We start from the raw sequence: 60,948 nt of genomic DNA on the forward strand, positions 1-60,948 counted from the left end.
GTTTTACTTATTTTTCAAGGTTTAATATATAGGAAAGAAATGGACCTGTCATATATCTGACATCTATTTATCAGAAACAAAGGCATTCTGGTACATAGCATTCATAAACTCACCACTGTTGAACCAGAAAACACTGGTGTTTCTGCATTATTGCTTGAAATGAAAATTCCAGGATTCGTAGCTTGAGGCTTTTGTTGTTACTAAGATTTGTTTTGCGAAGTTTCTTAAAAAAATATTTATGATCTGTAGCTTTGATTTGCTAATTATGATCTTTCACTACTTATTTCATAACAGAATAAAAGTCCTCATATTGCTCTATTTGTCACTTTATAGTATGGAGAAGTTTCTGTGTAAGTGGAATAATATTAATATAATATATCAGACTTTAAACAAAATAAAAGCTTGTTATTTCTCTTTCCTTGAGAACAGAATCTTGGTGTAAGAAGGGACTAAAAGGATTTTATTTACACCTTGAATAAAGATCTGTCTTTAATTCCTAAGGGACCCACAATTTTACTGAAGTATTTCATTCACCCTTGGGCTTGTACAACTCCCAAGACAAATCCAAAACATAGTCTCATCTCCACATTGTATTCATATCTAAAGGAAAATGTATTGCATTATCTCATTTCTTCCTATATCCTAAATAGAAACATTCTACATGCTCTTATTCTATATTTCCCATTTTTTTCTGAAATAATTTAGTAATTTCAGCAGCTTAGTTCAATAGTCTCTCATTTAATATTTCACTTTATAAAATTTCCCCCTTCAAAAGTTTTTGCTTTTACAACGATTAGAAATTGCAATCTGAAGTTTGTCCAGAGAATTTAATACAACTAGTTTAAATTAAATTAACTTCCTTTCTTTTGTATCCACAATTTATGAATTAGTGATAGTGACTAAGAGCCCATATTTTATCAAATTGCTGTAACAACTAAATGAAATACTGTTACTAAATTTGTGATAACATGGTGGCACATGCAAATACCTAAAACAACATAATGTATTGCTATTGCTCTTGTCTGCCCCCCATAACCAGATGAAAAGACACTATTTCTGAAGAAGACATATTGACTAAAGGACATAGAGAAATGAATCTTGAAAAGAAGAAGAAAGTTTATGAGTATGAAGTGTCATTCTCTATCTCTTCTGATTGATTTTTGGAATCTATTTTGTTAGCTATAAGGATAGCTACATCCGCTTGTTTCTTAGGTCCATTTGATTGGAATACCTTTTACCAGCCCTTTGCTCTGAGATAGTGTCTGTCTTTGAGTTTGAGGTGTGTTTCTTGTATACAGCGGAAAGCTGGGTCCTGTTTTCATATCTATTCTGTATCTTTTTATAGGTCTCTTTTATTGAGTCAATTGATATTAAGAGATATTAATGACCAGCTGTTGTTAATACCTGTTATTTTTCAGTCATAGTGTTTGTGTGTTTTTATACTTTGTTTTTTGTTGGTGGGGGTTATCTTTTGCCTGTGGTTACAGTTAGCTACCTTGGGTTGGTGTTTTCATTCTAGTACTTTCTTTAGGGCTGAGTTTGTGGCTCTAGGGGAACAGTGAGTGGAGAAGGTCTATTGGAAGCTCACCAGGCTCTCTGGCAGTTTAATAGTCAAAGTGAGTTAGAGCTAGGGGTCAGGATAGAATGCAGAGTTGTGGAAGAGACGCTATGAAAGGATAGTCTGTAGAATCAGCAGGAGACATGGACAGGAGCAGAGGGAAATAAATTAGATGGTAACCTGCTACAGGGCTAAAAAGTAGTCAGGGGCATTGGATCTGGATGAACATAGAGTGTGGAAAAGATCTGAAGGTAGCTTATTTGGTCTTCCGGCAGGTGTGACATGTGGTTTAGCAGGAGATGTCTCCCTGAACTGGAGCCTGGTATACAATTGTGAGAATGGAAGGGAGGCCAAGAAGGGATGGTTTGTGCATTCCACAGAAGAAAGAGTCAGGGAGGAAGGAGGAAAGGAGGCTGAAGCTTTCATTCTGTTGCAGTTCTAGAGAGAAGTCCAAGGGAACAGATCAGAGGAACAAAAAGAGTAGAAAAAGATTTGGGGCACCTTACCTTGTCTTCCCCAGATTGACTTTTACCCTTTCTTGGACATCAATGTGTCCCTTGGAAATTCCAGTGCTTTCATGATCTGGGTGTTTTTATTGATTGGCCATTTTTCACAATTAACATTACCACTATAAATAATATTTATTTGAACCTCTTTGGTCAATCAGTTGTGTTATATTTATTTCACAAATATTAACAAGCAGATGAGGAATATAAGTATTACATAATATTATAGAATCCTCCCTTTTTTTAGAGAGAATTCTTTCAGGTTTTCTGGATTCAGTGTGACACTGCCTATATCATGCATAGCCATAACTACTTCAATGTGTGATGTCTAATTTTTTTCAGTTAATCAAAAATTTCTTAAGAGGGTATTTATAGCATTGTTAAAATATTTCTGCATCTGCTGAAATCACCATATTGTTTTAGCCTCATGTTCTTCAATATTCTAATACTGACTGTGTATAATGAACAGCCTTATGCAAATTAACTTGATTATATTGTTTGATTTTTTTTAAATGCCATTGAGCAATTGGCTTTAAAATATTAAAGTATACATCCATTTTTAAATTTTAGTTGTATTTTATCTGGTTTTTATATAGGCTAAAGCTGTATTTATAGGACCAAATTGAACATGTTCTTACTCTCTATTTATGGAAGAGTTTGTGAAATTGTTGGTATCAGTGGCTCTTAAAAGTATGGTAAAATCCAATTATGAGGTAAATTGTCCTGCAGTTTTATTAAATGGGAGAATTTTATTAGTGCATCAGTCATTGCACACTACTTGTCATCAATTGTTTCAGATACTTGCTTAAATGCTTTATTGCACAATTTCATATATCATATGCAATAAGAAGGATATAAATTTCTTACAGATTTTCATAATAATTTATAGCATAATATCCCCCAAGCACTTCTTTAATGATGCTTTGTCTTTCACTGATAGTTGAGATAATATGTATTATTTTCCAATTTCTGTTAAGCTCTGTTTATCTTTTGTTTGCTTGGCAGAAAGGTTGATAATATTATTAATTTTCTAAACATATGTTGCTTCTGTGACACAATATAGTGTTTTTTTATTTATCATCTTATGAACACAGTTCAAATCTTTTTTTTTTTTTTTTGAGATGGTTGAAAAAAGTCAGTAGACTCTTTATTGCTTCTGGGGTGTAGGGCTCAGGAGCTCTTGGTGGGACGGGTCCGTTTCCTCTTCACCACCACAGGCTTCTGGCTTCGTAGGATGGCACTGGCCCTGCGGATGGCCGCCATGCGCAGATCAGGGCGGTACTTGTTCTTTCGGATCATGTGCCTGATGCTGCTCAGGGTGGCCCGTGCATTCTTGTTGATGGTGGTCCTTACGTAAGAAGTAGCTGGTTTGCGCTGACCGGATCTGCGTAAAAATATGGAACGCTTCACGAATTTGCGTGTCATCCTTGCGCAGGGGCCATGCTAATCTTCTCTGTATCGTTCCAATTTTAGTATATGTGCTGCCGAAGCGAGCACCACAGTTCAAATCTTAATTATGGCTTACCTACCTCAATACGTTGCAATTGATATTTTTCTGGCTAGAGAAAAATGATATGATACTACTACTCTACTATAGAGTAACATAAGAACTTAGAACAAATTGAAGGTCAGTTGGGTTCTGTTTCCACATTTTTTCGTCAAATCTGATAAGTATATTCTAGGATCCATAGATCACTGCGTCTAGAGCTCAGTGTGCAATGTTTCTCTAGAGTTCTCTACATCACCAGGTTAAACTCTAGTATTGTAAACAAGCAAGGGAAAAGGAATTTGAGTCAATGATTATAGAATTTTTTTCTAGGATTTATCAGCTAAGTCATTTAATTTGGTGATCATTTTATTTTCTCCTAATTCAGTTTTATGTATAAATTTGACCTAGTGAGTAAGCAATATGCTTATATGTTTATGACATTATAAAATGTTTTTAAGAAACACATTAAACTTAACCAAAACTTTTTTAAAAAAATAATTCTTAATAACTTACACCTGTCAGAATGGCTAAAATCAAAAACACCAATGATAACCTATGCTGGAGAGGATGTGGAGTAAGGGGAACACTCATCCATTGCTGGTGGGAATGCAAACTTGTGCAACCACTTTAGAAATCAGTGTGACGGTTTCTCAGGAAACTGAGAGTCAACCTACCTCAGGATCCAGCAATTCCACTCTTGGGAATATACCCAAAAGAGGTCTAAGCATACTACAAAAGCATTTGTTCAACTATGTTCATAGGAGCACTATTTGTAATAGCCAGATCCTGAAAACAACCTAGGTGCCACTTAATGGAAGAATGGATAAAGAAGGTGTGCACATATACACAATAGAGTTCTACTCAGCGGTAAAAAACAATGATGTCTTAAATTTTGCATGCAAATGGATGGAAATAGATAGCACTTTACTGAGTGAGAAAACCCAGACCCAAAAAGATGAATATGGTATGTACTCACTGGTTAGTGGATTCTAGCCATAAACAAAGGACAGTGAGCCATTAGTTCGTGATCCTAGAGAGGCTAAATAATAAGGTGAACCCAAAGAAAAACATATATTTATCCTCCTGGAAATTGGAAGTAGACGAGATCGCTGGGCAAAAGTTGGGAGCACTGGGGTGGGGGTGGGGTGGGTGTAAGGGGAGATGGGGAGAGAGAAGGGAGAAGGGGAGGATTGAGGAAAGCTTGGGGAAGTGGGATTGTTGAGATGGAGGAAGGGTGGATATGGGAGCAGGGAAGAAGATATCTTAATTAAGGGAGACATTTTAGGGTTTGCAAGAGACTTGGCTATAGAGGGGTTACCAGGTGTCCAAGGGAATGTCCCCAGCTAGGTCCTTCAGGCAGCAGAGGACACATTCATGAATAACTTGAATATCACCATAGAACCTTCATCTGGCAATGGATGGAGATATAGACAGAGACCCACAATGGAGCACTCGACTGAGCTCCCAAGGTTCAGATGAAGAGCAGAAGGAAGGAGAGAATATGAGCAAGGAAGTTAGGACTATAAGGGGTGCGTCCACTCACTGAGAAGGTTTGACTGATCTAATGGGAGCTCACCAAGGCCAGATGGACTGGGACTGAACAAGCTTGTGATCAAACTGGACTCTCTGAATGTGGCTGACAATGAGAGCTAACTGAGAAGCCAATGATAATGGCACTGGGTTTTAATTCTACTGTATGTACTGGCATTTTGGGAGCCTAGTCTGTTTGGATGCTCACCTTCCTATACCTGGATGGAGCGGGGAGGGCCTTGGACTTCCCACAGGGTAGGGTACCCTGACTTCTCTTAGGACTGAAGAGGGAGGGGGACGGGGGTAGAAGGGAAATGGGAGGAGAGGAAGAGGTGGAAATTTTTAATAATTAAATTTAAAAAAAGAGGAAAAAAGAATGGAAGGATACACATTTCTTGAAAGTGAAAGAAAGCTTTTAAAACCATGATAATCTATATTATGCAAACATGTAAAAACTATTAGTCATTGTGATGATTTGAATGCAAATGAGTTCCACAGGCCCTTAGGAAGTAGCACTATTAATAGATGCAATTTTATCTGAGTAGATATGGACTTATTAGAGGAAGTGTGTCACTGGCATGGGCTTTGAGGTTTTAGAATTTCAAACAAGGCTCAATAGCTCATTCTTTCTTCCTTCTGCCTGTGGATTCAGGCACAGCTGCCTCTCAGCTACTCTCAGCTACCTCTCCAGTACAATATCTTCCTACGTACTGTCATGTTTCCCACTATGGTGATAATGGACTAACCCTCTGAATTGTAGATAACTGTAGACAATTATTATTTTTCATAATAATTGCTGTGGTCATGGTATCTCTTCACAACAATAAAACTCTAACTAAGATGGTTATAATTTCAACTAAGACAGTTGAACTGTATAACATTAGTTAAATTAATAAATCAATAGAGAAACTTATTTTACAAATGAAAATTTTGCCTATTATATATGTGAAGTAAGTGTGGTTTTCAGTAGTGTGATGCACTGAAATGTTAGTTTTGCAAAGGATACTGTAATCTTTACATGACAGCTTTAAAAAAGAGATAATGCCTTAGCTTCACCTTGGTTTCAGTTCTGAATTATTATATTTATGATTACAATCTTATACTGACAACTGACATTTCTTTATTCAATGCTATCCAATAAGACAAGAGCATCATATGGGATGCTCAAGACTTATACAACTGAGCTGTATACTTAGCCCTTAAAATTTATAGGAATTGATTAACAATCATTTACCTATTGTCTCCTATAGCCATACTGATAAATATCTTGCATATCACCATAGAACCTTCATCTGGCGATGGATGAAGATAGAGACAGAGACCCACAGTGGAGCGCTGGACTGAGCTCCCAAGGCCCAAATGAGGAGCTGAAGGAAGGAGAACATGAGCAAGGAAATCAGGTCTGCGGGGGGTGCGCACACCCACTGAGATGGTGGGGCTGATCTAATGGGAGCTCACCAAGGCCAGCTGGACTGGAACTGAAAAAGCATGGGATCAAACCGGACTCTCTGAACATGGTGGACAATGAGGGCTGACTAAGAAGCCAAGGACAATGGCACTGGGTTTTGATCCTACTGCATGTACTGTCTTTGAGGGAGCCTAGTCTGTTTAGATGCTCACCTTTCTGGACGTGGATAGAGTGGGGAGGACCTTGGACAGGGCCGGGAACCCTGACTGCTCTTTGGATTGGAAAGAGAGGGGGAGAGAAGGGGGGAGGAGGAGGAAAATGGGAGGTGGGGAGGAGGCAGAAATTTTTAATAATAAAAAAAGATATATTTTAGATAGTAACACCAGGATCTTTATGTTTCACAAAACCTTAACTATTTACTTTCTGATTTTTTTGTAAATTAAACAAAACAGGACCATTTACTGACTTAATTTACATTTAAATAAAGTTTTATATAGTTATTTCATGTTAATATTTACATGATTTTGGAAACAAAATCTTGCTATATATTCCAGATTTTCTCTGAAACTTGTAGCATTATATAGAAAACTGTCACCTTGCAATCTTTCTACTTAGTCTTCTTATTGCTGTGAGTAAAAGTATGTGTGCCCACAAAGAACCAGACATGATTTAAATAAGTTGAAGAGAGTAAATTGCAATTTTGATGGCACATTGGTATCTTCATAAGCAGCCCCTTAGCAATGAACAGATAACTCGATTTTTAATCATACATGATTTGGGAACAAATATAAACCAAAGTGAGAAGGTAGATTTTCAGCACCCCCAGCATTCCTCTTATACAGCCCATTGAAGGTTTCAAATAGATCCATAAACCAACTTCACCTGCAAAACCAGTTCCAGAGCAATCCCCACTTCTGGTGGTTGGTATTTGTAGAAATGGAGAATGTATACATGTAATCTCCCCCATATCGTGCAACATTTCCTGAAATTGGTAATATATATGATAGGAATACCCATTCTTTGTTTTAATTTCCATATATATTCAACTTGTGATGCTTTGAAGTAATGATACCTTAATCTGAACATCTTCCCTTCCCAAATTCAAAAGCTCTAATGATTGTGGCAGACATTTCACTATTCCCTCAAGTACAATGATATTCTTTTTTTTATTTTTTTTAAGTTTTTATTGATTCATGCATCCAATCCCATTTTTCTCATTGTCCCCTAAACTCTGGCATCTGCTTTTTGAACCACCACCCCCCAAAACAACAAAATGTTAAATTAAAACAAAACCAAAACAAACAAACAATCAAAACATCTGGACATGAAAGCTGTAATATTGCCTAGTGAGTCACACAGTATACCCTTTAATCCACACATCTTTACCTGTAAGTGTTCTTTGCAATGGATCATTGGTCTGGCTCAAGGCCTCTGGCTTCTGTGACTATCAATACTGGACTCTCGATGGGTCTTATCCTATATATATCCCCTTGTTGTCTGGTGTCATGGAGATCCTTTAGCTTTGCATTTGCAGATCTGACCCCTTCACATACTCCAGCAGTTCATAGATTAGGTATATATTGGCGTGAACTAACTCATTGCCCTGTTCTGGACCAGGACAGCAGCTGGTTTAAAAATATATTCGTTTTTTTTTATATAATCAAAAGTGATCAGAAAAAATAAATGATAGCTTAATAAAGTGTTTATCTAATTATTCTTTAGAATACTTGGGAATATCTAGGTAATAACCTTAATGATAAGACAAGTATAATAAAAGTGACCGATGACCTTCCCTTACTCTTGTCCTTGATCGAAAGGGGCCAAGACTCTCTCCAAGCCTTACCCTACTATTTCTCTATCTGTCTGTCTCTTCAATCTGTACCTGACCTTGGTCCTCCAAAAGTTCTATGGCTAATTTTTGGTCAGTTGGTAGCTAGCTACATCCTCTGATACAAATCAGACTTTACTGGCAGTCTCAGAGGTGTCAGAATGCAATCAAACTATCCCCCAGAAGTTTAACCATTCCTATTTTACACAAATGAACCAGGGAAACAGAACTAGTAACTTGTCTCTCTAGCTACATATTCTCTCTTCTTATTATGATGAGTGTAAAATAATCATTGGCCTCATTAATATTCTGTTACATTTAATGACTGAGCAGTATACTTACTTTAAATATTTCAATATTTATTTGAGATGTTTAGTTGGGTGTGTAGGGGTTTGAATGAGAATGGCCGTCATAGGATCATATGTTTGAATACTTAGTCCGCATTTAGTAGAACCATTTTAAAGGGATTAGGAGAGATGGTCTTAATGCAGTAGTTGTTGTTTTTCTGGAAGAGCTCTGTTACTTGGTGTGGACTTGGAGTTCCAAAAACCCAATCCAGGCCCTGCCTTGCCTGCAACTTGTGGATTAGATGTGATCTCTAAGATATCGCTCTGACGCATGACTGCCTCCCAAGTGTTCTCTATGATGTTGTGCTTGGACTAACTGGTGCTCTGAAAGTGTAACAAGTCCCCAGAAAAATGCCTTCACTTTACAAAGTGTCTTGGTCATGGTTGTTCATCATAGCAGTAGAAACAATAACTAAGACAAAATTAAACATGGCAAAAGTGATTCTTGAGGATGGGAATGCTGATCCAGGATAGAGTACTTATTCAGGAGCAGGGTTCATTTTGTGAGTTTGATTCAGGTCATTGAAAATAAATGCAGTAAAAAAAAATTCTAAAAAGTGCTTTGGATAATCTCACAAGAGATGATACATTAAATATATTTCCACATATTTGAAAACTTTGAAAAAAGTGTAAGAAGAGTTTAATGGAACCCTATGGAATATTACTGTACAGCATTCACAAACAAAGCAAAAAGTAAGCAAAAGAAAAGATTTCCCTTATGAGATGAGGGGCAATGAGGTATGGGAGTTCAGTGTTGCCATAAGTATGGAAGATGTACCAATCCCTAAGAGAAGGTCATACCTGATTCCCTTAGGACATAAGGATATATCATGGTCTTGCATGCAGAAGAAACCACCTCCTTTCATTTTTATGACTGGTATCTGGGCTCTGGAAATAGACTGAGGAAGATTCTACTGTGTGTTAACAGGCAAGTGCAGAAAAATACATTAAATGGTAGTAAAATACACAAAATCTTCTTCTGTTTTATCCAATGCCAATAGTGAACACAGGAAAAGTGACTTACTTTTTATCTAGTGATTCAGAGGATTAAGGATTTACATTAAACCTTATGAGCTGCATCTCAAAAAGATTTCCAAGAAATATGACAAAAGATTTTTGCCTTCTCAGATTCTTAGAATCTAAGAAATGATGAATCTTGTATTTATATATTATTCTTTGACATAACACAGCCCTGTAATAAAGAGACAGCACTGTTTTCCTTCTGAATTATGACAAATTAACATTTAAATATTTGCTTAAATTTTTTAGGATTATCTAAACTTTTCATGGGATAGTTTAAAGTGATAAGAAAAGAAGCCTATGCTCTCTGTCAAGTTCATGGCCTCTTTTCATTAACTACATATGTACATATTTAATTAAATATAAATAAATAAAATATATGTGTGTGCACATATGTGTATATATATGCACAATTTGATCCATCTGTATGTTATTTGCATGGATGTTTTAATATTTATGCTAATGTCAAACTTTTATATAAGAAATTTCTAGTATCCTGAAATCTGGAGCAAATCACATATGATTTACAACTTATATGGGACAATTTATTCATTGTGAGATGCCCAACATGTAGCTAAGTCACATAGGCCTCCCCTCCACATGAATTGGCTTTTATGTGTTTGAAGCAAACATAAAATAAATAAAGTGAGAAGACCATAGTAAGATGTAATCAGTTCTGACTCAATTATATAGCAAGGTTTTATTAAGTATTATTAATATGCTAAAATCTGAGTATCCAGAACTTAATTATATTTTATGACTGAATCATTATACCCTTTGATAGCATCTCTTGTCTTTGCTTCCCATAGACTATAACAACCCTGTGGCTGATTCCCAGTCCCTCCCAGCATAAGTGTCACATGTATGAGAGAAAAAGCATTTATAAATTCTCTCTGATACTTTATTTCCACTGTTTCTGTTATATCTTCACAGATTCTGTTAGAGAAGAATGGTTCTGACAAATGGCTCTTTGGTAAAAGAATTCATTCTCTTGGGGTTAACAGACAACCCTGACCTGCAAATGCCCCTGTTCTTGGTTTTTCTAGTAATGTATTTGATAACTGCCTTGGGAAATTTGACCTTGATCATTCTAATTGTTCTTAACCCTCACCTTCATACCCCCATGTACTTTTTCCTCTTTAACTTGTCTTTCATAGACCTCTGCTATTCTTCTGTTGTTACACCCAAAATGTTAATGAACTTTGTACTAAAGAAGAATATTATCGGTTTTGCAGGATGTATGACTCAACTCTACTTCTTTTGTTTTTTTGTCATCTCTGAATGTTATGTCCTGACAGCAATGGCCTATGATCGCTATGTGGCTATTTGCAACCCACTTATGTATAATGTTGCCATGTCCCCTAAGGTCTGTTCCTATCTTATGCTTGGTTCATATTTGATGGGAATTTTTGATGCTATGATCCACACTGGATGCATCCTAAGACTGACCTTCTGTGCTGGAAACATCATCAACCACTACTTCTGTGACCTCTTGCCTTTGATGAAGCTCTCCTGCACCAGCACCTATGTCAACGAGATAGAGATTTTCATTGTAGGGGGTAAAGATATCACTGTACCAAGTATTGTAATCTTTATATCTTATGGCTTCATCCTTTTTAGTATCCTCCAGATAAGGTCCACTACAGGAAGATCCAAAGCCTTCAGCACCTGCAGTTCCCACATAATTGCTGTTTCTCTATTCTTTGGATCATGTGCTTTTATGTACCTAAAACCCTCCTCAGTTGGATCTTTAGATGAAGGAAAAGTATCATCTGTCTTCTATAACATTGTGGTCCCCATGATGAATCCTTTAATCTATAGCTTGAGAAACAAAGATGTTAAAGTTGCCCTTAACAAAACTCTAAACAGAAGAAAGTTTTGATAAGAAATGTTCTGTCTTGGTGACAAACAGCCAGAAATCCATGATTTTCTAGGTGTGGTGCCTGCTTCATTATCTCACATCTTCATCATACTGGGGTAATTTATATTTTCCTTTTTCAGCATGATGTTGGAGAATGGTGTTTTATTATGTCTCTTTGAAATGATTGATTCCATATTCAGTGCTTTCTCCATTGAGTAAATATAACTATCAAAACCATCTTTTGTCATATTAGTCATTTGCATATTGTAAAGTTATACCATCACAGGTTGGTGATGTGTGTGTGTGTGTGTGTTTCTGTGTATGATGGGCAAAATTCTAGAGTTTAGTGAGAGTAGTAGTCCTTATACTAAAAAGCTTATATAATATTAAGTCCAGAGTTATCTATTAGTCATGATTTCAAATGAAGTGTTTTTAACATTTAAATCCATTGCATTTTGAAAATATTTTTTAAGTAAAACAAAATATGGGTTAACAGTTCCCTTTTAAATCGGGTTGTGATTTCATTCTGAATACAACATTTGTTTCTCTTCTTTCTTGTATCCCTTTTATTTAGGAAAACAAGCTAATATTTCTTAATATTTCTCTTTTTGAGCAGAAGGATGTATCTTTTGCCAGTTAAACTGGGAAACAATTGGATGAAATTTGTAACAGGTGTTTCTTATCAAAAGATTTTTAAATGATTTCAGAAACTTGTCTAGCTATTAACAAGGCTTTTTGCTGTGATTTCTACTTGAATGATTGATCATCTCATTCCCAGTGTTTCTAGTAGAATTTTTGCAGTGTCTTAGTTTCTTTGCAGAAATTTTTCTCCATGCTTTTTAATTTCTTCTCTGTCGGGATCGTAAAGTGACTTCCTTACTTTATGAATATACATAGTTGTGTCCTCTGTGTGGTCACTGCTCCCTTTGTAAAGTAAGACTCTTGAATTCTTTCTGACATTGCAGCTACCTCAGTGTCTTTGTTTTTTACTGGGGCTGTTGTGGGTGTGTCATGGTGATTCAGGGGAGGTTAAAACCCATTCTTATGGTTTTAGTCTCATAAAATAATTGAATGATAAACTCACAGAACATTTGGGAGACAGTTTTATTAGGATTTAAAAAAAAAACAGAGATGACAAACTGTAAATCTCAGCAGCTGCCTGGTAAAGAAGAATGGAGAAAAGGAAAACAAGGCATACACTGTTTAAATGAGCATGAAGTTCAGACACATGACAGTATAACAGTCCCATGGCAGAGAGGGAGCTCCAGAGAAAAAGTAAAAAATATAAATAAAAATAAGCTCAAAAACATTTGGAAAGTAAAGCAATGTGTGCTTGGGAAAACAGAAAGAATAAAGTATTTTCCAAATAAGATTAGATGGGGAGAGAAAAGTGAGAAGGGAAGGATGGGGGGAACTTGGGGAAACAGGATGATTGGGATAAAGGAAGGTTGGATAGGGGAGCATGGAAGCACAATTCTTAGTAAGGGAGCCACCTTAGGTTTGGCAAGAGACTTGAACCTAGAGTGGCTCCCAGGAGCCCAAGGCGATGTCTCCAGTTAGTTCCTTGGGCAGCTGAGGATAGGGAACCTGAAATGCCCCTATCCTATAGCAATACTGACGAATATCTTGCATATCACTATAGAACCTTCATCTGGTGATGGATGGAGATAGAGATAGAGACCCACACTGGAGCACCGGTCTGAGCTCCCAAGGTCCCAATGAGGAGCAGAAGGAGGGAGAAGATGAGCAAGGAAGTCAGGACCACGAGGGGTGCACCCACCCACGGAGACAGTGGGGCTGATCTATTGGGAGCTCACCAAGGTCAGCTGGACTGTGACTGAAAAAGCATGGGATAAAACCGGACTCTCTGAACATGGCGAACAATGAGGTCTGCTGAGAAGCCAAGGACAATGGCACTGGGTTTTGATCCTACTTCATGTCCTGGCTTTGTGGGAGCCTAGCCAGTTTGGATGTTCACCTTTCTAGACATGGACGGAGGGGGGAGGACCTTGGACTTTCCACAGGGCAGGGAACCCTGACTGCTCTTTGGACTGGAGAGGGAGGGGGAGAGGAGTGGGGGGAGGGGGAGAAGAGTGGGAGGAGCGGGAGGGAAATGGGAGGCTGGGAGGAGGCGGGAACTTTTTTTTTCCTTTTCTCAATTAAAAAAAAATCTGACAGACTCATATATCTTCATGGCTATGAGCCAGTAAGCTACTATAATAAGTAAGAATCTGGGAAAGTCTAGGCTAGTATCTCATTAAAGGACCAATTACCTAATTTTTTTTAACCATAGCATAAGATGGACCGCCTTCCCAGAACGGATCTCTTGGCCAGGTGACTGATCTGGACCAACTGTGAAGTCTCCTACTGTGATAGCTTTTCTTCTTCCTTCTTTCTTCTTCTTCTTCTTCTTCTTCTTCTTCTTCTTCTTCTTCTTCTTCTTCTTCTTCTTCTTCTTCTTCTTCCTCCTCTTCCTCTTCCTCTTCCTCTTCCTCTTCCTCTTCCTCTTCCTCTTCCTCTTCCTCTTCCTCTTCTTCTTCTTCTTCTTCTTCGTTTGGTTTTTCGAGACTGGGTTTCTCTGTAGCTATGGAGCGAGTCCTCTTTGTTGTCTACCCAACTATGTCTGGAGTTAACTATAATACAGACACTGAAGGTAGACATGTGATGTGGATCTTGAGTCAAGAACACAGCATGTCTTTAATACATAACTTGTCACAGGTAAACATCCATTTATAATCCGTAACTGGAGATTAGAAGCCATTAATCCAGACCTTGAGTTTGAAAGGCACATCTTTAATCTCCTTCCAACTTTATATAAGGACAATGGAATATGAAAAGGTTCATTATTTGCTGACTTGCCCTCACCTTGTGGACACATCCATTTCTTTTTTTTTTCTTTTTTTATTCTTTTTTTTATTTTTATTTTTTATTGATAAAAGGAGAATAAAAAAAAAACAAGTTTCCACCTCCTCCCAGCCTCCCCTTTCCCTCCCCCTACTCCCACTCTTCTCCCCCTCCTCCCACCCTTCTCCCCCTCCCCCTACTCCTCTCCCCCTCCCTCTCCAGTCCAAAGAGCAGTCAGGGTACCCTGCCCTGTGGTAAGTCCTAGGTCCTCCCCCCTCCGTCCATATCTAGGAAGGTGAACATCCAAACTGGCTAGGCTCCCACCAAGCCAGCACATTAAGTAGGATCGAAACCCCGTGCCATTGTCCTTGGCGTCTCATCAGCCCTCATTGTTCGCCATGTTCGGAGAGTCCAGTTTTATATCCATTTCTTCACTGGTATTGTAGCTTGCTTCTGCAGAAGTCCACAATATACAAGTGACCAGCAGGGACATCCAGGCTCATGGGACTAAGCAGCTACTAAATTCTTGGACTTGCAACCTGTTAATCATTCCAATAAATTTCCATATATATAGCAAGAGGAAGGGAGGGAGAGGAGAAAGGGGGGAGATTCATTCCATAAGTTCTTTCAATCTAGATAACTCTGACTAATTCACCAACCAAGACAGACATTCTATTCTCTCTTGAATACAAACATTGTTTTTTGTTTGTTTGGTTGGTTTTTGTTTTTTTGAATAGGCTCCTTGATACCCAACAATTTTTGTGGTTTGTTGTTGTTGTGTGTGTGTTGGTTGTCTGTTGGGGATGGATGTCTCTTCCATTGTAATTTTCCCCTTTGTTTACTTTGCTATGTTTTCTGAGATTCTTCTTACAGGAGCTACCTTCTTATTCACTAGAAATTGTTCTCTGCTGCTATTTAGCAGGGAAGGAGAAATGACTGCATATCCTGGAATGTGTCTCCTACAGTCCTGAAGTAGACTTGAAGTGGGAAACACTTGCACACATCACTTGTATCTCTGCTAAGACTCAAGTATAGAGACTTTAGACTTTCATTGAAGGAAAATGTAGTCAGGGAAAGGGAGATCAGAGCATGTATTATGCAAGACAGAAAGTACATGTAGAGAGACTATTGTAGGTGCAGAAAACTATAAAAGAATATTTTGATATAGAAATTTAGTTACAACAGTCATTTCTTCTCATGTAAATTTTAAAACACAGTAGCTTACAAATTATATAAAATGTGTGACATTATGTCAGTTTTTCTTCAGTGATGGAATGGTACTATTCTTCAGCCCTCGACTGTCATTGGTTGCAGCATCCACAAGGGGAGGGAGGACTACTCTGTTAAGTCAGCCATGCCTTTCAGGAGAAGTATTTCTCTGAGTGTAGACTACTTTGGGCCAAAATTCCTGACCAGTATCTCCCTACTTTCATGCAAGTTACAACTTGTCCACAGTGAACAGAAAATGAACACTAAGCTGGAAAGACTTTCTATGTCCAGAAACTGATGGTGTGTGATATTGCACATCTAGTAACTCTGTGCTTGCAGAGAATGTTCTACAACCAAGGATGCTTCCCACGTGCAGCTTGCATCCAGTAACAACCATTTTCCCTATGTGGCTGTTTTGGGTTCACATCACCAGGCTACACCGCTGCTACATACTCTTTCACTTGAGCTGTTCCTGCTCAATGTCCATGCTTGCTTTTAAACCACCAGGATCTTTTCTTTATTATTCTCCTCATGCTGATTCTGTAAGCAGTTTACTACTGATGATAATTAATTGTGGTCAGTGAGGTGACTGGAGCAGGTTGTGCTTTGGCAGTAGCTGCAGTGGTGGCAAAAAAGACCCATGAGGGACCTCTATTTCACTCATGCGAGAAGTTCATTGGCATGTACAGTGGTGATTGTCCATCTATGGAGGAATCTTGGTACCATCTTGGAAGAATGGCACAAGTTTTTCTCCTTCCTTTAATTATCTTCCTCTTCTAATGACTTTTATCTCTCCAACTTACATAGATATTCTAATCTACTTCTATGGATTTCTCTGTTCTAGACAATAAGTAAAGTAAAAGTGCATACTATATTGTCCTTTTTAATTGTCTTCTTGTAGTTCATGTATGTTTGCAAGACTTATCCAAACTTCAGTATGAATCTCTGATTCATTCCTTTCTGTGGATAAATAATATTTGGAAGAAGGGTTATACCACAGTACATTCATTAGTTAATATATATCAGAGTTAAGTTTACATTAAATGCACCCCTTGTTTTTATGGGGTATTTGTTTAATTTTGTTTTGTTTTGGCATTTACTATTTTATTGGTTTTTGTTTTGTTTGTTTTTGTTTCATTTGGAGAAAGAATATAAAGTTGACTGAATAAAGACTTGGGGAGATCTGGAAGGAGTTGGTAGGTAAAATGATGATGAAAATAAAATACATGGTAAATACTTTCATGAAATATTTTTATTAAAAGTATAAAACAAGTATTTAGTGACATAAATAAATTCTTTATGAATACATAGATTAACCTATAACCAAGTTTATTGTGTGGACATTTATTTTTAATTTCACTTAGTATATATTTAGAGATAGAATTGGTATCACCCATAGCAACTGTTTCCTTTTAAACTGTTATTCTGGACTGTTAAACAAAGTTTCTGTTTCATTGTACATGAAACAGCATGTTATGAGCAACACATAAAGCATGTCAAATCTGTTTCATTTTCATAAACGTTTGTTAAAGTTCCTTCTTTGATATTCCTCATCCCATATTTGATTTTGGTGGCATTTGTAACAAAACCAGCTTGAGATAAAGTAAGTATCCTACAAGTTTAGCAATAGGAGACTCTACTCTAGGAAATATATTTTCAAACCGACCGCAGGATACAATCCACTGCAGGATGTAGAGTTAGTGTCACTCCTCATTGCACTGCCTGCTTGCAATTTCTGTGGCTCCTCCCAATGAATCAGAAGAGGGCATCCTTAAATTAGATCTGCACAGAAGCAACGACAGTAGAGACAGTAGCTCTGAAGCATTTAGAAATGTAAACTTGGGAATCCCACTGAAGACACACTCCACAAACTTTGAGAAGAGCCTCAATCTCTTTGAATACACATGATTTTGGTGTGTGCTCAAGGACAGCAGAAGGCAGGGTCTACTGCCAGCCATCTGCCCTACCAACATCAACTTTCCTACATACAAGAGATAGAGACCCCATCACCCTTGCAATGAGGATGATAAGGAGAAAAGGCAGTATTTAAAGGAGCATTAATTGATTGGAAGAGATAAAAATTTCCTAATATATATTAATATATATAAATAAACTCTATCTAGTGAGACATATTTTATGCAAATTATTCACCATCAGTTATTGACACAGGAATATTGACTAGAAGCTGGTGGCATTTTGTAAAGAGAATTTCTAAGATTTTAATGCAATTTTATTTATACGTGCTGATCTGTTTTGCCTAAAGAAATTTTCAAAAATTATATTATTATTTTTTTCTGCTTAGTAGGAAAGGGGAGGTCACAAGAATCCCACACAGTAGTCATTTGAAAGAGCAAAGATGGCCTCATGGAACCATGTCTGCATCTCTGATATATGTTCAGTGATGTTTTAAAAATAGTGGAAACTCATTTTGTTTTCATAGAACAATATGTTCTTGAAAACAGTTTCTTTTATATGCTACAGTTTAAAAATCATTACTCCAGGACTATGCATCCAGAAGTGAAGCAGCTATAGCACTTGATATACACACTTTTAGTTTTGGAAAAACCTCCATTTTGCTGTTAATCATGGCTGCACCTATTGGTTTCCCATGGGATGCATGGGAGTTTATGGATAACTAGCAATTATATTTGGTCATTGCATACAATTTGCATTAATAAACACACCATATCTCTGATTAATCTAAGTGTATACTTGTCTTTAAGAGAATCTATACCTTTCTTGAGAACCAATAAAGATATACATTATTATGGTTAAAGGCACATTAATGGCTACATTATTGCTACTTCTCTCAAATAGTGACAGTTTCACTGATTCTCTATATGTTAAACAGAAAGATAAATTGTAAGTGTAATTTCAAGAAAATTTTAATGGGGACAACATTCATGTTGACTAATTTTTATGTAACTTTGACCTATGCTTGGATCATCTGGGAAAAGAAATCCTCAGTTGAGAAAATGGTTTCATAAAATTGTTCTGTGGGGCATTTTTGTGATTGATGATTGTTATTAAAGGGCCTAGCCCACAGTGGGGTGAGACCCATCATGGGCAGGTTCTGAGCTATATAACAAAATAAAATGAGCAAGCCCTGAGAAGGAAGCCAGTAAACACTTTTACTCCATGGCCTCTCCTTCTGTTCCTGCTCCCAGGTTCCTGCCTTGAGTTATTGCCCTGACTTTCTTTGATAATGGACTGTGCTGTAGAGATTCAAACGGAATAATGCTTTTGTTTCCTCAAATGGCCTTTAATCATAATGTTCTAGCAAACCAGAAGAAGCTCAGTATGATACCATGCAGGAGTGGACAACACAACTCCCAGAAAATTACATATAGTTGCCAGTTGTGCAATACCTCCTTATGATTTGTGGTTATATATGCAATAAAGGGCATTGCTGTGGGTCTTGATTGCCAACTAAGAATAGATTCTATTGCTGAAGGCACCATTAATTTTAATGACAGGACACAGAGAAATCAAACTAGAATTGAACTGAAAGCATCTACTTTGTTGGCTATTTTTTTGTCATGGCAGAATGTGTCATGCAGGATGCTGGAGAAGAAAAGTTATCAACATTATTACCCAAACAAGAACTCTAGAATCTGTAAAATATTCCTGCCATCACGATGTACTCATTAGACTAATATTAGTATAACTTTCCTAAGAGTATACAATCATTCAATAGTTGAGATTCACTCCACAGGAGGGAATTCTGGATAGTATTCTAACCCTCCTTAGAGGGCCATGGAAAGGATGGCCATAAGCTTTGGCAGGAAACCTACTAAGTTTGTTTTACTAATTAGCATGATGCTAAATTGGATTTTTAAATGCATGCTTCTATTCATATATTAGATTTCCCTAATCTTCGGTAGAGAAGTTTTGATTAGTAGTGAGTAGCAGAGTTAATGCTGAGACCCATAAGAGTGGTAATAGTTGAGAGTTGAGTGTGCATCTCTATAGGGGACATCTGTATTACTCCCATGTCTCAGGAAACATCACTGAAGAGAGTCAAGAAAACATGCAAGACCAAAGGATAGGAGGTGAAATATTGAATGTCATTGGAACATGACATAACCATTGCACTTACATTAAGCTTACAATAAATATGGTGACCCCCATATGACCATCACAAGACTGCCCTATCATCAGTATGTCATGAATAGTAGGGACATTATGAGAACCTACCACTTCCTGAAGAATTATTGACAGTTATTGACTGATAAAGGAGTCATGTCTTCCAGTGTATAGCTGCTGGTAAGTTTTTCATCTTTTAGTAAGAAACCCTAAATTTGCTAATATGAAAAACCCTAACTAAACACAGTGATATGCAAGCAAACCTGAAGTCAAGAGGAAAATAACATGGAAGTAGCACAGGGATTTGTTGGGAAGAAGAACGTTTCAATGGAACTGGAAGTGGAAGAAGAGTGGGTGATGACAGTGAAAATCACCAGAATATATTATAAATGTGTGTAATTCTCAAAGAAGGATATATCAAAATAAAGACACCGTAATATTCCCTACAGGTTGGTAACTTCTATTGACTGTGCAGACTGTGAACAGATTTAATGCATATTCAAATGTGTATATGGATGTAGATACTGACCGACCCACGAAGTTAGAGACTAAAAATAATGAGAGATAAATCTTATATCTGAGTTATTTGTAACTTTTTCACAATCATAGTCCCATTAGTGTGAATTTTTGTTTATATAATTTAATTATTAACTTAACTATTCTTTAGGAGTTTCATAGATCCCTAAAATCATTTAGCTATTCATTTAAGTTTTAAGTAATATCCTTAACATTTACATTAATGAAATGTGCTGAAATTTTAAGAAAAGAATATGTCATCATTTAAAAAGTGTGTTGATGTCCAATTTCTTCTTACAGTTTTTCTGCTGGGTTTAGAATCTAGGGAATGTTTCACTTACACAAAGATTATAATATTTTTGTTGCTATTTATTTTTAGGTGACAGTTTGAGAACTGAAAACTTCTGGTAAAGTTTACAACCAACTTATCCATGTCTTGAGTTTCTTTAATATTAAATATTTAACTCAAATGCAATTTTTTATATCCAAATCGAGTTAAATTGCCTATTTTTAAACTTTTATATATTATAAAATATAATAAAGAATTATTGCAAGTGATAGTCTATCTTAAATGGTTATTCCCAAATGCATGAACATAAGAATCACTAATTGTACTCATTAAGGGATGTGTGTATGTGCATGTGTATGATTCTGTGTGTGTTTGTGTGTAACACCAATGAATAACAAAGGGTCATTACTTGAGAGATAGTTAGAAGGGAAAGGTTATGTGTGGAAGTATTCATGTATCAAATTCTAAATAAATATTACAATAAAATTGTTAAAACATTTATACATATATACAATGTATCATGTAAATATGCATTCCCACTCCCTGTCACAGCTGCCACCGAGCACCTCCCCTACAACTCCCTCTCAAATTTCTTTCTTAATATAAAATCTTGATGAATTGACAGTTTTTCACTATATGGCATTTTTATTGTTTCAATTTATATATTTTGACCTAGCATCCATTTTTGTCAGATGTAACTTTCTCGTTGATATTTCATTCATATTATATTTACAAAGATTTTTTTTGTCCATTCACCACTTCCTTTTTTTTCTTTTTTTTATTAATAAAATTATTTTTTGTTTTGCAGGGCAACACGAATTCCCCCTCCTTCCCCTTTTCCACCCCTTATCTTATCTATCTCACTTTTCTTTCCTCACCCAGTCCTCAGAGGGGGTAAGGCCTGCCTTGGGGAATCAACAAGATCTGGCATACCGACTCGAGACTGAAGACTGAGCAAGGTATCCACCATAGGGAATGGATCCAAAACTCCAATTTATGCACCTGGGATAGGTCCTGGTGCCACTGCCAGCCTATCGAACAAATCAAACTACATAACTGTCATTCACATTCAGAGGATCAACTTCGGTCCCATGCAGGTTCCTCAGCTGTCAGTCCATAGACTGTGAGCTCCAGGTTGCTTGGGTCATATGTCTCTATGGTTTTCCTAATAATGATCTTGACCCCCTTGCTCATATGATTCCTCTTCCCTCTCTTCAACTAATTCTAGAAGCTCAGCTTAATGTTTGATTGTGAATCACTGCATCTGCATCCATCAGTTACTAGATGTAGGTTTTATGATGACCAGTAAGGTAATCACTAATCTGATTCTAGGGGAAGGCCAGTGCAGGCACACTCTCCACTATTGGTAAAAGTCTTGGTCAGGGTCATCCTTGCTGATTCCTGGGAATTTTCCTAGTACTTGGTTTTTTCCTAACCCCATAATGGCTTCATCTATCAAGATATCTCTTTCATTGCTCCCCTCTCCATCTTTCCCAGAACTTGGTCTTCTTGATCCTCATGTTTCTACTCTCTATCCCCTCCACCTAAACATCAAACCATCTACCCCTCTTCCGGTTTACCAAGGAGATTGTAGCTAGTTTCCTTCTGGGACCCTCCATATGTGTCCCTCTTAGGGTCCCCTTTATAATTAGCTTCTCTGTGATTGTGGGTTGTAGTTTGGTTATCCTTTGTTTAACATCTAATACCCACTTTTGAGTGAATGCATACTGTGTTTGGCTTTCTGTGTCTGTGTTACCTCACTCACTTTCATTTTATACATTTCCTTAAAATAAAAGTGAGTCGTATGTACACATAATATGTATATATCTTGCTTTGCTATATTGAATCATGCTATATCTTTTATATAAGGATTTGTTGATTATTTTCTATATGATCACTAATAGTTGAAGATGTCGTAATGCTATTTTACTAAATTATTTTGTTGTTTTATGACAGGTTTTCCCATTTACTATCTTCTGTGAACTGGGTATGTTATGGTAATATCATTTTTAGAGATGATTATATTTGAATCTCTTCCATTTTTTACATTTTCTATGGATTTTTCATTTTATGATTACTATAAAACTCAAAGAAATTATCTTATCTAGTATGTATTAATAAGACAAGAACTTCATAATGGCTCCCTCAAGATATTTCTTTCCTTCCTCTCATATCTGTCCTTTCTCCATCACGACTATCCCATTTCCTCAAGTTCTTCCCAACCCTCCACTTCTCCCCTTCTCTTCTCCTTCTCTCCTTCCCTCTACCCTCTGCCCTCATGTCCCCATTTTTTGTCAGGCGATCTTTTCTGTTTCCAATTTCCAGGTGGGTCTATATATGTTTTTCTCTGGGTTCACCTTATTACTTAGCCTCTCTAGGATCATGAACTATACATTCATTGTCCTTTGTTTATGGCTACTATCCTATAAAATGTATTGCCTCTCTCAAGACAGTTTTTCTGTAGCTTTGGAGCCTGTTCTGAAACTAGCTCTTGTAGACTAGACTGGCCTCGAACTCACCGAGATCCATCTATCTCTGCCTCCTGAGTGATGGGATTAAAAGCATGAGCCATCACTGTCTGATAGTGAACCAAAAATAAAAGAACATGTAATACTTTGCAATATTTATATAACTATTATATATTTAATATATGTAAATATATAAATGAATTTAAGGAAAATTCCAGCAGGTGAATATTTTTTAAGATTAATAAATCGATGGTCTTTCTGAACTGTAACTCAAGATTTAATTATGACAAGAGACTAACATAATAGACAAGTGGACTGCCTATGCTATGCTTTAAAATAAATAATATGTAATAAAGTTTGTAAAAATGAAATAATAACAAATATTTACATGGTATCTTTAAAATGTATAATCTGTGCTTTAATAGTGTGATTTCAAATCCTTTCTTCATTTTGTAGTAGCCTTCTTTTATTGAATTAGTGTCCTACAGGTGGTCATTTTTGCCCTTTTATCAAAGAGTCATAATTGAACATCATGTTTTTTTAAAAAAAAATCTTTATCATAACTTAGCTTATTCTCTAAATAGTTCTTTCAAGTTTAAATTCCTCAGTTCATCCATCATTTCCAAATTAATCTGACTCAAAATATGTCCTCTATTTCAGAAAAAAAATACAAAATTCAAAATGGCAAATTAACTAGGAGAACTCCTTGCTTAAAGAAGTTTAGTTCATAGTGCTTGTGTATATGAGTGGGAAAATTTTATTTACTATGGAACCTTTCATTTCTGATTTGTAAAGGGGACATTCTCCAGTGGAAGACAGAATGCCCATAATAGAAACACACCATAGCTGCAGGTTTCTAAAGGTGATTCCAGACAAGTACTTCCAATTACTTGCCAGAGTTCTAACCAAACATTGTGAGATGTGGCCATTTTCAGACATTGATCTTCTGTCATGGGAAGAAAAAATGAAAATGACCATAGTTTTAAATACACAAATTTCCCTGCTAAAGTTTTTAATGTACATGTGAAAGAAAATGAGAAATTGATGATGCCAAAGGTAGGCAGTAGAAGTCAATAACTTTAAAAAACAGAAATACATTGTTGAAAATGCGTTCAAATGTTTTCACTCAATTACCAAAATATTAGGGCAAGATAATGGATACACAAATGAAACTAACAAAACTGACTTTCCAAATCCTGTAACTGTGTGACAAAGACACTCTTTCAGATCAATACTTTCTTTTAGTCAGTGTCTTTTTCAAGGCAACTTTTTTTCCTCAAGCTGTTTATTAAAGGATTCAACAGAGGAACTGTATTCGTATAAAAGACAAGATATTTTACCTTTATCCATTGACATGGCAGAGGAGGATTTGAAATACATAAATGCACCTGACCCAAAAAATAGAGAAACAGCTATTATGAGGGAACTGCAGGTGTTGAAGGCCTTGAACTTGTTTTCAGTGGAGTTTATATGGAAAATATTGGAAAGGATGAAATAAATAAGAAATAAAGATCGTGATGCTAGGCACAATAATGTTGATACCCACGACAACAAAAACCTCCAGCTCATTGATATAAGTACTGGTGCAGGAGAGCTGAAGCAAAGGGAGGATGTCACAAAAGTAGTGATTGACGGTGTTTGCACCACAGAAAATCAGTCTCAACATGCATCCAGTGTGAGCCATGGCACCAGAAAATGCCATCAAATATGAACCAAGCATAAGGTTCAAACATAAATTAGGAGACATGACAATATCATACAAGAGTGGATTACAGATGGCCACATAGCGATCATAAGCCATTGAGGTTAGCACATAGCACTCAGAAATAGAGAAAAAGCTGAAAAAGAAAAGCTGGGTCATGCATCCACTATAAGAATTAATGTTTTTCTCTGATATAAAGCTCATTAACATTTTGGGTGAGAACACAGATGAATAGCAGAGGTCAACAAAGGACAAGTTCATAGCAATATTATTTGTAATAGCCAGAACCTGGAAACAACCTAGATGCCCTTCAATGGAAGAATGGATGAAGAAAGTGTGGAATATCTACACATTAGAGTACTATGCTGCGGTAAAAAACAATGACTTCTCGAATTTTGCATGCAAATGGATGGAAATAGAAAACACTATCCTGAGTGAGGTAACCCAGACCCAAAAAGATGAATATGGGATGTACTCACTCATAATTGGTTTCTAGCCATAAATAAGGGAGACGGAGCCTACAATTGGTGATCCTAAAAAAGCTAAGTAAGAAGATGAACCAAAGGAAAAACATATAGTTATCCTCTTGGCTATGGGAAGTAGACAAAGTTGCCGGGGAAAAAATTGAGATCTTGGGGGTGGGGTGGGATGGGGGTAAGGGGAGATGGGGAGAGAAAAGGAAGAAGGGGAGGAAGGGGGGAACTTGGAGAAAAAGGAGGATTGGGATAAAAGAAGGTTGGATAGGGGAGCACGGAAGCACAATTCTTAGTTAAGGGAGCCACCTTAGGGTTGGCAAGAGATTTGAACCTAGAATGGCTCCCAGGTGCCCAAGCCGAGGTCCCCAGTTAATTCCTTGGGCAGCTGGGGATAGGCAACCTGAAATGCCCCTATGCTATAGCAATACTGACGAATATCTTGCATATCATCATAGAACCTTCATCTGGTGATGGATGGAGATAGAGACAGAGACCCACACTGGAGCACTGGACTGAGCTCCCAAGGTCCCAATGAGGAGCAGAAGGAGGAAGAACAAGAGCAAAGAAGTCGGGACCACGAGAGGTGCACCCACCCACTGAGACAGTGGAGCTGATCTATTGGGAGCTCACCAAGGCCAGCTGGACTGTGACTGAAAAAGCATGGGATAAAACCGGACTCTCTGAACATGGCGAACAATGAGAGCTGATGAGACGCCAAGGACAATTGCAAGGGGTTTTGATCCTAGGTAATGTGCTGGCTTTGTGGGAGCCTACCCAATTTGGATGTTCACCTTCCTAGATATAGACGGAGGGGAGAGGACCTAGGACTTACCACAGAGCAGGGAACCCTGGCTGCTCTTTGGACTGGAGAGGGAGGGGGAAAGGAGTGGGGGGAGGGGGAAAGGGTGGGAGGAAAGGGAGAAGGGTGGGAGGAGGGGGAGGGAAATGGGAGGCTGGGAGGAGGTGGAAACTTATTTTCTTTTTTCTCATTTTCTCAATAAAAAAAAAGATTAAAAAAAAGAAGAAGAATCATGTTAGAGGGAAATGCAGCCATTTCCACAACAGCCTTGCATGTAACATAAATGAACACCTACAGAATTTGCTTCCTTACACCGGGGTTCTGAGCAGCGCTGTTAGTTTCCTGGTCTTCTTCAAAAGTTTCTTCATTTATTTTTCTGTTTCAGTGTTCTGATTTCATCTTCACTCAACTCTTTTATTCGTTTTCTGTGTCAGCTATGTGGATTGTTCAAATGACTGGTGAGATCAAATATTCTTGGTATTGCATTATCTCGACTGTACAATAAGGACTAGTTCTAAAAATCATAGTGGTCCCAAAGTGTTTGGCGCATAGTTGTTAATCTTTATTTACTTGATTGGGTGTTTTGTCTTCTAAGTCTGCTCTCCTACAATTTTCAACTGAATTCTGGCATCTGGTCTGGTCCCAAGGGAACCTGAGGAAGGCCTGGTCCGACTGCGTGCTCTTCCGTGTGCAGTTCGGGGCAGCGCAGAAGTTCGGCATGGTCTTCCAGCCACCAGCTGGTCCAGCCCTCTCCGCCTTGTCAGGGCAGCAAGGCCACCCTGCAGGCCAGCGGAAGGGAACTGGGCAGGCCTGGCCTGCCGGCTCTGCCAGGGTGTGCACGCGGAGGAGGGGCTGTGCAGAACCCCAGTGCAGAAGCGGGGGGCACCAGTAGGATGAAAGCGTGTTACCTCTCACACTTGAAGAGAAAAACAAAGAATACCTCAAATTGTTATTTGAGATCCTGATCCTAATGGGGAAGCAGAACATACCCTTGGATGGGCATGAGGCTGATGAGGTCCCAGAAGGCCTCTTTGCTCCAGACAACTTTCAGGCCCTGCTGGAGTGCCAGATCAATTCTAAAGAAGAGGTATTGCAGAAGCGATTTGAGATCACAGTGGTGAACAGGTGAACACGGAATTCTGCTCTAAAGCTCAGCAGCGAGAGATGCTGGCGATCCGGTAGAGCTGCATCCGGGAGGAGACATTCACGGAAGTGAGAGAATCACACTTCTTTATTATCATCACAGACGATGTGGTGGATATAGCAGGAAAGTAGCAGGTACCCCTGCTGATGACGTTTGTCGATGAAGTTTACAACCTGAGAGAGGAGTTTGTGGGCTTCCTGCCGTATAAAGCCGATGCAGAGATTTTGGCTGTGAAATTTCACATTACAATAACTGAGAAGTGGGGGTTGAATATGGACTATTGCCGTGGTCAGGCCTACATTGTGTCCAGTGGGTTTTCTTCCAAAATGAAAGTTGTTGCTTCCAGACTATTAGAAAGATACCCCCAGGCCATCTACACCAGTAGAGAATGAGTGCTATGAAAATGGAAGAAAGCATCTCAAGGCATATCTGTGGAACACATTGACAGAGCAGACGTCAAGTAATTTGGCTTTGCTTAACATAAATTTTGATATAAAACATGATCTGGATTTAAAGATGGAAACATACATCAAACTCTATACAAATAAACCAGAGCTTCCTAAGAATAATTCAGAAACCATTGAAAATGCCTAAAAGATTTCTAAAATGACTGTTTTTGTGTTTGTTGTTTGGAAAGAAAGCAGTAGGTATAGCAGGTCAGTTAACTGCTGCATATCTTGCTGAGAGACCTCCAGTTGAACGCATCACTACTTGTTGGTAATCCACGTATTGACCCCTGTTTGAACTCTCATGCTTTCAGCACCTGTCTGTTCTTCTAGAAGTTGGTATTGGGAATGTTAGAATGCCCACCTGCTAGTCGTACTCGGGAACTGGTTTAATTAAAATTATTTTAGATATAACATTATCATTGTGGATTCAGTTGTCAGGTATTACGTTATCAGGCTTTTGAAATATAAATTTGGTGAGAGATACATTTTATAATGTATTACAATGAAGTAAACCATTGACTTTTGACCTGTAGGAATTAACGGGTGGTGTTTAAAATTTGTGGTAGCAACACTTGGAAGGCAGAGGCATGAGAATCACAAGTTTCAGACCAGCCTGGGCTACATAGTGAGACTGGGGTGTAGCTCAGTGGACTATAAATTAACACCTACAGAACTTACCTAGTAGTTATGTTTTTCTTATCCAATTTCTTTCACATACATACACATATATAATATTGTTTTATATTTGCTTTGATCATATTCACTCTCCCTCCCCCAACTATTCACAGATCCATCCTACTTCACTACCTACGCTACTGTATTATCCTTTTTAATTCATCATATGTGCTGCCCATATATTCTTGAAAGTATAGCCTTTCACTAGAAAGACAGCTGACTTACCAGGGTAGCTTCTTAGAGAAGACTGACTCTTCCTCCTCCAGAACCTGACAACTGCCAATAGCACTTAGCTGTTGTGACTTCTTTCCCAACTGCTCTTTAAATTTGAAGGTTGGCTTGTAATGGACTTGCAGAGTTCCTTTGAAAGCTTTTACAACTACTGTAACCTTGTATATGTAACTATCATTCTGTTTCCAGAAAACATTTTTCTTTATATTCGTCTATCCCCTGGCTCTTATAATCTTTCTGCCCTCAATTATCAACAAGAAAAATAATAAAGTACAATATCAAGCCCATCCCACAGATGACTATCAATACTACAATATGAAAAGGTAATTCCTGAAAGCCAAGGAATATGAAATATGAGAGCAGAACCAAGAGAGACTCGTCATCCTCAGCATCAGTTTTTCCATATCTTGAATTGTCCCCTCATTGCTGATATTGGAAGTATATATCCTGGCAACATGTGCTGGCCTCTAACACAAGCTAGCCCTTGATGAACTGAGAACAGTACATTGTTCTGAAAAATCAGGAGTAGTTTAGCTAATCCAATGTCATAGAAAAAGCCATGAATATAGAGTAATTTGGTTCTGTCCAAGGAAAAGGATCCACGTAAATCTTCTGCCTTTCTTTTTTTCTTTCTTTTTTTCTTCCTTTTTTTCTTTCTTTCTTTCTTTCTTTCTTTCTTTCTTTCTTTCTTTCTTTCTTCCTTTCTTTCTTCCTTTCTTTTTTTTCTTTCTTTCTTTCTTATGTATTTATTAAAGATTTCTGTCTCTTCCCCACCACTGCCTCCCATATCCCTCCCCCTCCCCCAATCTCTCCCCCCTCTCTCATCAGCCCAAAGAGCAGACCGGGTTCCCTGCCCTGTGTGGAGTCCAAGGACCTCCCACCTCCTTCCAGGTCTAGTAAGGTGAACATCCAAACAGCCTAGGCTCCCACAAAGCCAGTATGTGCAGTGCAGTAGGATCAAAACCCAGTGCCATTGTTCTTGACTTCTCAGCAGTCCTCATTGTCCGCTATGTTCAGTGAATCTGGTTTTATCCCATGCCTTTCCAGACCCAGTCCAACTGGCCTTGGTGAGTTCCCCAAAGAACATCCTCATTGTCTCAATGTGTGGGTGCACCCCTCATGGCCCTGAGTTCCTTGCTCATGCTATCTCTCCTTCTGCTCTTGATTTGGACCTTGGGGTTGGACTCTAGTGCTCCAATGTGGGACTCTGTCTCCTTTCATTGCCTGATGAAAGTTAATATCCAGGAGGATGTCTATATGTTTTTCTTTGGGTTCACCTTCTTATTTAGCTTCTCTAGGATCATGAATTATAGACTCAATGTCCTTTATTTATGGCTAAAAACCATATATGAGTGAGTACATCCCATGTTTCTCTTTTTGGGTCTGGCTTACCACACTCAGGATAGTGTTTTCTATTTCCATCCATTTGCATGCAAAATTCAAGAAGTCATTGTTTTTTACTGCTGAATAGTACTCTAATATGTATATATTCCACAATTTCTTCATCCATTCTTCCATTGAAGGGCATCTAGGTTGTTTCCAAGTTCTGGCTATTACAAACAATGCTGCTTCATCAGCGTATCTTCATAGTCCCCATGACCCACTTTGAGTGGATACTTACATCAGTCTCATTTGATTCTTAATACTGCACACTAAGGAAAATAGTGACTTACATCTTAGGTCTCTGAAATTTAGTCTTAAAGAAGACAATAATGTAAACTTACTTCTGAACTTCCCATTTATTAAGTAAAAATATACAGTGTTTCCTTATTGTTTACTTATTTGAATTATCCTGAAAGATGAAATCACCGATATATTTCTAGTATGTGTCTAGTTAGTGTCTCGAAACTAAAAGTCATAATTTGTTATCATAACTAACAGTCATCTCAAGTAACAGAGATTTTTTTTATCACATTTACCTTTGATTAGTCAGAGTTTTAATATTTGATTAATGTTCTAATACACTCAGTTTTAAACAAAGTAGATTATCACACAAACATCTCAAGAGAGTAATTTTATGTTGAATATGGAGATAAATAGTTTACAACTATTCCTTAGATATTAATCTGTCATCATTTCTTAAGGGTTTTAAGTTCTATTCAAGTTTCCCTTCACTTTAGGGATTTGAAATCCCTCAGGGAAAATGAAAAATATTTTTTTTTCTAATTCACCAAGATGATTGAGAATGAAGTTCGGTACCCTACTTCTTTAATACAGCAAATAAGCAACAGTTATAAAACCATTAAATCTGTGAGAAACTATGAGGAATCTGAAATTTAAGCACGAGGTCCCTTCATCCAGACCTGACATGAAACCAGCAACTCTGCACCTGGAAACTAAAAATAAGCTGCTACTTAGCATACACTGTTCTTGACATAGCCACACAGACTAAAAATGAAAACTTAACCTTAGGAAATAAATGTGATGCATATATACACATCCAATGTCACATTTGTTCATAGATTATCCATAAAATATTTTCTTGTCTGGCCTGTTCATAGGTCATTCAGAACAACACAGTATATACTCTGACCCCAACTGTCACCGAGAAAGGTATGGTGGTTGAGGTTGGCCTTCTGCATACTTAATACTCTTAGGTCACTGTAGGGGAAAGAGTTGAAAGTTTTTACCTACTGTTTCTACCTATAGAAGAAAGAAGTGCATAATACCTCCGATGTACTAAATCATCCTTGGATAAAGCAGATATTTGGCTCCTATCTAGAATGCTAGACTATGCTGGAGTATTGATGGTAATTAAGATTCAATAGCCTTGTTTTCAGTCCCAGTAAGATTAGATATATGGATGCGGACCCATGATCACCTACCCAATGTGATTCAAAGACAGGAAATATGAAAGCCCATAGCTACACTCCTACCTAGCATGTCTCCAGAGTGGAAAGAAGTATGTAAAACATCATAATTCAACTCCTTTTGATACTGCTGTGCGGTTGGTTTATGTCTCTGTGGTTTCAGAGCACTGACTGTGTTTGTCACATTTTGAACACCTGGTAGCCACTCAGAACAAAAGAAAACAAGAGTGAATGCTATATTCAAGCCCATAAAATAGTTAATACCAATATTTTTCAAACTCTTCCCAAAAGTTAAAAGAGAAGTGAGAACATCAAAATTAAAGCTATAAGTCCAATGTTTCCTTATATTTATGTCTTATTAATTTCTTTCAAAAAGATTGGTAGATTTTATGGTTTCTAGTCTCTATTGGGATGCATTAGGATTCATTAGAATATATGCTTAATTTCTTCATTTACATTTCATACTACTCATGGTTAGTTTATTTAAATGCAATTGATATAAATGTTAATATTTATAGATTGTTTAATGTTTGTAATAATTATAGGATTTTTGTTTGGTTCATTAGACCTTTGGACAGAGAGGGTCTTATTATCTGTAAAGAGAAATTATCCTTCAAGATGTCTATTTTAGTAGCACAATAGCAGTTGTTGGTTTTTCTTATCCAATGACTCTTTTCTAGAAATTTTGTTGCTGTATTGAATAAAAATTTCAAAAGGATTGTCAATGAAATGTTTATCATAGAGTCCTTGTTTCTTACTTTACACAATATCCTCATTCTATTAAGATTTTGTTATTTTCAGAATTACCTGGTTTTTTACAACACATTTTACTTTCTCAATTTTTCATGTGTCTATGTATATATGTGGTCTATGTACTAGTTTTATAGGAGTTTGTGGTGTATATACTTTGTGTGCATGTGCATACACAGGTGCATATAGATACACATTTAAATATGTACACATGCATGTGGAGGCTGTACCTTCTGACTTATCTATATCTAGTTCTCTAGAGCAATGCTTATCCAGGCTGCTGAGCTACAAAATACTCTAACACAGTATTTTATGACTCAACACAAAGTTACTAAGTACAGAGTATCTTACAAACTTGAATTGGAACTGAAACACCCTATTGGGATTCTGTAATTATATTTTGTGACATTTATGGAAATTGAACAATACTTTGTATGTTAAACATGAGCCCTAACTGATATATGGAAGCTACAATGAAATAAATGGCTGCTGAGAAAGACAAAACTCGAGAAGCAGCTGGGATTGCTTTGCTGGGGTCTGTCCAAAGCCTGAGTTTAGGGATTAGCAAGAGTGGTCACAGAAGCAATGGCTGACAGGAAAGAGTAGGTGGCTTTCATGACTCCAAAGTCAGGACTTAGTGCCAGTGACAGCTACCTGATTCCAGCTTTCTTAATTGTGATTTTAAAGAAACAGTGGAAGCCCTCTAAATATTACCTGAGCTACCCACATCACATTTCCACTGATCCACAATGAAAACTGTCACATTTATTTCCTAGCACAGCTCATGACTCTTTGAATAAATAACTATCTGGACCCGAGAATTGCCAGCCATATTTCTCCTACAGAAATATAGAAACAAGCACATTCAAAAACGAAAAATTTAATGTGCTATTGATGATCCTCTAAAGTGTCATACTTGCCTAGGGCATGTGAATCCCTAAGTTCTATATCCAGCAGTATAAAACAGTAACAGTGATAATAATAGCACATGCTTGAAGGAATGGGAAGATGCATAAATGATTAAGGGCTCTTCCTACATGCATATATAACATTCATTTGGCTCCCAACTCCCATACAAGTAACTCACAATCCTATGTTTTCCAGAGTTCTCTTCCAGACTCCATGGATATCTTCACACATACATACGTGTGTGTGTACACACACACACACACACACACACACACACACACACACACACACAGAGAGAGTAAATAAGCCTTTTAAAATAAACACGCATTTGAAAAAGTTCATCAAGGAAAGGCTTTATTGAGATAGAACAGTTTAACTGATGAAATAAAAAAAGTCTAGACTGCAAAGTCAATGTTTGGACCTGCAGATCTGCAGAGAATATATAAGTATATATCCCATTGCTTATTTTGATTTGATTCTGCTAGATTATTTCCAGTAAGGTGAATCTTTTATACTTGGATGTTTTCTTGAACACGTTATTAATCACATAAATCACAATCTAATTAAAGTTTTATAACATTTTACTAAGAAAATTGGCATTAATTTGTTTGAATAAAGAATCCACAGCACAGTTCTTTAAAACAAACAACTTATTATGCTTATGTGTTTTTATAAATGAAGTATTTACAATATACCTGATCCTTTCCTGTACTACCTTTTTTTTAATTTTTTTTATTGATAAAAGGAGGATAAAGAAAAGAAAAAAAAAACAAATTTCCACCTCCTCCCACCAGACTCCCATTTCCCTCCCCCTCCTCCCACTCTTCTCCTCCTCCTCCCACTCTTCTCCCCCTCCTCCCACCCCTCTCCCCTTCCCCCCACTCCTCTCCCCCTCCCTTTCCAGTCCAAAGAGCATGTACTACCTTTTTAAGCATCTTTCTGATGATCAAACTGAGTAATTCACACATTAAGTAAATATCACTGAGTTTTAATCTAGCTTGCCTCATCTCTCCCTGCTTCTATCATCTCTGCCAATTTTAATTTTCAGACTTTTTTTCCCTAAATTTCTCTGGTTAGACTGTTTCTGATCAACAGCTCTACAGGTAGACCTCTACTTTACCAACACTTTAGCTCAGCTCATCAGCCAATGGCTATGTAATCCTCCCTGAGATAAACTTCATCCATGTATGCATTATCTATCTGATTGTGTTGTAATAATTTTCTGGAGTTTGCATTATAGATCAAGAACTTAAGTGAGACTTCACTATCTCCTTCCTGCCAAGGAAATGGCTTAGAAATTTGGGAAGGTGTCAAATTTGTCCTGGAATGGTATCTGCAATGTCTAGAACTATCGTGGTACACATCAATGCACCAAAGACAAAAACCTCTGTCTTTCTTCCAAGAGTGTCCATGGCCACACACTCTCTTGAACTGTCTTTGCTCTATTTCCTATAAATGCAGCCAATATCCATCTCCCAGTGTAAGCCTTCCTATTACCCAAAAGTTTGCTGATATGCAGGCATTGGGGATAGCTGGTGTTATGTGGCACTCAGAACGGGGATGATTTTCAAATCTTCCTTAAACAACAGGATCTGAATACCTAGCCTCTTTCATTCCTGGTTTAAGACCTATTTTGGGACGGTGGGTTGTTTATTTATTTGTCCTATTATCTATCTTGTTCTCCTGTATTACAGAGCAAATAAAACACTTATATATTTTCATAATATTGTAGATAAACTCAATTCTCTATTCCAAAAGATTTTGTCAGCTCATACAAAAAACAATAATCTTCAACAAAATGAAAACTCTAACCATAGAGGAAAATGTACATACCACACAAAATAAACCATAATCAAATTTGAAAATGAAACTTTTGCCACATAGTTTTAAGTCATCAAATAAAAGTAACATGAATTCAGAGTAAAATATGTACTAACAGTTCACTTGAAGTTGGGGAAAATAAGAAAGTTTACGATTTGATCTATGGGATTATTAATGAATCCCATTGACTTATTAATCTTTGAGCATTAGTATCTGTTCTGCTATACACAGAAAGTGAATGATAGCAAATAGGAAAGACTGATAGAGTTGCTTCCCAATACAAGCATAAAACAGAGGGAGCACGTACAAATTGTGATGAATCTGACAGTTCTTGCCAGAACAGATGGTTTAAGAAGTTATATACACTACAAAGGAGAATCTACAGAAATGAGACAAGGCATTATTCTGACTTACATTCCCAAAGACACATTATGAGCAAATATAAAAAACTAAACCACTGACCAATGATCAGACTTGCATTACTCTACCTGATCAATTGACAAACTGTTCTCTTTTCTTGAAAGCGCTAGGACTTCAAAATGAAAATGGAAAAGTGAAAAAAAAGTATTCCTTAATAATAGGCTTAATTAAATGCAAGACAAAACTAATAAGGAATCTTGGAAATGGTAAGGAAAAGAAAAGACTTACTCTAAAAATACTAAAAACAAATTTTAAAATGATTCAAATTTCCTTTATTAGAGTGTGAAAGAAATAAGTGTTATTAATTAAGATAGAATGCATCTATATTCCAAATTATCATACAGTGAGTTTAAGCACTACATTTAAAACAGGATAATGACTAGGGAGAAAAGTATTCTCCATATTATTCCAGGGAGCATTTTAAGTAACTATAAAGTGCCCACATTCTGTGTAGCCACAGGCAGAATCATGTATTCTCCATTCAAAATTTCCATCTTCTCAGAGTTTTTCTCAAGGCCATTTTTACATCTTTGTTCCTCAAACTGTAGATTAAGGGGTTCATCATGGGAACCACATTGGTGTAAAAGACAGAAGAGGTTTTTCCTTGATCCATAGATGAAGAAGAAGATGGTTTAAGATACATGAATGCCCCTGATCCAAAGAACAGAGAAACGGCAATTATGTGGGAACTGCAGGTACTGAAGGCCTTGGACCTACCCTCGGCAGAGTTGATACGGAAGATACTGGAGAGAATGAAGCCATAAGAGATAAAGATAGTGATGCTGGGAACAATAATGTTTATGCCCACCACAATGAACACTACAAGCTCATTAACGTAGGTGCTGGTGCAGGAGAGCTGCATCACAGGGAGGATGTCACAGAAGTAATGGTTGATAGTGTTTGCATCACAGAAGGTCAGTCTCATCACACATCCTGTGTGAGCCATGGCACCAGAAAATGCCATTGCGTATGTACAAAGCATAAGGTTCAAACATAATTTAGGGGACATGACAACAGCGTACAAGAGTGGATTACAGATAGCCACATAGCGATCATAGGCCATTGTTGTCAGAACATAACATTCAGAAATGACAAAGAAACAAAAGAAAAAGAGCTGGGTCAAACATCCCATATAAGAAATGACATTCTTACTTAATATAAAGTTCATCAACATTTTTGGTGTGAACACAGTAGAATAACAGAGGTCTATGAAGGACAAGTTAAAGAGGAAAAAGTACATTGGGGTGTGAAGGTGTGAATTTAGTACAATTAGAATTATCAAACACAAATTCCCAAATGCAGTAACGATATACATTGCTAAAAACACAAAGAACAGGGGTATTTGGAGATCACGCTGGTCTGTTAATCCTACCAGAATGAATTCAGTCACCAAAGAAACATTTTCAGAAACCATGTTTCTCCAAATGAATCTGCAGAAACAGGAAAAATTATCCCATTAGAAAATGATGCCCTCTTTCTATCATGATTCCATGATGTGTGGGTTGGAAATCTGTTAAAATGACCACTCCTGAACACCTAAGTTGTATGGAGTATAGCCAAATTATCATACACAGGTAAGGACAGTTGTAAAAAATGTAAATATAATTTATAGAAAAATGATGAATGAGAATAGAGAAGAGAAACATTCTATATCATATGGTTTATTCTTCCATGATTCTTCCCCACACAAACATATACAGAGGCCTATGTGCTGGCAACTAAAGCTGAAAATAGATACAAATTTGTCTGAGCTATATCTAGGTATACAGCTAAGAGAATGTTTTAAGTACTAAAAAACACAAAAAATCATGAACATACAAAACTTTAAGTCCTGTCCATGGAGAGGTATCCTGCAACTTGGATGACCACTACAATTTTTAACATTCTCCATAAACATTTTCTTGCATAATTTCACTTAAGTCCCTGAATCACACAAGACAGGGAAAAAATGGTATGTTGCAATCCATCTCATATTAAGGATGTTCATATATGAAGAAAATCAACATATCAGCAAATTTAAGAGATTCCTTACCTTTGTTTTTCAGTGTTTATAGAAGAGCTATTTTGAATTCAAAAGTATTGGTTCTTTGTTTCTAATCATAGAATGTAGTTAAGACTTAACACCTGATATACTCTAGAAATACTTCTGAAGTAGAGATGATATTTTGTGATTAGTCATTTGAGTGTTCTCCAACAGCATAGGAAATAACTTTATGATCCTCACACTGCTAGATAAAGCTAGGTTTTTAATGTGACATGACTGGCTTAATCCACTTGCTTATAAGTGAGGTAGAATATAGTTACTCCCTTTGCAAACGAATAGCATTTGAATATAGAAAAAATCGAGGGGGTTGCATTTATACCTTGTATATAATATGCCTTTGGTTTCCAACAGACTCAAAATTTTATGCAAGTTTCTCTCTTGGGAAAATATTTCCTCTTGCGGAGATGGAAAGACAAACCTTTAATTTACCCAATTATTTTGATCTCTATAGAGGAATATGTTGTTGGAATAATTGCCTCTTCACTTTAAGAATTTCTAAGTTAATATACTCTAAGCCTCCTAATTACGTTCTCCTAAAAATTTTAAGGATTTGAGTAAATGAGTTCAAGACTTATAACCTACAGAATGCCAATGATACATATTTTAAAAGATTTTAAAGAAGTTGTTACTTCTAAAACCCACTGAACATTTCTATCTGAGAACCATGCTCAGTCAGTAGTGGGGCATATAATTTTATTATCTCAATACTATATTTTAGAAGAAAATATTTTCATTTCATGAAATTCAATTGATATATTTTTCTCCTATAAGTTTTTCTTTTATAGCCTATATTATTTGTCTATTCCTAAATCACAAATATTTTCTCTTTTCATAGACTCATCCAAAACAAAAATTTTAGGAAAATAAAATATAATTGTATCAAGCAATTTTTCTTCCTCCAGCACTTCCATGCTCATACTTTATCTTCCTCCCAAATTAATGATCTTTCTCTTTGCTTTTCTTTGACTTACTATGTTAATAATATGTAACTAAGTATATAATATAGTACACATTATGTAATATATTTTTGTGTATTGATATTATTATATTAGTAATAATAATTTTCATTTTATTACATTGTTAATTATAAAATAGACTGTAAATCATATAATATAAATATATATTCCATAGATATAAACTAATCCAGTCTTAGAAAGATAAATATCATGTTATCCCTCTTCTGTTCTCAATATTTTATATAGATACATACAATTATATATGTACAGTTGATAGGAATGTAGGCAAACAAACAGACATAATAGATGCTAGCATGCAGAGATGAAAAACAGTCTGGTGAATAGGTCTAGTTGAAATATCCTCAGGGAGTCTCAGGCTTTATATGAAAAACTTTTTATATCATATATTACTATATAGTGCCAACTTTAAAGATTAATACTTTCTACATGATGTTACATATTTAACAGATTTGGATGCAAAATTTACATATAACAGCTTTAAGCATTTTGTATTCAATGTGAAATATCTTAATATTCAAAAATAGGCCTTTTAACATTTGAAAAAATAAAGATTTACAAAAACCATATACAGACGGTATACACTCAGAAACAAATACAAACAAGATTTATTTGAAATTTATGTAACTAACACAGTTCAAAAAATATATTAATTAATTAATCAGGATATACACGTGTTTGTAAGCTGAAGGACATTGTCTTTTGTCTCTGCAGAATCAATAAAATTTTCACTTAAAATTGAATTTATATAACTCATACAATACAAAAAGTAAATTAATTAGTTAACCAATCAGGTTATACAACTGCTTGTATTTGGTAACTGAAGGACATTTTCTTTTGTCTCTGCAGAATCAACAAAACTTTCATGTAAACTTGATCTTTCTACTAAGAGGTAAACTATACACAAGGATGGAACAGATTGGCAGATCATTTGCTCATTATGGAATATTCTATACTTCTTTAATAAACTCTTTATCATATTCTCATTCATTTTTTATAAAGCTTGCAACCTGGATATTAGCTGGACAGATTGGTTTCAGTTCATCCATCTGAGATTGGATCACAGTTGAGAGGGTACAACACACGTTGGACTCCATTAATTCTAGAGTATCTAATGTGCTCCCAGTGGCATACACATTTGGATGAAACACTTTAAATAGAAGCTTAACACCTTGTAGTTTATTTAGATATTCCAAGAAAATCGTGTTGCTACTTTCAAAGAGGGCAGGCACACTCCTTTAATCCTCAGGCAGATCTCTGTTAGTTTGAGGCCAGCCTGGTCTACAAGATCTAGTTCCTGGATAAGCTCCAAATCTATCAAGAAACCCTGTCTTGAAAAATAAATAAAAAAGTACTATCTTAAAAAAGCATCCCTTGTGGTTCTACCATAACTGCACCTCAGGGAACGCTGCTGTTTTAGATGGTGTACCACTAACCCCCAAAGATGACTCTTGCATTCACTTGAAATTCTACATGAGACGTTTCTATGGTAAAAGCTATTCCTTAGAGAAAAATTAGTAATTTCAACTTAAATTGAATATTTCCATTTGAAAATAATTAGTTCCTTCTTGAAACTTAAGAAACTTGGTAGCTATTTGAATCTTTCAAATTTATTTTAGTATGTAAAAAAATTATATTGATTAGTCAAGATACCACCATCTTAAAACTTTAAGCAATCCAATATATTCACCAATAGGGATCCCTTAATAATGATGGGTTTTCTACTGCACCATGTAAGAAAGATAGGGTTGGTGATATCCTCAGAACACTCAGTCAACAACTTCCACCATTCTCATTGAAGATGTGTCTGCCCTACTAAAACTGAAAAATGTTAGAAGATTTTCCTTGCTTTCATTGTCTTCTGCATTAACTTAAAGGAGGAATGTGATATTGAAGCACTCTTTTCTTTCATTTTCTTTGTTTATAAGAGATAAATTCAGGTGTTCTGTGTGTAGATGTGCAAAGGCTCATTCACTCTAAAAGTCTCAAAAGAATCAGCTTTCATTAGCACCTCATACCCATTGACAAATTTGCATAAACAGAATCTGTCATACAACTGGATAATGTTACAACAGAAATTTTCCATTTTCACCATTTCTAATCCTATATAACCTGTGTAGCACTTAAAAATAATGCTAATTAAAATATTTGGCTATTTTTACTTATTTTTATTAAAAATATTCATATGTTTTTTTGTCAAATAATTGAAAAGCATTCTTCAAATGATCTTCAAATACAGATTAGGATTGCCTTTTCCCATTGTTCATGAAGTTTCTTATTTTGTGTCTTTGAAAGTGCAATTTACAACATCTATTAACTTTTTTACATCATCCCCTGGTGAGCAAAATATCTCCTTGAATTGCCAATTGTACAGATATATCAGACTCCTTAAAAACTATGGCAAATATCTCATTTTGTACCTTTATGTAATGTCTTATGTTTCTTTTGGTCCAATTTTTGTATCTGGATGCAAGTATACCAGCATACATTGCACTCTTAATATCTAACTATATGTGCAGGGCACCAGAATGCTGAGAAATTTAAGACACTAAAAACAAAGATGATACTGCATGATAAGAAGACTTCCAATGTTCATGGATTCATAGTTTTAATATTGTGAAGATGGCCATAATACTAAAAGCAATCCACAATTCAATAAAATATGCATAAAAATTCTCCACTACAATTTTTCATAGAAATTGAAAACCCATGAGCACACCTTCTCCATACATGGTTATGTTAAATAACTTAAATAAATCTTAGTTGGGGTTTTGAGTAGAATTTTGAACAACTTCTGAAGCTGCCCTAAACAAACTTTGACAAATTAGTGTAATTTACAAAAAAGTGGTGACTATTATAAAATAAAACATTTATCAACTCTGAAGTGTTGAAGATGGCCTTGTCATGGAATATTCATCATTAACACAAGATGTAATTCATACGTGAATAAAAATAAACGCCTCATTCTTAATACTGCATGGAATTTCCCTTTTAGAGCTGATATTTTTGATATATTTCTCATAAAACTGCTACAGGGGCTGAGATAATGACTCAGTGAGTAAAGCCCGTGCGGCTCAAGTATGGGAATGTGGTTCAAATCACCAGAATCCACACAAAGTTTTGTGTGCTAGCTCAAAACTGTCATAGCAATATTCTGAAACTGAGAGGGGAGGCGAATGCTTAGAAGTGAATGTGGTACCAGCAGGGGAAACCTGTCTTTGAATAACAAAAATACCCTATCCCCAAAACAATATGGAAAAAGAATACTGACATCCAAGCCTTCTACAGACCTCCATTTGTTCTTTGTGGCACACACACACACACACACACACACACACACACACACACACACACAAAGACACAAATGTCTTTCTGCATCTCTCTCTTAATTCAAACATACTAGAAACAACATATGTATTAAAATAATTTTATTTAAATTATCAGTAATCACATTGTAATTCTTCTTTCTGTTAATATGTATAATATACCAATATGTTTATGGTTATGTAAAAAGTTCTTCATTGACATTGCTTTGTAAAAGGAAAAAGTGTAAGAATCTCTGATCTAGTACATGGTTGAGTGACTAGAGTCTATGATTTTGTAACTCATATTTTTTGATTACCTTTTGCCAACTTGACACAAACTAAGTCACCTGGAAAGACAGAACTTCAATAGAGGGACTGTTTCCTCAAGATTTGTCTATGAATGTGAATTTAGAGGCAACTTTGTTGTACATGATTTATATTAGAGTGTTCAGCCCATTGTAAGATGTAATAATCCTGGGCGGGTGTAAGCAAAACCACCCTCTGAAAACAAACCACTGAGAAGCATTCCTCCATTTTCTCTGCTTCAGCTCCACTTCCAAATTCTTTCCTTCACTTCCATAACTGATATACTGTAAGCTCTATAAAAGAGAAACTATCCCCCTCCCCCAAGTTGCTTTATTCCTGTGTTTTGTCAGAAAAATAGAGAAGCATCTTTTCATTGCTTAAGACCAGGAAATAGTTTCTTTGTGTGGTTTCTATTCATTAACTTCAGCCTCATAATTTGATGAAAAACAGATAGAAATTTTGTTTTATCATTATAGATATACATTTCAGCACATCATGCTGAATCTTAAGTTTCTCCGACTGGTAATATTTTCTTTCAGCTCAATTAGTCAAAAACAATTACTAACATTTTCTTAGGAGAAACATGAAATACAGAGCTGCCAAATAAATGTGTTCACAAAATAAAACTATACATGAACTCAAAAGTATAGCCATGAAGACATTGAACCCAGTCAAACCTTCCACCTTGTCAAGGTTTGTCTTAGGGCAACTTTAACATCTTTATTTCTCAAACTATAGATTAAGGGATTCATCATAGGAACTACATTGGTATAGAAAACAGAAGAAAGTATGGAATATATACATATTAGAGTATTACTCAGCAGTAAAAAACAAGGACTTCTTGAATTTTGCATACAAATGGATGGAAATAGAAAACACTATCCTGAGTGAGGTAAGCCAGACCCAAAAAGAGGAACATGGGATGTACTCACTCATATTTGGTTTCTAGCCATAACTAAAGGACATTGGGCTTATAATGCATGTTCCTAGAGAAGCGAAATAAGAAGGTGAACCCAAAGACAAACACATAGGCATCCTCATAAATATTAACCTTCATCAGGCGATGAAAGGAGACAGAGACAGAGGAGCACGGGACAGAAAGCTCAAGGTCCAAATCAGGAGCAGAAGGAGACGGAGCACGAGCAAGGAACTCAGGACCGCGAGGGGTGCACCCACACACTGAGACAATGGGGATGTTATATCGGGAACTCACCAAGGCCAGCTGGCCTGGGTCTGAAAAAGCATGGGATAAATCCGGACTGGCTGAATATAGAGGACAATGAGGAATACTGAGAACTCAAGAATAATCGCAGAGGGTTTTTGATCCTACTGCACGTACTGGCTTTGGGGGAGCCTAGGCAGTTTGGATGCTCACCTTAGGAGACCTGGATAGAGGTGGGCAGTCCTTGGGCTTCCCACAGGTCAGGGAACCCTGATTGCTCTTCGAGCAGATTAGGGAGGGTGACTTGATCGGGGGAGGGGGAGGGAAATGGGAGGCGGTTGCGGGGAGGAGGCAGAAATCCTTAATAAATAAATAAATAAATAAATAAATAAATAAATAAATAAATAAAAAAAAAAAAAAAGAAGAGATTTTTGCTCCATCCACAGATCCAGCAGAGGAGGGTTTGAAATACATAAATGCACCTGGACCAAAAAACAGAGAAAGAGCAATGATATGGGAACTGCAAGTGCTAAAGGCTTTGTACCTGCCCTCAGAGGAACTGATGTGGAAGATGCTTGAAAGGATAAAACAATAGGAGATTAAAATGATAGGAGTGGGAACAATGATGTTGATGATGACTACGACATAAGCTACAAGTTGATTAACATAGGTGCTAGTACAGGAAAGCTGGAGCAATGGGAGGATGTCACAGAAATAGTGGTTGATGGTGTTTGCATTGCAGAAGGTCAATCTCAGCATGCATACAGTGTGAGCTACAGCATCAGAAAATGCCATCAAATATGAACCAAGCATTAGATTTAAACAGACTTGAGGGGACATGACAACATTATACAAAAGTGGATTACAGATAGCCACATAGCGATCATAGGCCATTGAAGTCAGCACATAACATTCAGAAACAACAAAAAAACAGAAGAAATAGAGCTGAGTCATACATTGCATATAGGAAATGACATTTCTCCTTAGTACAAAGTTCATCAACATTTTTGGAGTTAACACAGAAGAATAACAAAAGTCTATAAAGGACAAGTTAAAGAGAAAAAAATACATAGGTGTGTGAAGATGTGAATTCAGCAAAACTAGAATCATCAAACCCAAATTTCCCAATGCAGTGATCATATACACTGCTAGAAAGACAAAGAAAAGTGGCATTTGGAGATCAGGCTGGTCTGTTAATCCTACCAGAATGAATTCAGTCACCAAAGAGATATTAACTGCATCCATTCTTCTCTATGGCAATCTGTAGAAACACACACACACACACACAAAAAAAAAGAGTTATATTAGGCAATGATCCACTAGACATTGATCCTCATCACCTGTGATTTATTTTCTGGAAACGTTTTTCCTAGACCCAAGTATGTATGCAGAATCAAATTTTAAAATCACAAGCAAATTATTTTACAGTCTAAACCCCAGCAGTATCAAATTTCAATATTATTTCTTGATAAGAAAATGCACACCAAGGAAGAAGAAGAAGAAGAAGAAGAAGAAGAAGAAGAAGAAGAAGGAGAAGGAGAAGGAGAAGGAGAAGGAGAAGGAGAAGGAGAAGGAGAAGGAGAAGGAGAAGGAGAAGGAGAAGGAGAAGGAGAAGGAGAAGGAGAAGGAGAAGGAGAAGGAGAAGGAGAAGGAGAAGGAGGAGAAGGAGAAGGAGAAGGAGAAGGAGAAGGAGAAGGAGAAGGAGAAGGAGAAGGAGAAGGAGAAGGAGAAGGAGAAGGAGAAGGAGAAGGAGAAGGAGAAGAAGAAGAAGAAGAAGAAGAAGAAGAAGAAGAAGAAGAAGAAGAAGAAGAAGAAGAAGAAGAAGAAGAAGAAGAAGAGAAAAAGAAAGATTCAACCCTTATCCACCTAATTTGTTCCTTACTAGAGCTCTCTTTACATCAATGTACCCTGAAGTAAGAGTCTTGGCATGCCAGATCTGGCTTCTGCTGCTACAGATTCTACTCTTCTATGGCATGAATTATAAGCATGTGTCTAAAATAAAACTGTAAAACAAGATTGATATATTTTCTGTACATGTCACAAAGTCATGAGTCCTGAAGATTTGAGTTCTGTCCACACAAATGAACTTTAATAGAGATGCTGCAATTCCAAAAGGCATCAACACCTCTTACCACTAGCTGATTTGGAAATGCTTTCTTCTGCTACTTTCACTTAGCCTTAAGTGTGTAGAATAGGGAAGAGACAGAATTTCATAAGAAGGCCTATTACTATGCCTGGAATCCATAGTCTCTCTCTCTCTCGCTCTCTCTCTCTCTTCCCTCCTCTTGTTTTCTCCTTCTCCAGTTCTTCTTTCATGAAATGCCTCTGAAACACATATAATAACTCCTCCCTCTACTCTTCCCAGCTTTCCTACACCTCCCTCTTCCCTTGATCTATGTCCCCTGTGTTTACCTTCAGAGAGGAGCAAGCCTCGAAGAGACAAAAACCAACATGACAAAATAAGCTGCAGTGATATAAGCCAAAAAGCCATCATATTGAAAGTGGACAAGGTAACCCAAAAGGTGGAAAAGAGAACCAAGAGCAGGCAAAAGAGTCAAAAATAACCCCATTCCCTTTGCTAGAAATCCCAGTCCAAACCTTGAAGATCTTTTGGGTTCCAATTTATCCCTGTTTATCTTGATTTTTTTTTTTTTTTTTGGTTTTTCAAGACAGGGTTTCTCTGTGGCTTTGGAGCCTGTCCTGGAACTAGCTCTGTAGACCAGGCTGGTCTCGAACTCACAGAGATCCATCTGCCTCTGCCTCCCGAGTGCTGGGATTAAAGGCGTGTGCCACAATCGCCCGGCTTTCCCTTTTTATCTTGTAGAAATATTTCAGGTTCCAAGAATTCATATCTTTTTATTCTAGCAAGATATAGTCAAGAATTAATGCCTGAAATTTTCTGAAATGATTCCTGAATTTAAAATAAAATTATTTGAGATTAATACTTCAAGTCTTTACTCAAAGAAAAAAACTGATCTGTACTAATATCATCACACTACCAGATGAGAAGGCTCTAAGGATATCATGTGAGCTTCGCTGTAGAATACTTTTGCTTATAATCATGGTTGCAGTGTGCCTGCCTCTTTCCCCAAGATTAGCATTTAATTTAATAAGGATCTTGGGGATTATGTAACACTCCAGATGATAATCTGTCTTTAGATCTTGAGGGATTCAAAATTAGTCTTGTATTTTCTCTACACTCTTTGGTGTCATTCCCTAGTGGATGTAAAAAGACAAATTCTCAACTCTCCAATTATCTCAGCCTCTGTAGGGAATCTGTGACTTAGATTCCTTTCTGCATTTAAATGAGAATTGTTCACACTGTACTCTGCTTACCAAGTTCTGTATCTGGTAGGGGTAGAGTGTTGTAGTATGGCACCTTCAGTATTGTGTCCCACGGAACACAATAGGAGATTCTTCTAATGACTTATAGATCTTGAGTCATTGTTACTTATAAAACACTTACTAGAAATTTCTATTTGATTATCCTACCTCTTAGGCCAATGAGTCTTTTTTTTTATTTTTTTGCATACAGTCATTCTGAAAAAAAATTCTTTCACTGTTAGATGCAGTATTAGTTATTTTCTTGTTGGTGTGTTAAAGGCCTGACAGAAGATCAAAAAAATGGTTTATTTGGGATTATTGCCTGTGGATATATCCCATAATGGTAGGAAAGCTATCACATCAGGTAGCATTCATTGTGAATTCACAAAGAATCCACATCCAAGAATCACAAATAAGAATTTCACAGTTTAGATTCTTTATTCACTATCTTTAATGTGCCTTCTCAGATCTCCATTGTTGGGAACTAAAACATTACTGAAAGTTAACCTCTCTGGCTCCAGTATTTTATTGTTTTTAATATTGTGTTTTCTAGATTATTTTATTAATTTCCTTTTATGCTATTCATTGTTAATACATGAAAATGCAGTTTTTATTATTGACAGATATTTTATGAAATTTCCTTACTAATTACATGTATTTTTGTTGAATCATTACTATTTTCTCTATAATACTACATTCTCTGAGAACAAATATCATTATTCTTCATACTTTCTAGTATGGCGTGTTTTGTGTATTTTCCTTGCCTAGTGGCCCCATCAATAACTACTTGAAATTTACGGGTAAACGGATGGATCAAGAAAAAAAAACATACTGAGTGAGGTAACCTAGATGCAGAAATACAAATATAATATTTACTTACTCATGAGTGGCTTCTAGACATAAAGCAAAGAAAAACCAGCCTTTTTAATTCTAAGAGTAGGCCATGATTTCATGAGCGGGACAAACAAGTATAGTCACAGTCTCTGGGAAAACCACTTCAGTCTCCAAGTTGAAAACAGAGGCTGACCCATCACCACAAGGGGATAAGCACTATTATGGAAAACAAACGTATCTTGTGTTGTGGGAGAGAGGGTGGGGAAGAGAGAGAGAGAGAGAGAGAGAGAGAGAGAGAGAGAGAGAGAGAGAATGGTTCATTTCCTGCAGAAGGAGGCATATCTGATGAAGTGAAAGTGGTGAAGAGAGGGTTTAGATGGGTGGTTTTATTGCTAATCAGGATTATGGTGATGTCTACGCATGAGTTGCTGCTGCTGCCTATGTGTGGTTTCATGGTACTGATGCAACCACAGTCTGTGTTGGTGTTCTTGGCTCCTGATATCATGAAGGCCTAGAAGACAGGACTGTAGAAAGTTTCCCTACCCATTATGAGTGCAAAACTAGAAAGAACTGGTCCTGCCACTCACCTGCTGAAGCACTTAGAAGAAAGGGTCCTATACCATACCTCATCTGGCCAACACAATAGAGTTGACACTGTTCATGGGATCATGGGTAAGCTGGCCCTCAGGGTGTGACAATAGGAGACCAGGCCATGCCCCCCTCATCTGCCATGTGGTGACATGGGTGATGGAAATATGTCCTCTTCTCTTTATCTCTAGCTACCTGCAGCAGATAGGGGACCTGACCCAAACCATCACCAGATGTAGTAATTAGGAGAATGGTTTCTGCACCTTACCTGAACAGCACAGCAGAGTTGACCCTGTAGATATAGACATGGTGAGATAGTCCTTAGGGTATGAGATGGGTATAGCTGGTATTGCCTCTTTCATCTACAGTATGGTGGTGGGGGTGAGGAAACAAAGCCCTATTTCCTTGTACCTACTACCTCCAACTGACCAGGGTACTGACCCTCCCCTTAACCAGCTGCAACATTCAGAAAATTGGGCCCTGTACTTCATCTTGGCAGCATAGCATAGCTGACCCTGTTGAGAGGGGCACATGTAAGCTAACCCCAAGAACATGAGTACAAAAGATCTGGTCACAATCCTCATCTGCTATATGGTCCTGATGTGGAGGTCCCCTCTGTATTCTATGATTAACATTAATGAATAAAAAAACTGCTTCAGACCTATAACAAGGCAGAACTTAGGAAGGCAGGGAAAGCTAGGGTGAGTGCTGGGAGAAAGGGTGGAGTCAGAGAGAAACCATGGAGCTGCTGGAGACAGATATGTTAAAAACTTTGCTGGTAGGCCATGACCTTGTGGTGATGCACAGATTACTAGAAATGGGTTAAATTAAGAAGAATTAGCCAATAAGACATTAGAGCCAATGGGTCAATCAGTGTTTTAATTAATACAGTTTCTGTGTGATTATTATAGGTCTAAGCTAGCCAGGCAGAACCAACAAGCAACCTTGCAAGTCCTTGAAACAAATTGACACCCATGTGAACAACTAAAATCTGTGTGAAACCTGAAAAAGCTTGAAAAGGAATTATAGACACAAAAATACAGAGTTTAACACAGCTTCTTGCTGTTTGCTGGTGGCATGCCACAGCTCCCTGAAGAGAGGTTTTCCTGATTATGCCAGCTCCACCAGCCGGACTGGGCGGGCAAGCAGAAAGTACTGTATATATCATATTAATGGCACAACTTAAGTTTTAAGGAACACTTAACATTTTAAATAGTGTTCCTGGACAGTAAGGAACTACAGATATGCAATAAGGACAAATCAAGATGAGTCATAATTTTGGATGAATGTACATAGGCTTGGAAGAGAGAAGAAAGAGTATAGAGAGTCATAAAAATTGGTAAAGTCTTTAAAAAGACAGAATACAGATTATCATAGATTGACAGCAGTAAAGAAATATAAGCCATGTAAAAAGTAAAAATTCATAGAGAGTCTGGATTATTTAGATATCTTTGAATTTTTTTATTGTGAATGAACTAATACAAAAAGATATTCCATTGTATGGACTGCTCAGCTAAACCAGCATGTATATTATAAAGGTATCATGACTTCCAAATATGGATTGAAGGATATGTTGCTTTGGAAAAGAGGTTCTTCACTTGTTTCCACAGAGGATGAGAACCTGCGGATTGATGCCATACTGGTGAAGTTTGAGAGACCACAATCCAGTGAGAGGTTGCCGTGAATATGCTCAAAAAAATACTTTGCTCAATAAACAGCAGGAAGAAGTTTGAACAGTACTGCATCCATAGTTCAAAATATTCTTTGTAACTTTTTTTTTTACATTTAAAGGGGGATATGCTATAGAGATGGAAACTTTACATTGGTATGGATTTTGGTTTGTTGATACATGTTTAAGGTTAATTTTGTTATATGTATATGTATTTCTGATCTTGATTAAGGTATTGTATTTGTGTAGATCACTTAAAAACATAATGTAATAGGTAGTAATCTATATAATCAAGCTTGTAGTCATGATAGCTAGATTTTTTTAATTTACAGAGATGCACTTCAGATGGACAGAGATTCTTCAAACAGAATATGGCATTTAAAATGTTTTAATAACTTCGGACATTTTATGGCAATGAGACACATCTGCTCCTGGCAACACCAATTACTTCAAGAGGAAGATGGGCATCAAAGAGGCTCCATATGAAGTTTGATTGCCAGTTAGGCAAGACACTATTCCTACCAGTACTGCTGAACTGACAAGCAGGACCCACAGAGAAATGACGCTGAACTTGCCTAAGTGTGATAATCTTTCAGGATCCTGATATACGAAAGAGGCTGCCAAATATTTTTCAGGACACAGAAAAATATGATGGACAAGTTGCCAATATAGGTCGAAAAGTATTTGAAATTTGCTGCTTCATGGAAAAGTTTCCTGGATACTATGAGTCTGTGGGCTGAAGATTGGATGCCACAACAGTACAGAAGAACTCTGTGTGACTGTTCAGGCAGCAAGATGTCTCTGTCATTTCTAGAGTTTTGGAATAGCTTACAATGTGCTTTCTTTTTACTTAGCTAATGTATCATTCTGGAGTCTTTGATGAAGTTGAAGAATTTATAGTTAAAGTTTTTCTTAGTAATAATAAAAGATAGAATAGATATAAATATTGTAAATATAATTCTTGCATGATAACTGTTTTGTTATATGTAATTTTACAATGTTAAAGTTTAAACCTTACTTTTTATTTAAACAGAAAAGGGAAGGTGATATGGGAGTCCCCTCTGTGTGCTGTGATTACTATTAATGAATAAAGAAACTGCTTTGGACCAATGGAAAGGCAGAATTTAGGTAGATAGGGAAAGAGAGAATGAATGCTGGAAAAAAGAAGGGTGGAGTTAAAGAGAAGCTATGGAGCCATGTAGACAGACATGCTGAAAATTTCTGGTAGTTCACAACCTCATGGTGATGCACAGAGTACTAGAAATGGGTTAAATTAAGATGTAAGAGTTAGCCAATAAGAAGTTAGAGCAAATGGGCTAAGCATGTTTTAATAAATACAGTTTTGTGTGATTATTTCAGGTATAAGCTAGCCGGGTGCCCGGAATCCAACAAGCGTCCCTCCTTGCAACATGGTACCCTGGGAGTGTGGGCAAGAGATGTCCCCTGCCTCTGTGTCTGAGGCAGGTGTAAGAGCTGATTCTGAAGTCATAAAGGTGTGAGACCTTCTCCTGTCCCTCACAAGCAGTAGTACTCAGGAGAGCAGGCCATGCACCTCACCTGGGTTTCAAAATAGAACTGGCCCTGTTGGTGGAGATGTGAGAGATACAACTCCGAAGCTGTGACTGCGGGAGTGCTCTTCCTACTACTCATCTGTCATACAGTGATATGGGCAGAGGAGAGATGTCTTCTTACTCCTCACCCCTCATTACCTACAATGGAAGAGGGAGGTGACTCTCCCACTTAACATCATAAGCACTCTGGAAAGTGGACCCTGCATCTCAACTGGACAGCAAAAGAGTTGTCCCTGTAGGCAGAGGCATGGGTGAGCTTGCCTTGAAGGTGTGAGAACGAGATAGCTGGCCACAACCACTCATCTGACATGTGGTGGTTAGGGGAAGAGAAAGAGGGCTTCCTTCCCTTGTCCCAGTCACTTGTAATAGGCAAGGGAGCTGACACGCCTGCTTACTTATTGTAGCACTCAGGAAACTATGCCCTGTATCTTGCCTTGGAGCACAGTAGAGCTGATCCTATTGATGAGAGTGCAGTTGAACCTACTCTGAGAATGTAGGAATGGGAGATCTAACCCCACCCTTCATCTTTGATTATGGTGGTGTGGGTTAGGAAGAGATGCCTCCCTCTACTTGTCACCTGTGGCACGTGGGAGTGCTGGCCCTGAGCTCATAAGAGCAGAACATCTCTTTCTGTCCCTAAACAGCTGCAGCACTCAGGAGAGTAACCATCCTATAGGAAGCAAGACATAGCATAGAACATACCTGAGAGGACATGGTAACCTTATACTGTAGTGGATTACATATAGCTGAATAGTGATCATAGGCTATTGAGGTTGATATGTAGCATTCAGAGATGACAAAAAAGAGAAAGAGAAACATCTGAGTCATGCACCCTACATAAGAGATAGTATTCTTCTCATAGACAAATTCCATCAGCTTTATGGGACGGGTGTTATAGATCTTAGATAAGAGTTTCCTGCTAATCTAAATGTAGTAAATTTGGCTATATGTGCATTTGCCAGGTGATTCCCACATCCAGCATCTTGATGGTTTGACATGCTTGTATTTTATGTTGGATGTGTATAAATCAGTTTTACAGCTGAGGTGAAGCAGACATTCCCCTCTATGGTTGCCTTGTCTGACACCATAGTCAATTCTCTGAATTACACTCTTGAGCTGATGTCACCCATATCAATTAGCATGTCATTCTTATGTGTCCTACTAATCTCATTCTGGAGATCTATATAAAAACTGTTGATGATATCTTCTTCCACTTCTGCTGTTGATGTGTACACCTGTATAAAAGTTACGGAATATGTCCTTGCCTCAAATCAATCAGTCAAAGACAGGCCTCAATTTCTGAGTTCTTATGAACTCATGTTGATTTAAGGCTATGTTTTCTTGGTGTCATCTTTCTCCGTTGGTCCTTTCACTCTATCAGCTAGAAATATACGTGTGTTTTCTTGAATATGACACAAGTATTTATATTTATCCTGTAGAGTTCACTTCTAATGTTTTTGAATTATTTGGTAAGGTAATGTTTTCTTTTTTTAAAAAATTCTCTGTTCTAAGGTTCATTTATTGAAGGTTCATTTTATTGAAGATCATTTCTGTAATACTAGTGTGTATATTGTGGGGCATACTGCCTTTACCTTTCATAACATTTGTGTTTTTACATTGTGACATGGGCATGTGTCTTCCTTTCTTGCTTTGTGTCTGATGCATGAATCCAGGCTTTTAGGTTGAGCATATGCAGAATGTGTTATCAGAACTAGAGATAGTCAGTGCTTGAGCTGCTCCATTGGAGCTAGGCATCTGAGTGTGGAGATGTCATAAGGGTGGGTAGGGTTAGCACTTTGCTCATTCTTAGTGAGCATAGCGCTTGAAGGCTTATCAAAATCCACAAGACAAGACAATAATAAATAAAAAAGATAATATGGAAAAAATCAGTGTTCTTTCTATTTGAAGATGATACCATACTATACAAAAGAGAAAATAAAAAATGCTTCAAGAAGTTACTGTTTAATTGAAAAAAAATGCTCAGGTCTGGTAAACAGACAGTACACTAAAGTAACACAAATATCAGTAGCTTTTCCAATATTAACAAGCTGTCAAATCAAGAAAATATACCCATTAGTGATTAACAACAACAACAAAAAAAAACTGAAATCAGTAAAACCAGAATGTGACTTTACCATTGAAAACTTTAAAATACACAAAAAAAATTGAGTTTGGTTCTAGAAGATGAGAAGGCTTTCCATACACATTACTGGAAAATTGATATTACAAAAACTCACTTCCAAAATCACAAATTCTTTACCTTCCCAACTAATTGCAATTCCAGCTTCAAAGAAATAGAAACACATTGTGAAATTCCTCTGGGATCAGAAAATATCCTGGAAAGTCAAAACAATCCTGAGCAAAAAGTCAATACTAATGATGTCACCATTCCTGATTCTAATATGTATGAGAATACCATAGTAACAAAATATAGTGTAATGCTTGAGTAAAAACAATAGAACTAAATTAGGACATGGACATAACCTCATCAAGCTATAACTAACTAAAGTTTGGCAAACATACCAAGAATATATATTGTAGGAAATATAGCCTATTCAACAAATGCTTCTGGGAATACTAGATAGTCACTGTTATAATAAAGAAGTGATCCCTATTTTTCCACAAAAATCAGCTTCAGTTAGACAGCAGCCGTTTTCAACCAGTAAATTGTGACCCATTTGCGAATGTCAAAAGACACTTCCACTTTTCTCCCCGGCAATTTTGTCTACTTCCCTTATCCAAGAGGATAACGATATGTTTTTCCTTGTGTTCACCTTCTTACTTAGCTTCTTTAGGTTCGCCAATTGTAGATTCTGTGACCCCTATTTATGGCTAGAAACCAATTATGAGTGAGTACATCCCATGTTCTTCTTTTTGGGTCTGGGATACCTCACTCAGGATAGTGTTTTCTATTTCCATCCATTTGCATGCAAAATTCGAGAAGTCATTGTTTTTTACCGCAGCGTATTACTCTGGGGTGGGGTGGGAAGGGGGTAAGGGGAGATAGGGAGAGAAAAGGTAGAAGGGAAGGAGGGGGGACTTGGGGAAATAGGAGGATCGGGATAAAGGAAGGTTGGATAGGGGAGCACGGAACCACAATTCTTAGTTAAGGGACCCACTTTAGGGTGGGCAGGAGAATTGACCCTAGAGGGGCTCCCAGGTGCCCAAGCTGAGGTCCCCAGTTAGTTCCTTGGGCAGCTGAGGATAGGGAACCTGAAATGACCGCATCCTAGTGCAATACTGACGAATATCTTGCATATCATCTTAGAACTTTCATCTGGCGATGGATGGAGATAGAGACAGAGACCCACACTGGAGCACTGGACTGAGCTCCCAAGGTCCCAATGAGGAGCAGAAGGAGGGAGAACATGAGCAAAGAAGTCAGGACCACGAGGGGTGCACCCACCCACTGAGACAGTGGAGCTGATCTACTGGGAGCTCACCAAGGCCAGCTGGACTATTACCAAAAAAAGCATGGGATAAAACTGAACTCTCTGATCATGACGAACAATGAGGGCTGATGAGACGCCAAGGACAATGGCACGCAGTTTTGATCCTACGCAATCTGCTGGCTTGGTGGGAGCCTAGCCAGTTTGGATGTTCACCTTCCTAGATATGGACGGAGGGGGGAGGACCTAGGACTTACCACAGGGCAGGGAACCCTGACTGCTCTTTGGACTGGAGAGAGAGGGGGAGAGGAGTGGGGGGAAAAGGAGAGGGGTGGGAGGAAGGGGAGAAGAGTGGGAGGGGGGGGAGAAGAGTGGGAGGAGGGGGAGGGAAAGGGGAGGCTGGGAGGAGGTGGAAATTTGTTTTGTTTTTTTGTTTTTTTTTCTTTATTCTTCTTTTATCAATAAAAAAAAAGACACTTCCACTGGGGTCATCTAAGATCATAGGAAAACACAGATATTTACAATTGATTTTTAATAGTAGCAAATTTACAATTATTAAGTTGTATTGAAAATAATTTTATGGTTGTGGTCATTGTACCATAAAGAACTGTTTTAAAGGGTTGCAGCGTGAGCAAGTTTGACAACCACTGCCTGAAGGTAAGGCCTGAAAAATTAAAGCTGCTATAGCAAAAATTAGAGTTGGTATTTCTGAATACCATCTGGTCACTCAGGTTAATACCAACAATTAAAAACTAAAGTCTTGTGAAATTAAAACCGGCAAAGAAAAGGAGTAAATCAAATAAATAGAGAGCTTGTAGATTTTGATAACTAATCATCTTACATAAGTTTGGTATCTAGTTTATAAAAAGATGAAAAGGAAGCCAAGCAGTGGTGGCACACACCTTTAATTTCAGCACTTGGAAGGCAGAGGCAGGTGTATCTCAGTGAGTTTAAGGCCTGCTTGTCTACAAGAACTAGTTCCAGGACAAAGGCTCTAAAGCTACATAGAAACCCTGTCTCAACCCCCCTAAGAAAGATAAATAGGATAACTAAACAACATTAAACCAAACAACTAATTAATAAATGTGCTGGAAAATGAAAAAACATTTATCAAAAGACAAAATGCAAATGTTTGATGAACACACAAAAAAATTCAACTAGACATCAAATAAATGCAAGTAAAAGCTACAATGAGATTCTATTTCATCCCAGTTAATGGCAGTCACTAGTATTTTTAAATATGCAGAAAAAGGGTTTGGTAATCTAAATATTTTTTCACTTTCTTGTCTATGAAACTGCATAAAATTTTTCTATTATAATTTTATTAATCTATAAGTTATATTTCCATATACCATATAAAATTGGTATATTTAAATGGTTTTATAGATCTTTTCTATTTCTGTTACGTTTTTTTTTTTTTTGGTGGTGGATGAGTAGATAAAAGTTTTTCTACATTTAAAAGTAAAAGTATAAACTCCAATGTGAAGATTTATAGCTTCAAAATGTCTGTTCTAACTCTACTGATGCTTACCAAATTATATATAGATAAGTTTTTACAATAAAACAATGTTCTTAACTTTTAAAATGTACGATTTTGATGATAGATGGTCTTCTTTATTGAACTGGTATCTTAAGGATTGTCATTTTTGCCCTTTTATCAAAGAGTCATAATTGAACATCATATTTACTTAAAAAAATTATCATAACTTAGCTTATTCTCCAAATAGTTCTTTCAAGTTTAAATTCCCCAATTCAGTCATTATCTCCAAATTCAGACTCAAAATATGTCTTCTATAAAAAAATTACAAAACTCAACTTGGCAAGTTACCTAAGAGAACTCCTTACAGAAAGATGTTTAGTTCATAGTGCTTGTACATATGAGAGGACAAATTTAATTTACTATGGAAACTGTCATTTCTTATTTGTAACGGGGACATTCTCTAATGGAATATAGAACTCCCAGAATAGAAAAATCCATAACTGTATGTTCCTAAAGGTGCGGCATGCCAGATGAGTACTTCCAATTACTTGTCAGAATTCTAACCTAACATTTTGAGATGTGGCCATTATCAGATATTGATCTTCTGTCATGGGAAGAAAAAATAAAAGTAATCATAATTTAAAATATACAAATTTCCCTGATAGAATTTTTAAAGTACATGTGATAGAAAATGAAAAATTCATCCTGCCAAAGGCAGGCAGTAGAAGTCAATATCTTTAAAAAACAGATATTGAAAAAACATTGTTGAAAGGGCATTCAAATGTTTTCACTCAATTACCAAAAAATTAGGGGAACATAATGGACACACAAATGGAACTAACAAAACTGACTTTCCAGTCTTGTAACTGTGTGACAAAGGACACTGTTGTGCGACAATTGTCTTTTATCCTGTTACTTTTATTATTTTTAATAAAACGCAGATTTGCCAGTAGCCAGGCAGGAAGTATATGCAGGGCAACAAGAATTCTGGGAAGAGGGAAGTTTGGGTCTGCAGTCGTGAGCATGACCGACCTGCAGAGGAAGAAAGACGTGATTACCTCGCCTAAAAAGGTACCAAGCAACATAGCTAGCAGAAAAGAATTATGAGCTAATATAAGTTATAAGAATAACTTGATAGGAAGAGCCTGAGATACTGGGCTAATCAGTTTTTAATTAACATAGACCTCTGTATTAATATTTGGGACTTAACAGCTGTGGAATGTGGTGAGACAGAAATTTCTGTCAACTGGACACTCTTTCAGATCAATACTTTCTTTTAGTCAGTGTCTTTTTCAAGGCAATTTTAACATCTTTGTTCCTCAAGCTGTATATTAAAGGATTCAACAGAGGAACTGTATTCGTATAAAAGACAGAAGATATTTTACCTTTATCCATTGACATGGCAGAGGAGGGTTTCAGATACATAAATGCACCTGATCCAAAGAATAGAGAAACAGCTATTATGTGGGAACTGCAGGTGTTGAAGGCCTTGAACCTGTTTTCAGTGGAGTTTATATGGAAAATATTGGAGAGGATGAAACCATAAGAAATAAAGATAGTGATGCTGGGCACAATAATGTTGATACCCACGACAACAAAAACCTCCAGCTCATTGATGTAAGTACTGGTACAGGAGAGCTGAAGCAAAGGGAGAATGTCACAAAAGTAGTGATTGACGGTGTTTGCACCACAGAAAATCAGTCTCAACATGCATCCAGTGTGAGCCATGGCACCAGAAAATGCCATCAAATATGAACCAAGCATAAGGTTCAAACATAAATTAGGAGACATGATAATATTATACAAGAGTGGTTTACAGATGGCCACATAGCGATCATAGGCCATTGAGGTTAGCACATAACACTCAGAAATAGAGAAAAAGCTGAAAAAGAAAAGCTGGGTCATGCATCCACTATAAGAAATAATGTTTTTCTCTGATATAAAGCTCATTAACATTTTGGGTGAGAACACAGATGAATAGCAGAGGTCAACAAAGGACAAGTTAAAGAGGAAGAAGTACATTGGGGTGTGAAGGTGAGAATTCAGTGCAATCAAGATGATCAATCCGAGATTTCCCAACACAGTGACCACGTACATCACCAGAAAGAGGATGAAGAGTGGACACTGGAGATCAGGCTCCTCTGTTAATCCCACCAGAAAAAATTCAGTCACTGAAGAGCTATTTTCAGGAGCCATTCTTCTTTAAAGAAATCTATGCACACAGTCAAGAAGAATCATGTTAGAGGGAAATACAGCCATTCCCACAACAGCCTTGAATTTAACATAAATTAACACATGCAGAACTTACCTAATAGTTATGTTTTTCTTATCCAAATTCTTTTGGCATACACACACATATATAATATTATTTCATATTTGCTCTGTTCATATTCACTCTTCCTCCCCCAAATATTCACAGATCCATCCTACATCACTACCTATCTTACTGTATTATCCTTTTTTATTCATCAGGCTAATATTTGTGCTGTCCATATATTCTTGAAAATGTAGCCTTTCACTAGGACAGATGACTTACCAGAGGGTATTCCCTTAGAGAAGCCTGACTCTTCCTCTCCCAGAATCTGAAAACTGCCTATAGCTCTTAGCTAAATTTGTGACTCCTTACCCATTAAGGTTGGCTTGTAATGCACCTGTAAGCTTGTATATGTAACTACTATTCTGTGTCCATAAAACATTTTTTCTTTATATTCATCTATCCCCTTGCTCTTATACTCTTTCTGCCCTCAATAATCAACAAGAAAAATAACAAAGTACAATATCAAGCCCATTCCACAGATGACTATCAATACTACAATATGAAAAGGTGATTCCTGAAATGAATATGAAATATGAGAGCAGAACCAAGAGAGACTCATCATCCTCAGCATCAGTTTTTCCAAATCTTGAATTGTCCCCTAATTGCTGATATTGATTGTATACACCCTGGCAACATGTGCTGTCCTAACACAGGCTAGACGTTGAAAGCTGAGATTAGTACATTGTTCTAAATATTCAGAAGGAGTTTGGCTAATCCTATGTCAAAGATAGAATAAACCATGAAAGTAGAGTAATTTGGTTCTGTCCAAAGAGGAGGAACCACATAAATCTTCTGCCTTTCTTAAAGTCATCAGTGTATCTTCACAGTCTGCATGACCCACTTTAAATGGATACTTACATCACTCTCACCTGAGTCTCAATACTCCACACTCAGAAAAAGTGACTTGCATCCCAGATCTCTGAAATTTAGTCTTACAGAAGATAATAATATAAATTTACTTCTGAACTTCCCATTTATTGAATAAAAATATACAATATTTTCTCATTGCTTACTTACTTGGATGATCCTGGAAGAGCAATGAAATTACAGAGACATTTATAGAATGTATCTAGTCAGTGTCTCCAAACTAAAAGTCATAACTTGTTATCATAACTTACAGCCATCTCAAGTAGCGGAGAAATTTTTTTCACACATTTACCTTTGATAAGTAAGAGTTTTAATGTGCAATTAATCAGTTCTAATACACTCAGTTATAAACAGGGTAGATAATCACACAAAATTCTCAAGAGAGAAATTTTTATGTGTAATATGGAAATAAGTAGTTTACGACTGTTCCTTAGACATTAGTCTGTCATTATTTCCTAAGGGTTTTCATTTTTATTCAGGTTTTCCTTCACTTTAGGGATTGGAAATCCCCCAGGAAAATTGAAAATAATTTTTTTATAATTCATCAAGATGATTGAGAATGAATTGCAGTACCCTACTTAATTAACACAGAAAATAAACAACAGTTATGAACTCATTAAATCTCTAAGGAACTATGAGGAATTTAAAAATTAAGCATGAGTTCCCTTCATCCTGACCTGCCATGAAACCAGCCTCTGTAAATCTGATAGGGAAAAATAAGCTAGCTTCTAACTATGCACTGTTCTTGACATTGCACTACGAACTAAGGATGAAAACTTAATCTTAGGAAATGAATGTGATGTACATATACATATTCAATGTCACATTTTGTTCACAGATTATCCATAGTATAATTTTCTGTCTAGCCTGTCCATAGGTTTTTTAGGACAACATAGTATATACTATGATCCCAAATGCCACTAAGAAAGGTATGGTGGTTGAGATTGGCAGATTGCACACTTAATAATCTGAGGTCAATATAGGGATAAATGTTGAAAATTGTTGCCTACTGATTTCTGCCTATAGAAGAAAGAAATGCATGATACTTCCAATGCACAAAAACATCCTTGGATAAAGCAGATGTTTGGCTACTATCTAGAAGGCTAGTTTATGGTTGAGTATTGATGGTAGTTAAGATTCAGTAGTCTTGTTTTCAGTTCCAGTAAGATTTGATATATGGACGTTGACTCGTGATCACCACACTCCTACCCAATGTGTGTCAAAGACATGAGCTGTGAAAACCCTGGCCCTGGCCCTGGCCCATAGCCACAATACCACCTAGCATCTCCCCAGAGTGGAAGGAAGTATGTGAAACGTCATAATGCAACCTATTTGGATATTGTTGTGCAGTTGGTTCCAGTCTCTGCTGTTTCAGAGCTCTGACTGTGTTTGTCATATTTTGAATACCTGGCAGCTACTCAGAAAAAAACAAAACAAGAGTTAATGTTGCATTCCAGCCTATCAAAAACAGTTAATAGCAATATTTATCAAATTTCTCCCAAAAGTTGAAGAAAACTGAGAACATCAAAATTAATGCTATAAGTCCAATGTTACTAAAGTCAAACAAACAAAAAAATCATCCCATGGACATCTTTTAAGTGACTTTTTGTTTCTTGTTTGCTTGTTTATCTCAGCTAAGCATGTAGAGGTTAATTTAAAAATATGTTGTTTAAAAATATTATTTTCCAACCTACTAATGAGGATATGTTTCCTTATATTTATGTCTTAATAATTTCTTTCAAAAAAGATTGGTAGATTTTATTGTTTCTGCTCTCTGTTGGGCTGCATTAGGATGCATTAGTATATATGTTTACTGTGTTCATTTCCTCTTCATACTACTCATGGTAGTTTATTTAAATGCAATTTATATTTAAATGTTAATATTTATAGTTAGTTTAATGTTTATTATAGGATTTTATTTTTTTCAATAGAACTTTTGGTAGAAAGGTCCTTATCCTCTTTAAAGAGAAATC

At 36.9% G+C, this 60,948-nt stretch overlaps 4 protein-coding genes, 1 non-coding gene and 1 pseudogene across 5 annotated transcripts; 1 reads left to right on the top strand and 5 right to left on the bottom strand.

Moving 5' to 3' along the window:
• Positions 1-3,186: 3,186 nt before the first annotated feature.
• On the bottom strand, positions 3,187-3,504 carry LOC142847172 (large ribosomal subunit protein eL28 pseudogene; annotated as a pseudogene).
• On the bottom strand, positions 3,455-3,561 carry LOC142847485 (U6 spliceosomal RNA). The gene has a single exon (XR_012910232.1). It is a non-coding gene; the product is annotated as a U6 spliceosomal RNA (small nuclear RNA).
• A 7,074-nt stretch (positions 3,562-10,635) lies between these two features.
• Positions 10,636-11,568, top strand: LOC142847173 (olfactory receptor 8B8-like). The gene has a single exon (XM_075967899.1). The coding sequence runs from the start codon at positions 10,636-10,638 to the stop codon at positions 11,566-11,568; it is 933 nt and encodes a 310-aa protein (XP_075824014.1).
• A 24,058-nt stretch (positions 11,569-35,626) lies between these two features.
• LOC142847174 (olfactory receptor 8B3-like) lies at positions 35,627-36,565 on the bottom strand. The gene has a single exon (XM_075967900.1). It carries the CDS (start codon positions 36,557-36,559, stop codon positions 35,627-35,629), a length of 933 nt encoding a protein of 310 aa, XP_075824015.1. The 5' UTR covers positions 36,560-36,565.
• Positions 36,566-42,445: 5,880 nt separating this feature from the next.
• Positions 42,446-44,181, bottom strand: LOC142847175 (olfactory receptor 8B3-like). Its single transcript, XM_075967902.1, has 2 exons — positions 43,367-44,181; positions 42,446-42,563 (listed from the first exon to the last, which is right to left on the bottom strand). Exons 1-2 carry the CDS (start codon positions 44,179-44,181, stop codon positions 42,446-42,448), a joined length of 933 nt encoding a protein of 310 aa, XP_075824017.1.
• A 12,873-nt stretch (positions 44,182-57,054) lies between these two features.
• LOC142847176 (olfactory receptor 8B8-like) lies at positions 57,055-57,987 on the bottom strand. The gene has a single exon (XM_075967903.1). The coding sequence runs from the start codon at positions 57,985-57,987 to the stop codon at positions 57,055-57,057; it is 933 nt and encodes a 310-aa protein (XP_075824018.1).
• Positions 57,988-60,948: the final 2,961 nt, after the last annotated feature.

Source organism: Microtus pennsylvanicus, chromosome 3, assembly GCF_037038515.1.
Source record: "Microtus pennsylvanicus isolate mMicPen1 chromosome 3, mMicPen1.hap1, whole genome shotgun sequence".
Taxonomy (NCBI): Eukaryota; Metazoa; Chordata; class Mammalia; order Rodentia; family Cricetidae; genus Microtus; species Microtus pennsylvanicus.

Coding starts and splice junctions, on each gene's coding strand:
- LOC142847176 (XM_075967903.1), bottom strand. CDS start 57,987: ATGGCTCCTGAAAATAGCTCTTCAGTGACTGAATTTTTTCTGGTGGGA.
- LOC142847175 (XM_075967902.1), bottom strand. CDS start 44,181: ATGGATGCAGTTAATATCTCTTTGGTGACTGAATTCATTCTGGTAGGA. Junction 42,564..43,366: donor GGATCTGTGGATGGAGCAAA/AATCTCTTCTTT, acceptor TATATATTCCAT/ACTTTCTTCTGTTTTCTATA.
- LOC142847174 (XM_075967900.1), bottom strand. CDS start 36,559: ATGGTTTCTGAAAATGTTTCTTTGGTGACTGAATTCATTCTGGTAGGA.
- LOC142847173 (XM_075967899.1), top strand. CDS start 10,636: ATGGTTCTGACAAATGGCTCTTTGGTAAAAGAATTCATTCTCTTGGGG.